General features: G+C 37.8%; 1 protein-coding gene across 1 annotated transcript; it reads left to right on the plus strand.

Moving 5' to 3' along the window:
• The first annotated feature begins 25,827 nt into the window (after positions 1–25,827).
• On the plus strand, positions 25,828–55,305 carry Tbx18 (T-box transcription factor 18). Its single transcript, XM_026411028.2, has 8 exons — positions 25,828–26,287; positions 27,394–27,598; positions 29,749–29,850; positions 33,065–33,236; positions 40,881–41,048; positions 43,955–44,019; positions 50,345–50,439; positions 52,385–55,305. The coding sequence occupies exons 1-8, from the start codon at positions 25,981–25,983 to the stop codon at positions 53,107–53,109; spliced, it is 1,839 nt and encodes a 612-aa protein (XP_026266813.2). The 5' UTR covers positions 25,828–25,980; the 3' UTR covers positions 53,110–55,305.
• The last annotated feature ends 16,784 nt before the right edge of the window (positions 55,306–72,089 follow it).

The following is a 72,089-nucleotide window of genomic DNA, read 5'->3' on the forward strand; positions in this document are numbered from 1 at the left end:
CTTATTATGGTTTTGATTTGCATTTCCCTGGTGGCTAATAATGTCAAGCAGCTTTTCCTATGATTACTGGCCATTTGTGTATCATTGGAGAAATATCATCAGCATAATTCAGAGATATATTATGAGTTCATTTCCAGACCATGGCAATAAAGCAAAAGTCACATGATTTTTTAAATTCCCAGTGTATTTTAAAGTTATATTTATACTATTCTGCAGCCCATTAAATATGAAATAATGTTGTGTCTAAAATGTACCTATCTTAATTAAAAAACACTTTACTGCTAAAAAATGTTAAACGTCATCTACGCCTTTAGCAAGGCAGAGTCTTACCTGCATGTTCATGGTTTCTCACTGATCAGGGTGGAAGTTACAAAAGATGACTGTGACAAGTTATTAAAACAAGACAACTGGTGATGTTTGTCACATCTATTGATCCTTCCTTTCATGAAAGATTTCTGCAATGCTGTGGTCAGCATTTTACCACAACAGGACTCCATTCAAAATTAAAGTCAATCCTCAACCCCTGCTGTAATTTTAATAATATCCACAGGATCCTCACCAGATTCCCCAAAACAATCGCAATACTAACATCAAAGATCCCTGATCACAAATCACCATAACAGATATAATAATAATGAAGAAGCTCAAAGTACTGCGAGAATTGTGACCCAGAGACATGGAATGAGCACGTACTCTTAGAAAAATGATCCCAATAAGCTTGCTCCATGAAAGCCTGCCACATTTGAATTGCCAAATTCCAATGTGTAAATCACAGTAACTTCAAAGCACAATAAAAGTATGCCTGCATTTCAAGTTCTTTTCTCAGCTTTGTATTTTGGTCTTTTTATTATTGAGTTGTAAAAGTTCCTTATATATTTTAGATGCAAGCCTCTTATCAGCATTGTAATTTGCATAATGTGTGTAACATTTTATTTGGCATGTTTTACTAACCTCCCATCTGATTAGTCTCCATTTAGGTGCATTTCTTTTATTCAAACAAACTTCAAGCATGCTTTGTATCTAAATCCTTAGAATTAGATGAAATGGATACATATTCAGCAATCCTCTCCCTCATTAACTCTTCTGTTAAATTCATACATACTGTACACACCGCACATGGAGGTTGTGTGTGTGTATTATAGCAGCTGTTGTAGGGAGGGCACTCTGGAGCTAGTGACCTGGGTTCTAACCCTGACTTCACTACTCACTAGTTGTATTGCTTAGGAAGCTATTTCACCTCACTGAGGCTTAATTTCCTCATGTGTAGAATGGGACTGCTGTTAATATCTACTACATGGTAACATAATAGAGACTAAACTTGGAAAATAGAGTAATGAGTTGACCTTAATTTCAGATAAAAAGAGCAGTAGTTATTATTATTATTTGTACACAGTTCCAAGTATTCTAAAAATTTTATGTATGTTACCTATTCCTAAGAACCATGATCTAAAGTTGATATTATCATAGATGATAATTCCTTTTCTTGAGATACAGACATATATTCAAACTATTGTTCTTGCAAAACCATAAAAAAACACAATCAATAAACACTGCTCACCTAATTACTATTAGAATTTGTAAAAATATCTCAATTTAATTTCTCAAAATCCTGGTTTATTTACCTATTCTTGTGGAGTTTAATTATTTAAACATAGCACAACTTAAAGAAATAATTTTTTTAATAGAGAATACTGACAATGTTTATTTTGGCTTCCGGAAGTTAAATTCTTTAGCAAACATTCACATTTTTATTGAATAGATTTCCACAATCTTTCCCCAAACATGTTGAAGTGATTTATATTCAGTCATCACATTAATGAAGTAAATGTTAAATGATTAATTAAAATGTTTATTTTTAAAGTTACCAGAGGAAAATATTTCAAGAGACCAATTTTTTTTTAAACAGCACGTATTTAAATGAAGGAAAACTTTTGTTGTATATGACATTAAATTTCTCTGTCTCTGAAAATAGGCATCAAGCCTTTGACATTTGCTCAATTTATAATTAATACATGGTATTATAATGTCATCATTACCCCAGGTACATGTATGACTGCGTACATGGTGCAACACTACATCATGTACAACCAGAGAAATGAAAAATTATGCTGCAGTTGTGTACAATGAATCAAAATGCATTCTGGTATCATATACATAATTAAAATTAATTAATTAATTAGTTAATTAATTAATTAAAAATAAAATATATTTTGGAGGACTCTAGGGGTTTGTATAGGCAGTTAATATTATTATCAAATACAATCATTTTTGCAAAGGATATTTTTGCTTTTGGATAAATAATGTATATGATCAGATTCAGTGATTATTTGAGCATCAAAAAATGAAGTGAATACTATCACATCTCTGCTACATTCTTTCATTTACACCTAAGAACAATATTTAGTGATAGGTTTTATTATTATCCCTCTTTACACAGAGCACAAAACAGCATTCCAAAGAGATTACCTTGAAAAAATTCTCAGCTTTCAAATAGTTAAGAAAAATCTGTTTTGTTGCTTGCATCCTATATAGGTAAGAAAGTCTTAATTTGTAAGTAGAGGGGACACTTTTTATATTTCCAATAACTCTTCCTGTAGAAATATATCTATCCTAAATGCCAAAATAATCCAATGTTTGTTTGTCCCTGATGCTCTGTAGCAGTGATTATCCTAGTATGGTCCTGGCCCAGCAATAGCAGAATTATCTGGAAACTTGTAAAAATTACAGTTATCCCAGACTTTGCAAGTCAGAATGGAGGACAGGAGGTAGATGTGGCTCAGCATTCCATGTTTAATAAACTCTTCAGGTGATACTAAAATTTAAGGATCACCACTTCATAGAAATTGCTCTCTAAATTAGCACTTTAAAACTTATAATTCCAAATTTACTGACCTTACTCCCCATGAAATCTGCCTCCTTGGTGGTATTTAATAGAGTTCACCAACATTCATGAAACTCTGTGTTTCTGGAACACATTTTTATCTGATCATTGTTTCTGCAACATTCTCAGTAGTTCTCTTCTTCTTAAATGCAGAGATTTCCTAAGGTTCTTAAATTCTCTTTTTACTTCTGTTTGTGCTTTTTGATTGTCCATTTCATGAACGCCCACAGACACAAGCATCACATATATGCCACTGACTTCTAAATCCCTATCTCCCTCCCAGACCTCTCAATTAGTGAGTTACTCTATCATTAATTCAATATGTGTCTGTTTCTGTGCAGCCAGTACAGTCTAGCACCCTTTATTGAAGAAGGACACCACTGAGGAGAAAAAAAAAAAGATAAACATGTCCTCAGGAGCAAATAATAGGAATTTACAGATGCTTGTAGAATATTACCTTCATGTTCTATGGGTATTGCCTTACCATGCCCCAATTTACAAAAATAACCCTTCTCCCTGAACTTAAGTTATCTTTTTTGAGTCCTATATCAGTTAAAATATAGTCATCCACATGGAAACTATCTAGCTCTTCCCATTTCCTCATCCCACATATCAGACCAATTCCCAAGTCCTTTTGCTTTCATCTATATTGGTCCTTTCATCTATTTTGGTAGATGCTAAGACATATCCTACTGAAGTAGCTTATTACCCATTTTCCATTCTTTTTCCCATTGAAGATGTCTTTCATGGTATTTTCCAGATTATTTCCCTAAGAATTTAGATATTGTCACATCATTACCCTGCTTAAAAACACCCAAATAAACGAGTAGAACACTCTAATGTCTCCCAATTGCTCTCAAAGACCAGACTCCTACATAAAACATTTAAAGTCCTAAATGTGGCTTTAAATTCAACATTCCTTTCCAGCCACATCCTCCAAAGGCCTCTTCCAATATGCCATGCACTATCTGCTATGGCTCTCCTGAGCTCTGTCCCTGTGAGGAGTGACTTCATCAGCACTTCTTTCTCTGGAAATGTCCCATATCTGTCTCAATACAGAGAAATGAATGTGTTCATACCTCTCCAGATGCTAATCCAGTACTAGACAAAAGTAATAGCCTCCTCTTTGATACTCCAAGAATATTTTGTTAATGTCAGTAACAATACCCACACTGGTTTTTATACAACTTGAGAGCAAAGACTTTATTGATTCAACTGTGCACCCCTGGCAACTAGCTCAGTGCCTGGCACAATGAATTTGAATGGATTTAACCCAGTTTTAATACATTTTCCTTCAAGATTGAAATCACCTGGAAGCACAGAAAATTCAAAGGAGTACAGCTTTACCTTCTAGACACAGGCACACTGACAACAGGAAGAGGCAGGATTGATAAGGAAAGCAGCACCTTATAAGCACAATCCTTCCAAGCAAGCAGTCGTAGGGAGTCAAACTTTCATGCCACCATGTATTCAGAGCTCCTGCTGGTTGGCCCTAGATAATTGCAGCTCTTTATAAAAAGCATCACCACAAATTATGGCTTAGGGAAATAAGCCATGTTTTGTTAAATAAGTATTTTAATTAAAATATCAAGATTTTAAAATTGGCACTTATATCACTTAGGATTGGGTTTGGCAAATAAATGAGATGCCAAAATAATATTGGTTTTAAAAACAATGGAATGTTATTTCTTTGCCACATATACATTCAGATCAGCAGCCTATCCTGCTGTGGACCCTGGGACCACATTGAAAGGTACTGAGGCTCCATCTATCCTGTTGCAGACTTTCACATGGCCTTCATTCTCAAGGCAGCTACACATACAAATGTATTTCACATTTTTCCCTTTCAGGAGATTTCCCAGACTTATCACACCACCTCTTACATCCTATGGTCCAGAATTTAGCACATGATCACATTTAAATGGGAGAAATCTTGGAAACATAGTTTCTAGTCTGGGAGTTATGAGTCCAGCTAGACACTTTGTGTTCTAATATTAAGGAAGAAGGAGGAGTTGGGGCTTCATGACAACCAGCACCCAGTGTCTTCAGCTTCCATTTTCTAAAGTGTTCCCAAATATGCAGTCCCCTTCCCATTCCGCAACCATGGTCCATAAGGGAAGCTTCCCTGTTACTGAAAGATAAGAAGCTCTCCCCCATAAGTATTTTAAAGTATCTGAGTAGAACACAACTTAAGGACCTCTTACTTCAGGGACAAGTATATGAACTGTTACTAGTCCATAATGAGATAAGAAAAAAATGAGAAGAGACACTTAAAATTTCACAGAAATTTTATATTTCTGTGGCTTCCTAGCCCATGGTTAGTATACTTACCTCATTGAACAAGGCGTAGATCAGCTTGAATATTACTTAATTTGTTTGGTAAGTCTTTTGGCCCATATAGAAAATAAATCATATATACTAGGACCTCCTATCAGTCCGAAATGGACTGGAAATCTTTAAAAGACAACCTTTTAAAGAGAGTTTGAGAAGTACAAATCTGCATCAATTTAAGGGAAGGGCTAGAACCAGAACATGAAGCTCTTAACTTCTAGTCCAGCATCAGCTGCCCCAATCCTTCACACTTCTCAGATCTCATCACTGGTGCCATCAAACTACATCTCTGACCACCTGGGGGCTCCAGAGCCATTCCTCATCAGAGCCCTAAATCCACTGAGGGTACCTCTAAAAACTCATTGGCTTCTGGATTCATGGAAGGTTTATGAAATAGGTCCTGCATATCCGGGGGTCATGGAATGCTTTCCCCAGCATTTGCTGCCACTCTATCTCTTAACCTCAACACTATTCTAGATTCTGCTCCCAACTGAATAAACTATAGAAAATTATGACCCTAACTCTCACACAGCCTTGAAAATCTCAAATGTCTAATGCTGCCAGTGCAGTACCCCTCATCCTTAACACACACACACACACACACACACACACACACACACACACAACACACACAGGGAAAGCAGTCTGGATTCATTTGCCTGGATATCCAATGTTTACTACTCTGACCAAATTGTTGAATAATGTATTTGCTGAGTTATTGTTGAAGTTTTTTCCCAAGGTTTAATTCTGATGCTTGTTCATATTGCTACTTTTCACAGATTATTTGAGAGGGCAGCTCAGTTAAATGTTATTTTCCTGTGTGAGTCACACTTTAGACATTAGAGAATTTATGCAGAAATTAACTTTCAAGTAAACAGACAAACTTTCTTTCAAACATATGTCAAGGCCCATTTTTCTATAGAAATATTCCCTGTTCCTGTCTCTACTTCTGTTGGTGATAAGGCTCTTGAAACTCTTCTCCACTTGGTAAAAGGTGTATGCTGAAGACTTCCCTGTAACAGGTAATTTGGCAAACTGATTTTCAGAGAGACCTAGAACCATCAAAAAGTGCCACCTTCTCCTGTAGTTAAATTATATTTCCATTCAAATAGTAAATGTTTTTAGCAGCTGGAAGCAAAGGTTTTTGGGGAAAAAAAAAAACAGACTCTGCCAAAATTACTGTTTTTACATATTCTTATGGTGCCAAATTGCATACCAAAAGATACTCACTTCCATACCACCTCCACCCAAATGTGTTGTTTACTGTTGGATTCTTCTCTTGTGGGTCACAGGCAGTTCCTGTGTGGATGTGTGGAGCGGGAGACAGGAGAGAGCAGAAAGGAGTGCGTGAGAAGAGAGAATGCAAGAGCAAGGCCTCTGTTTGCCTTGACCTTTATGTAGCACTTTACCATTTTAAAGCACTTTCAAATAAATACACAGTCTCATTTGATCTGCACAATCAGTTAATGCATTTGCCAGGATCCACTGTACTCTCTCCATTTTTCAGTTGAGGAAATGGAGCTCATAAAAGTTAAAGAACTTCCCCAAAGTCACACAGGCTGTAAGTAAAAGAATCTGCACCAGAACAAAACAAACTCTTAGCTCTTACTCTTTGCTTAGCTCTGACTTCTCCTTGATCACCTTTTGACTTTTGTTTTTCACCAGCCAAATCGTTTTACCAACAATTCTTCCTGTCCTATTAGTACAGTTAAATGACTTTTTATTTTCCATGTAGTTTTTTCAGCTATAACTCTGGAAAGCAAAGACAAAGTCTTCTTCGTGGTCAGCATAGCTCACAACACAAGTCTCCTGGCACTCTATGGGTCCCCATTTAATTCTTTCCATTGGCTGGAGGCTAGCTAGGTGCTTTGAATAAGGCCAGTGAGCATTAGCCAAACAGTTCCCAAGGTTCTGGCCTTATCTCCAAGACACACAACTTCAGTAATGAGAATGATGTCAGACTACTTTAATTAATAAATGCAATTGTTCTGGGAACAGACAACACACAGAGGTTTTCCTAATCTCTTAGATCCAAGATAGATCAACTTGCAAAGTTCATCACCTCTCCTAGAAGTGGAATATTTATAGTATTTTCCCTGCTATACTTTTCATCTGGAAAATTTGAGTACAGTGCTACAGAACCAACTATTTTAAATTATATTACAATATACTGTTCACTGAGAAGGTAAAATGCAAGAGCATGTTGGGGAAAAGGACTTAACAAGAAGGCTGCAACCACTTTAGAAGTGTAAAACTCCTTCCACGGGGCAGTTTGAACACTAAAACTTCCATCAAAGCACATGAAAATGACATCAGTGGTCTGTTATCCCCTCATAAACGAACCAGACCTAGGTAAAGAAGTTCAAGAAGTGTCAGCCCTTGTCAAACCAATAACAAGGCTTGACATCTGTTAAATCATTAAAGATACAAATAAAAAGTTAACCAAGACAGAGAGAAGGGAGGGGGAGTGCTGATAGCATGTATTAACACTAAGAGTAAAAGGTCAGAAAAGAGGTGATTAATTTCTGGATTTGGGAATATCCCTACAGTTTGTTGGCTAAACTCCCCAAGTTCCAAGTCACTGGCAACTACCCTGGTAATAAAAAGACAGTGTAAATCTGTAATAGATGAATTTAGGGCTTTTAACACTGATATGGCTTTTTCCACAATAAGTGGATATCCTTTGGTTCCTCACATCCTCATCTTCCTCCAGACACCTTGTTTCAGTTCCATGGAATATAATTATCTCTGACCTCAAAGAGAACTTTGTCCTTGAACCAGTTCCATAAGAGCAAAACCAAATATTGACCTACAGTACTCTAGTTTTTATACCTGACTGAAAATAGATTTGACTTTCCCGGTTCTTTTAGTCTGGGGAAAACTGGCTTTGGAATTTGTCCTGTGCAAAAGAGAGCAGTTTCCTAAATTTATAACAGAGACAAAGCCAGGTAGTCATCAAACACACACACACACACACACACACACACACACACACACACACCACTACATTCCCCCAGATTCCTTAGTAGAGGCGTGGTGCTTTCGGGCTGACTTGTTGATAGAAACTAAACAGAAGTGTCACTTCTAGGCTGAGCTATCTTTCTCCATACACTGTCTTCACTTTACACAATAAACTGGAAACTAAGTTCCAAATGGCATAGCTACAAGAAGGAGTAGACCTCTGGCTCTCCAAGTCACCAATTGGAAGAGAGATGCCCAAAATGGTGCCTTGGCCCACTCACTAGCATTGGGTTATTCCATGGCTATTCAGGATTGTTTGACACTATCATTAGCAATTATTTCAATGACTAATAAATAACTTTTGGAATGTGGATATTTTCTGAAATAAATGACTGGTACTTTTTATTTATAAGTGTATTATGGTACATTTGATAAGTATACCGTAAATAGATTGAGATGAATATGATCCAATTGAGTGCAAGGAAACCTAGCTGGTTTAAAAACCAGAGACCAGCCCTTCCATACATATGTGGGCACGTGGGGACTTTATACAGCTTTAAGGAGAAGTGCAAATGAGGTACCATTCTATATGTCTAGACCTACCAAATAGGGGACCTTTAGAAAGAATGGTCAGAGTACATTAGCTCACTGAAAAGGACGTTCACTGCTGTGTGGGGAAGGCTTGGGAAAGGAGAAGCAGGAGTTCCATGGCAAGAGGAAAAAGCAAGTAAGCTAGAAACACATCAGCAGTGTATACAAAGTGCAAGACTCAACCTGTTACCCAGGCCCTGCAGTAGGTAGTCAGGTTAAGCATGGAGAAATATCAGTCGCAGAAGCAACTTGGTGGCATTGAGCAGTAACTCCAGAATTACCCATTAAGCCCCTCTAATAAAAGGAGCTCCAGCTTAGGGTGGGCACTGAGTGAGGAGGTAGGACTGCAGTCCCAATGACCACACTGGTAGTGGAAGCCAGGAAATGATGATTTGTGAGAACTTACTATATCCTATTCTCCAGGATTTTTCTAAAAAACAGTATACTGGTTCAACCCAAAGTCCTATCTGTAATCTTTTAAAGGAAAGGACTAAAGAGGCACACACTGTAACAGAGTATATCTGTATTCTTGCTCCTTCTTTTCACCATGGGAGACCTTTAAGAAATTGACTAACATAACTAAACAAATGGACCAAAAAAATATGCCATAAGATAGGCGGGCCTCTCCAACTGCACCTCCCCAGCTTGGTAGACCCCAACTGTGGCTTCATCCCACACTGGAGTTAGGCAGGCCCCCCCCCGCCTGCCCCCCCCCACACTTACCCTTATGAGGTGGGAAAAATTCTTGCTCCATGTTCCTTTCTTCTGTTATCATAAAGCCTAGTCCTTTTCTGTCATATTCTGTGTATTAGCTAAGGAAAGGAGCTAGATCTTTGTTCTGGATGATTTGAACTGTAGTCACTTACAAACACACAGATGATAACGTGTCCTCCAGCTGACATAGAGACATGACTGAGAAGGAGCCTATGCGTGTACTTGTTCCTTTAAAGTTTAGCAGTCTCTGGAAGACAATGGCAGAACCTTAGCCTTCTCCCTTTTTATACAAAATTAGAGGATGTTATGAACAAAGGTCATATTTTATTCATTCAAAAATATTTATTAGGAAGTTAAGTTAGCATGTATAAATCACAGGGTTCTACCCACAGCAACACCAAAAAAGGTACTGAGTACAATGGTACAAAACCCTGGGCCAGTTTTTTGGGGAACACTGATGTAGAGACCTTCCTTGAACTCATAGAGCTTATGTGTAACATAAGAGAACATAATACATTGCTTATAATAATTTTAATACAAGTTCCGAGTGTTATGTGTCTAAAAGAGGAAGAAATAAAATGCCACAAGAAGATATTAGATTTTAAATGTTCTTACCACAAGATACTATGTATGTGAGGTAATGTACATATTAAAGCTTGGTTTAGCCATTCTATAATGTATACATATATTAGAACATCATGTTGTACACCATAACTACAAGTTTTACTTATCAATTTAAAAACATGCCAGGAGGGTTAATTCAGAGAAAGACAAGGTTACTTTAGCTGGAAAATGGATTTAGGATCATAAAATGTTGCTGCAACATGTTGATGTTAATCAACATGGGTTAATCCATTTGATGAATTAATAATGTGAATGGACTACTGAATGGTAACTATAGGCAGATAGGGTGTAGCTGGAGGAAGTAGGTTACTGTGTGTGTGCCCTTGGTGATTATATATTATCCCTGGTATCTCTCTCTCTCTCTCTCTCTCTCTCTCTCTCTCTCTCTCTCTCTCTCTTTCTCTCTCTCTCCCAAACCCATCTCTCTTTCCTTCTCCTTCCTGGGTGCCATGAGTTGAACACCTTTCCTCCATCAACCCTCCACCATGATATTATACCCATACCTTAGGTCCAGGGAAATGGAGTCAACTGACCATGGACTGAATCTCTGAAATTGTGAGCCCAAAATACTATTCCTTCTCAAAGTCGTTCTTCTTTTTTTTTTTTTAGAATTTTTTTTTTAATATTTATTTTTTAGTTCTCGGCGGACACAACATCTTTGTTGGTATGTGGTGCTGAGGATCGAACCCGGGTCGCACGCATGGCAGGCAAGCGCGCTACCGTTTGAGCCACATCCCCAGCCCTCAAAGTCGTTCTTGTCAGATGTTCTGACCACGGTGAAAAAGAGCTGACTAACACATATATTATGAGGTTCCTGACCAAAAGAAGTTTATCATCTAGTAGAATAGGTAACTATACGTATATATATATATACTTCTTTGTATTTGTCTTAAGACATGACTAAATAGGGACTTAGACACACTAGATTGTTATTTAACCCTATTAACCACAAGTTTTAGCAGGAGCATAAGGGTGAGAGTTTGGTATATGCTGAGCAGGTGTAAAGATAGAAGAAGGAAGAGGAACAAAAGGAAAAAAAAATTCCAGAGTTAAAATTTCTGGGTAGTCTTAGGTGGTGAGTCCAGGATAGAGAATTTGGTTCTAACATAGCTCTTAGGTCTCAGAAAGTACTCAATTTAAAAGCTCTACTCAGGAAGAGGGAGAGTGATGGAAGATAAGGGAAAGGAGTATGTTACTCTGTGTGTGTGTGTGTGTGTGTGTGTGTGTGTGTTTTCTCTAAACCAGCAATAATGAGGAAAATAATAACTTCCTGTAGTGTCTGTAGTGGTTTGCAAAGCCTTAGTGCTACTTTCTCCCTCCAAATATTCAGATAGTCTACACCCTTTTGGAACATATTCATACCACAACTTATCCCAAATATCAAGGCAATCCAGGCAGCTGCCCCCAACCCTGTGCCTAAGAGTGAGGTTACTACACAGAGCCATAGGTGGGTGTGCAGTCTCAAGGCCTAGCCCACTTCAACTTTTGCTTTTTCAAGTGGTAGAATCCATCTCATCAACATCCACTTATCTCTCCCAGAAACCAATCCCACTCTCTAACCACCATGGGCAAGTAGAGAAGGTAGAGAATCAGAAATCTTGCTCATCTTACTTTACTGACAGATTTTGGAATCCAAATTGTGGCATTTTTAATTGTCTGGAGACACAAAAATAGAAGTGCCTTTGAATACTGTGTGACTGTGGAAAGAAGGATGGAAACTAACATTTGTGGTATAATGATGACAATAAAAGCAGCAATAATAGTCTAATGCTTATAAAAAGCGTCTTAGGTATCAGGCCCTGCAATATCCTTTCTTTAAACCAGTGGAATAGATTGATATATTATCTCTATTTTACAGAGAAAATTAGATCTCACATAAAATCACAGTCAATGGAAGGAAAGAAGGAAAAAAAGGAAAGGGGATTCAAGAAAAATAGAAGAGAGATCAATGGAATAGGGGAAGGGGATTAAGGCAGTAGGAGGAGGGATGGGAAAAGGAAAGAATGGTGAAATGAATCTAACCTAACATTACTATGTGCATATATGATTATGCCACAGTGAATCTCACCTTCATGCATATCCACAGGGCTCTAATTGAAACAAAAGCTATAAATAAATAGCAGAAGAAACAGTAGAGTAAAGAAACAGGGAAAAGAAAGGGGTAGAAATAGGGCATACTAGAGACTGAATTACAGCAATTTATATATTCCATGTTTGTATAATTTGCTCTAATTCAATCCCCAGTGTATTCCATGTTTGTATAGTTGTGATAAAATGAACCCTAATATCATGTAGAACTAAAAGGAACTTTAAAAAAGAACAGAAAATAAAAACCCCAAAACCCAGCATGGTATGGGTATTAAAATAAACATGAAGGCCAATGGAACAGAATTTAAAAAAAAACACCACAGAGATAAATCCACATACCTATAGCCATATGATATTTGACAAAGGTTCCAAAAATATAGCTTGGAGAAAAGATAGCCTTTTTAACAAATGGTGCTGGGAAACATGGACAATTATGTATAGAAAAAATGAAATTAGACCCCTCTCTCATTCTGCACAAAACTCAAATCAAAATGGATCAAAGATTTAGGAATTAGAGCAGAAACTTTACAACTGCTAGAAGAAAACAGGGTCAATACTCCATCATATAGGTGGGGACAGACTTCCTTAACAAGACCCCTAAAGTGCAAGAAATAAACCCAAGAATCAATAAGTGGGATGTCATCAAACTAAAAAGCTTCTGTACAGCAAAGTGAACAGGAGTGTAAAGAGATAATATACAGAATGGGAGAAAAATCTTTGCCACCTGCTCCTACAATAGGTGATTAATATCCAGGGTAATATACAAAGAACCCCAAAATTGTAACCCCCTCCAAAAAAAATCAGTGAATAAGCAAAAGAACTAAACAGAAATCTCTCAAAAGAAGAAACACAAATGGCTAAATGCATGAAAAATGTTCAATATCTCTAGAAAAAAAAGGGAAATGCAAATCAGAACTACACTAAGATTTATGTTACTTCAACCAGAATGGCAATGATCAAGAATATGAACAAAAATAAATGCTGGAGAGGTCATAGGGGAAATAAAGGTACACTTTACATGGTTGGTGGGGCTGCAGACTAGTACATCCACGTTGGAAAGTAGTATGGAGATTCCTCAAAAACTAGTAATGGAACCACAATACAACCCAGCTATCTCACTCTTTGGTTTTTTCCCAAAGGATCTAAAACAGGCATACTACAGTTACATCAATGTTCTCAGCAGTACAATTCATAATAGCTATATTATGGATTCAGCCCAGATGCCCATCAATAAATGAACAGATCAAGAAATTGTGTATATATGTGTATGTATACATATGTGTGTGCACACATGCATGCGTGTATATATATATATATATATATAATTTATATATATAAATTATATATATTAAATGGAGTTCTACTTAGCCATGAAAAAGAATGAAATTATGGCAATTTCTGGTAAATGAATAGAACTGGAGAATATCCTGCCATGCGAAACTAGACAAACTCATAAACTCAAAAATTAAATGATTTCTCTGATATGTAGAAGCTGGAGTGCAATAAAAGAAAGGGGAGAGAAGGATAGGATAACATAAAGAATCAAATATAATCAAATATAAATTAGTCAATATATATACAATCAAATATAAATCAATAGGCAAACAAAAGGAAGTCTAGTAGAGTAGAGGAGAATAGCAGAAGGGAGCGAAGACAGGAGAGAAAGGGGGAGGGAAAATCAGGGGATCATGAACGGAAATGGATTTTCATACACGTATGAGTATGTCGGGATGAACCCAACTACCAACTACTATGCACTACCATAAAGCTCTAATTAAAGAATAAAAAAGGAAGGAAGATAGAAAGGAAAGAAAGAATAGAAAATAAAAGAAAAGGGGGTCTCAGAGAGAAAAGGATGAAGTGCTTTGCCAAGGGATATAGCAGAAGCCTAAATGCAGAATCCAGCATTGAATACAGGTCTGTCTAACTTCAAAGTTCTTTCTAGAAAGGGGCCTGACTATATTTAGTCGCTTTACCCCATACACAACAAAGGAAAAAATAGACCAAGAACAGTATCTATGTGTGTCCACTGAGATAGGGATAGCTGATCTCTCAGTTGGAGCAGCATGTAAAACATGCCACTGTTGATGCTGCTAATATCATCATCACCTTAGAGAATATATTGCTTATTTTAAGGAACTGATATGATGTCTCCTTGTGTTAGAGGAGGATCTTGTTTTACTTTTTACTCTTATTGCTAGGGAACTCAGAGGCAAATTTAAAGTTCCTCTTTAATAACTGTCTAGTGTCCTCCATGCATATCACAATTCTTATTTTTTTCTCATCTTGACCCTGGATTGTGATTTCAGTTTTAACCAGTCCCAAGCTTTTACTCATCATTACTGTGTTTATTATATGTGGTCTCACAAGGGTTTTCAAAACCTTAGTGGGATAAAGTAAGGTATGCATGACATTAAAAAAATAATAATTTACCTGAGTAGGGCTTTCATCTGTTGCATCATACAGATTCTTTAGGACTTTGAATAGTACTGCTAAAAAAAAAAAATCTGCAGAAAAATCAAGACACCATCTGGCTGCCTTTGGAAAGGCAGAGGTAATTCAGGTCTTTGATCTGCTCTGCACATGGATTGGGGGAGGGGGAGAGGACCAAATCTCCCTGACACAGACAATAGTTTGCTTTATTAAACAAGTGTCTTGTATTACACACAGAGAGTATGCATTATGTGGATGCACACGAAAAAATTATGATGAAAAGTCGATACTGAGCATACTGAGTACTTCGGGTTTTGAAACATTAACATCACAGCTGTTTCTAATAATTTTTCTCTAAATGCAAGCTTATTTCCACAACATGTACCAATATAACTGTAACTGCCCCAAAATGTTTCATTTTTTAAAAAAGAAATCTTAGAAATAACTGTGCAACCCAGAGTCCATAACTATTTTGGGTCACCCTCCTATATACCGGTTACTTTTCATTTGTTTTTAGTCAGCTTTCATTCAAGATGGGGCAGTTTGAAAGAGTTGACCTAGTTGTTAACTTGTGAAATGTGCCTTTCAAAAAAAAAAAACTCACTAATCAGAGAAGTCAAAAAAGGTTATTAGATGAAATGTCCTGGGATTGTAAATGGAAATGACAATAAAATAGAAGTTCATTCCCCTTTTGCTATCTGGGGAGATAACTGTTACAGGTCGTGGGAACTTCAGTAGGAAGTATCCCTTAGCTAGCCCAGGGTTTGGAGGTACTTAAGTCTTGATTGGTTCGTGAGTTCCATTAAAACTCTGTAGTTAACACTCACTCAATTGCAAAGAACACATATATTAACATTACTTTCGGGTTCCTTCTTCTAATTACCTTTTTATTTTCAAATGTCTTTTCTCCATCCATGTGGATGTTTCTTTTTCCAAATGGCATTATAATTTTGTAAAGTGTTGGGAGAATCTCTCTCTGTGGAAGTCTGACCGCAGCTAGTGACTTCTCTAGATTTGTTCTCCCAAGAAGGCAACGTACACCCCTTGCCTTTTAACCTAGGTTCCAGCATAGCTTAGTCCCAGGTTCTGGGGTCTCCCAAAGCTGCCCGTGACAGCCAAAAGGAGAGGTCAGCTTGCAACCTGGAATTGGGAGCCTGGAAGAGACTGGGTGTGCTTGCAGTCTATGCCAGGAAAGGGTGCTCCGCACCAAGTCAGCTCCGGGCAGTGCTGCTAACGGTCCCCAGAGGGCGCCAAGTGTCCCGACCCGGTGCCCCGTTGGTGCCTACTCGCTCTCAGCAATGGGGCGGCGGAGCTCAACAAAATCTAACTACCCACGAGCCCCCTTCTGCGGAAGTGTAGCAAACCCTGAAGTCCACTTCCACCCAAATCTAAGACGGCTGTGAAGAGCCACACGAGGGAGAGTTGACCGTCCCTCTGCACCGCCTCTCTTTCCCCATTGGAATATATTATTCTGCCACCACCCAGCGAGGCCAGCCAGGCAAGGATTATTATCCCGGCTGTAACGCCGAGGTTAAGGCCGGGTCGTGGTTAGGGTCAGGAGACAAACGCATGCGGAATCGCGGGCCAAGCTCTGTCCACCTCCCCCGCTTTCGAATCCTCCAGAGCCTAGCGGGCGAAAGGCCAAGGCTCAGGCCGAGGCCGGAGGCCCGAGGCTCGAGGGTATTCGGGTTTCCGCCTGTGAGGAAAAGCGAAGGTTGACAGGGCTGGCTAGGTCCGCGAAGGCCCGGGAACGCCGAGCCGGCCGGGCGTGAGTGGGGTGCGCGCACCGCGGAGCGCCGACGCCACAAGAAGGCCCAAGCTGCCCAGGACGCGGCCACCAACCAAAGCTCCGCAGCCAACGCGGTGAACACCCAACTCCCAGGAGCTGCAGGCAGGAAAGTAGGGGCTGTGCCGCCTGGGACTAGAGCTCTTTATGGAGGGGCTTAAGTTTTCACTAAACTTTGCTCTGAAACTATTTTTTAAAAATGAATTCTTAATTTAAGTAGCTAGAAGACAGTAATAGCCCGGTCTCCCACATTCCATTGCCTCTTGGCGCTTGGCAGTAACAGAGATTGACAGCCGAAGGCGAATTAACACGCGCAGGCACGCACACAAACGCGCCGCGCTCTGTACCCCGCGTTTTGGTCGCCTCTCAGGCTGGGATGCCGGCGAGGCCCGAGACCCAGTTCGGGTGATGGTGAGGTCTGATAGGTTCTACTGTTGCTGAGGGTTTTGATGAACATAATTAGCTCCCGGAAAGGCGAGTGGCGCGCGGCAGCCCGGTCTGCGCGTCCTGCTCAGCCGATTCCGGGAGAAGCAGGCGCCGCACAGGAGCCCGCACTAATCTCCAAACCCTCGGCGGGCTCTGAACCGCAGTGGGCTGATAGACCCTTTCAAGACAGACTCTCTGAGAGATGATGTATTTATTCTTCGCACTTACTGTGCACTTAGCACCAATAGGGGCTGTTCTTTGCATTTATCAACAGAAACCCGAGGCTCCGCGGCCCCCAACTCCCTGTGGCTTCCGAGCTCCGCGCCGCAGGCTCAGGCTCGGAATCTTGGGCCTGGGCTCTCAAACTGGTGGCGAGCGCCAGCGGACACTGGTCGCGACTAACCTCCTGCCCGGCCTGACGCACACACAGCCCCGCCCCGAGGGACCGCGTCTAGCCACTTCGATCCCAGGAAGGGAGCGCGGTTTGGTGTGAGCCAGATGCCAGAATCCTGCAGATGCGCTAGGAAGTAAATACGCCTGAGGGTTCGGGACTCCAAGCGGCTACGCCCGCGGAGGAGAACTTCCCAGGAAGTCTTCCCTGATTTTCCATAAGAAAAGTAATTATTAATGGCTGAGAGGAATTTCCCTTTCAAGTGACTTGTGCAATCAGAGGAACTCCTCTGGGATCCGGAGAGAGTCATGGAGTCGGGGATTTTTACTCCTTAAACACTTTCCCCAAATTTACCTCCCAAGTCCTCTCTGATTTTACACACACACACACACACACACACACACACACACACACACACACACACCAATGGAGAATTCATGATGATAGATGAATTAGGGGATCACTTAGGCGTGTCCATGCATTTCTCCCCCATCAAGTTCCTTTCCCAGATGATTCGATCCCCGCTGGAGCCCCCGCAGCGAAGTCCTACTCGCTCCGCCTGGAAGAGTCCAGCGGCTGCATCCCGCGCCGCTCCCACGCCGCCGCGACTCTGATTTATGCTCCAACGGCTCGCGAGAACCCCAATGCTTTGGCTGGGTTAATTTTTGTCATTGTTCCTCATCACAGTGAGATAGTTGAAGTTTGAGGCCGGTTTTATTTATCACCCTGAACATTTGAAATACAGTCAGACATAAAAATAACTGACTCCGGGACTCTGGCGCAATATTGGAGCCGTCGGGGAATAATTTGGCTAACTGACTTGGACGTTTTACCTTCTAAACAGAAATGCAACTCTCAGTCAAACTGTAAATCATATTGTCTTCAGCAATAAAAAAAAAGTACCAACACCAGAAAGAAAGCAAACAAAAATGAAAGAAAACGCAGATATTGGACCAAAGCAATACAAACTTCGGAAAGCCAGACTAAATTTTAATTTCACGTGTGGAATCTCGTCAGAAATGTGAATTCTTGAATGTTTTACCGATGGGGTCCACCTCTTGGATTCTAGGGTGCCCCTGGAAATGACTGGCTTAAAAACCTTTCTGTGGTCGTTATTAAATCAAATCAAATGCTAGTTTAAAATATTAATAAAATTCAATTAAGCGTGCTCTCTACTGAAGGCAGTTTGGGGTCCCTCTCTAGAACTAATTATAAATGCAAATGAGACGCTGAATGGCCTGGGCAGGGCAAGGTGGGGATTCAGGAAGAGACTCCAAACTTTGTAAAGAAGGAAGTGGGGAAATTTCCCTGTCCAGTTTTCCATAGATGGATGGAAAGGAATCTGATAGTTTGCACTTCAGGGATTCCTCCCATCTCTCTGGGAGCCCATAATATTAAATACTCGATTTCTTACCGACTCACATAAGAAGTGATCAAAAGCCTGGCCAAGAGGACCCCTCAGCAAGGCAGAAACTGGAAAAGAACAGAAAACCTGTACAGACAACCACTCTGCCACTGATCACAGAAGAGACCCCCAAAACACAATCAAACAAAACTTGTGCCTGGGAAGGGCGCATCTGCTATTATTTTGTATTATTTCTCCTCTCCAGCAAATTTCATTCCAGTGCAACAGAGCAGAGACTAGTCTGGACATTTCCCTTCCCTTCCAGTACAGAAATCTAAGGATTTTTTTTTTTTTTTAAATGGCAACCCAGAGCTACCTAACCTGTAGACAACTTCCCCACTTTTAGACTAAAGGATTTAGTTTTGTTTAAACTCATTTTTTGTCCAAGAACATTCACTATAACCACATTTCTCCAAATATACTGCAAGGAGAGCAGATATGACTCTTAAAATGCACATAATTAAATTTAAATTTAAAGACAACACAGGGGTTCAGGTAGAAAAACAGGGATTTTTTAAAAGCAGCTTTGAAGGTATAAGGGAAGATATTTTGGCAGTAGGCAGTACTTAGTATCTACTAATAAACTGAATATGTCACTTAAATTATTGCAATCAAAATGTGGCTTCAAAAACATTAAATGAAACAAGATTAAAACTAATATTATGATGGAAAAAATTATTGACAAGAAGTCGGGTTTTTTTCTCAAGAACAATTTGAATCATTACAGTTTTGAAATTTGCATGGTCCAGTTTTTAATCTGGTGGTTTTAATGTAGGTCCCAAGTTGGCTTTGCTCAAGTTGATATCTCTGTTTCTTCACAGCTCAATAAATGCAGCTTGCTCTACTGAAGGGCACCTCCTGTATTGTGAGTAATCCTTTGCCAATAGATGACCTGATGTCCTTTTCAGTATAACCAGCTGGGAAATAAAAGAAAAATATTTGCCCTTCTGCCTATTTATTTGTATTTGTTGGAGTTTTTCTTTATTTCTAATATATGGCGATGAGGAGTTTTTTTAGAATCAAAGATTACAAATATCTCAAAAAAACATATATTTCAAAAATTAAGTCTACAGATGTAATACATACTGTGAACCCTATAAAAATGCGTTTACAATGCTGACTTAAAGAAAGAAATTTATAACTTTCATATGTACCTTCCCTGTGCAATAGGCAACTGCCATATGTTTCCGACTTCCATAATTCAGTTTTCCTGGACATCTGTAGCAGGTAGTGAGTGCTTCTTAAAGTACATTTTATGTAATTTGAGAAGGAACCGCACCAAAGACTAAAGGTGAACGTGAAAAAGTTAACGTTTTTCTAGAAATGCTAGTTATTCTAAATTTACTTTACCTACTATGCATGGCTTGAAGTAGTTTTTTTCTCCCCTTTCCTTTGTGTGACATAATTTGAAAGTACAGTTTTGTATATGATGAGATTCTTTTCAAGCAATGTTTCCAGAACATATACAGTTTTTGATAGAGTTCATCTTGTTACTACCACTCTTTAGCCTTTTGCTCAAAGAGACTCATGGCTTTTTGCTGAAACCCCACTTTGGAAATATTTTCTAATGTGATGCTTTATTTGAGACAAAATTTAAGGTTTTATATTGAAAAGGCAAAAACCCTATTCTCTTCCAATTTTTAGCTACCTGAATTGTTCATAATCCACTTCTTAAAGGACAGAAGAGTATGCACAATTGAAAGTGAAAACAAAAACAAAAACAAGTTATGTAGAAAAGTTATTGATGGCTTCTATTCAAATTTTTGCCATGGGTTTAAATCCAGAATCCATTGCCTATGCTGATACTAGTTCTCAATAGCTTACTTCTTTTTGCACAATTCTATTGCTAGCTTTAAATTACTTTGTTTAAAGTCCTGTCATTCAGCTGAAATCAAAATGCCTCATCTGTCAGAACAAAAATATGAATAAATTTCAGACACATTCTTCATTGTTTATAGTTTTAACAGATGATATGAATGTGCACAAAATTTTCATTGCTTAAGAAATGTAGTAACTACCAATGTAAAATCCAGAAACAGGGCCCAATTTACAACCAATTGAAGGTGGGCTAATTTTTATGAAAAGTTAAACACCAAAGCCCAACAGGGTGACATAAGCCTGTCATCCCAGGTAATTGGGAGGCTCAGGTGGGGGACTGAGGCAGGAGGAAAGCTTGACCTCAGGAGTTCAAGGGAAACATGGTCAGACATAAATACCAAAGACAGTGACTCTTGAGCAGGGCCATTTTCAATTCATTTTGCTAAACTGGCAAACTCAAGGTAATCTTTGTTTATAGGGAAAATAGCATTACATATCTAATTCAAAGAATATGAAGCTGCATATTTTGAACATTACTTTAAACATGATTTTACATAGATTATTTAAATACTCATTAATTAGAGAATATTATTTAGTTTTTCCTTCATTGTCTCAGTTTATGTCCAAATCTATTTGTTGCAATATTGATATTAGCAACGTCCAATCACCCATCTTCAGGTATTCATTCACACCTCTGTGTTAATTTCATTACTTCCTTCAAGCCATCTTACATTTGGATCAGGTTTGAGATAGATGAAAGTGTGGCCTTCTGAAACATTTCCGTTATTGACCCCTTAACCTGTGATGTTGTGGGAAGAGTGTGAGTCGACGAACATGGAAGAGAAGGCGGCCGATTCTTTCAATATGTTCTGGAGGTAGAACAGATATTGTTGGAAATTGAACACGAAGGGAAGCTCACTCATCCAGCGCATGGAATTTTCTTCCGCACACATTGCAGGTTCATTACTTCCTCACTTCCCTTGATGCGATCAGTTAGAAGCCTCCTTCCTCCCTTTATCTTTCCTTTCTGCAAACTGGAGAACCTGGGGATGAGACAAGAAGGAGTGAAGCCCAGCTTACCCTCTGAGGAGGAGTACACTTTCATTTGTTCTCCCGAAATGACTCACTTCCCCTGAGATCCAGCCAGAAATGATAAATGATTTGAAAAATCATTAGAAGAGAAACTCTATGCCCCCCAACCCCAGGACCGAGTCTGAGTTTGAGGAGCCCTAATAGAGTTCTTTCACTGTCTGCGCTGGTTCTTTGATTAGCGGGCCTCAGTCTCCGTCGATTGTTGGCAGAGAAGGTGACTGTGGACGATCTGTGAGTACATCTGCGTGCAAGTCCGCGACCTCACAGAGCAGAGAGGAATTGCGGCTCTGGATGTCTTTCTCCTCCAATCCTGGATTTACAGCTGCAGCTCCAGACCGGGCAAGGAGGAGGTTCGCGAGGGCGCAGTCATCAAATCCCGGCCTCCTGAATTTACTCCCGTAGCCCTTGTAAACTTATATTGGTTATAACTTATTATTTTCATTAACTCGGATTAGAGGGAGGAGCAAGAAGAGTAGGTACAAGGAAGGAAGAAAGGTAGGGGTAGCGAGGGCGGAGAGAGGGAGCCCTAATTCAAGTAAGCGGGCGTTGTGATCAGAGCGATATCTGTTATTTAGGTCCCCAATTAAGATATGTCTCCTTCCCAAATTACAAAGTAACACAGCCAAGTACCCTCGTTGGTGGTTGGATTCAGCCATTACTCACCGACTCCCCCTCCTATTTCTGTATTTCTCTGGTTCAGTTCAGTTAGTCTTTTAGCTAATAATAAAAGTCTTTTTATGTGTGGGAAGGAAGTCTGGATTCAGTTGGGAAACTCTGGGACCACCAGTTGCACCCCGAGTTCAGAGGCCAAGAACACACTTTCCTAATGACAGGACTGGTCGTCTCCCTGTATGAGGACTCCGTTCGGGGGAAATCAAACCTAAGAGTAAAACCTCTTACAGTGATTGTCAAATATAAGAGAAAAAAAAAAAAGAAGAAGAAGAAAAAAATCTATCTAGAGAATGAAGTTCTGCTGTGTGGGGCTTTTACCTATGGAACTTAAAAATAAACACTTGTTTATAAATACAACTATCTTATAAATCAGGTAAGATGAAGTAGCAAACTACACACGCATACATCAAGTATACAAAGTTGTGTATAGTGTGTACTGAGGGATCTGATTTTTTTTTTAAGAATCTTTCTTAACTGTCCATTTTTAAACTGCACCAAGAAAAATAGAACGGATGTACTGTATGTGGACACACAAGGATCTTTGCCCCTCCCTTTCTCTCCAGGTCCCTGAGATGAACCCATTCCTGAGGTGACTTTTTTTTTTTTTTTTAACAGAATCCCGCTGGTCTTTCCTGCAAGAGGCCTGTTTCAGTTTTAAAACTTTCTTTAATGTAGCTCCCACTTGAAAAAGACATTTTTTCCCCCAAAGTGTCAGGCGGACACCTTCCCGCATACATAGATCCTCTCCCAAGTTTATATACATGCAGGTGCACATGCGCACGTACACATGCATACAGGGACACGTGCACACCGGCGCACTCACTCGCACACTGGCACATTCACATTCAAAAGCGAACGTTTCCTCCCACTTTGATTCCTCGAAAAGCGCCAGGGTCTAATTCTGTCCCAGCTGGAGCACGCCCTAAGGTTGGGAAAAGGCCTTGTTAGCACGATGGCTTCGCCATCCTTTTGAAATCCGTAACTCCCCCCAGCCAATTTGGGGTGCTTTCTTCCTGTGCCCAGGAGAGGTTCTTTGCCCCTTCTTTAGGAACCGAGGTAAAGGTGCGCTGCAGTCTGCCACTCAGGGCTCCACCCGGTGGGGGGCAGCTGGTCCAGCTCAGTTTGGGAATTTGAGCCTGGATTCACTTAAGTCCGGGGAAGCGAGCGGTGGTGAGGCCCTATTGCTAAGGTTCCCCAAGCCATGCGTGGGTGGGATTAAGGGAGCTAAAATTTTTGTCCTTCCAGGGCGACCCTCGCACCTTAGGAGTATTTCTTAGTGCTTGGACACAGTTTCGGTGAGCAAGGCTTTCCAGCTTGTTTGTTGTGTGGACATTAAGTACCAGATTTCTGCGAGGTTTGGGATTTGCCCCTCTAGTTGCTCCAGGAGAAAAAGGGAGAGAAGTGGAAGAGGAAAAGAGGACTTTTTATCCGGAGAGCGCCGTGCAGGCCCCATGTAAACTTCTTACATCAGTTTAAACTGCAGGGCATAGGGACTTGCGTCTGGAAACCGCGTTTGTCCCTGGCGGTTTCTCGGAACCAGCAGCTCCTCCTCCTCCAGCTGCTGGACCGGAGTAGGCCCTTAGGTTTCAGCAACTCCACCTCTGGACCTCAATGCCCCCAAGCTCGACTTGGAGAAGAAACAGTAGCTCTTCCTCGGGGTCACAGAGAGCCTGGTTTTGGAGGGGGCTCCTGTTCTCACTGTCAACTGAAAGTGACTTCAGGCTCCCTAGCCCCCAGATGCCTAAAGAGTAACCTCCGGTCACATCTGCCACCCCTCCCCCCTTCCCAGTCCAAGCTCTCCCGGCCGCCTCTTAGCTCTCTTTCATCACTTCTTGCCCTCCACCAAACTTCAGAAACAGTGTTTACACTTAATTTTTTAAGGACATAATATTGTCCTGGGACACCGCTTGAGTTTGAGTCCCCCTTCGTCTCCAAACCAGTGACCAAGATTTTCTTTTGAAATGCAAAACAGACCCTTCCCGTTGATGACGTTTCTTAAGCATTTGAAGTGGCCTTGTCCCCAAGGATATTAGGGAATCCTTTATGATCTTGAGACAGCCAGGCTCGCCAGGGCGGCCTGCACGTGCCTCCGGGCACCGCCTGCTAGGTTTCTGTTCCTCCCCTGCTGTCCAGTCTTGAAGAAACCACTAGTTACCGAGCTACATGCAGCAAAAAGATTGGTCCCAATGTCGTAGCTATTTCCAAAAGCTACTCTCCTGATCGCTTATAGAGAAGTCAGAAAAAAATAGGGCAGTTAATGTTGCGGGGGTTTAATTGGACAAGAGAGAAAAAAAAACCAAAACGATTATTAATTGTGTGTTTTATACCAAAGGGTAATATACATCTTGAATTTTATTCTAAGATTTATGTTTACACAAAACACGTTTTTTGTTGATCTTAAAAGTTGAGTTGAAACTACAAAACAAACGGTACATACATATTTGTCATTCAGCTGAAAAGTCCTATTTTCTCTTGAGTTTATTTTAAGGAAACAAGTTGACCCTTAAAAATTAAGAAAAGTGGCACTTTTTAGATCAGGAAGAATATAAAGTTAAGTCACAGAGAAAGTTTTTCAAGCGGCAATCGAGTTTTAAAATTTATTTTATTTGTGAAGTTTTAAAGGGTTTAAAGGTTAAATTTATAATATAAACACATACAGAATTAAAATTCAATGACCTATTTTAAAATAACTATCAAAAGAACAAGGGGTCTACAAAAAAGGGGGGATGATTTTCCTGGTAATTTATATGGGCGACTGAGTGATAGATAATGTAACATTGTATTCCTAAATGTAGGGTGATTTAAGTATTTTTGAACCTGTCACCAATAAGAAAAATCCACGGAGTAAAATTTGAACCTAATGCTATGCTCTGCACAGAGCGGGCGCTACTAAACGCGGGAATTTTCAAATGAGAAACGACCGACTGGTGGCTGTGAATTCTCTCTACCTCCCCAAATATTCCGAGTTGTAGAAACATAAAGTCATAAGAATGTGGGACCGGGAATTAAGACTCCTGTAAAGATTCTAGATATGTTAACTTGTGGTTTTCTCAGTTTAAAGACAGAAGACTCCGCCTTTCCAGGCCCTGGCGAGAAAAACTGGAGATTACGGGCCTGGACAAGGCTTGTGGGAGGCAGCCAGAACGATAGGGTTCAGCCAACGCTAGGCTGGCACATCCAAGCCAGATGGCGGCGCTTTTCACTCCACGTTTTTTGCTACCTTGTAAGGAAGTGGGCGCGGGCAGAGCGGAATCGGTGCCTCCCGATTGGCTATCTGTCTCGGGGATTGACAGGTTCCTAGGCTCCGCCTCCACTGCTTTATTGACACTAATGAGCAAGTTCTTCCCACCGCTCTCCTGCCTGGAAGTGCTGACAGATCAAGGCAACAAATTTCAATTACAATCCCTAATTTGTGTCCGCAGAGTGTTTTTTACCCATGTTAGCCCTTTCTGGCGCATCAGTCGAGGCAGATCTTGGAGCAGCAGGAGGAGGTGGAGGGGGTGGGAGCGAAGGAGTGCATCAGTGAGAGAGCGCGAGAAAGACTGAGGGAAGGAAACTTGGCGGTCTCGTCGCTGGTTCCTCGGATCCCAACACCAGCGAGAAAAAGGAAACGACAAATTTCTTTTTGCCCGCGGCAGGGAAGGGGACAGATACCGAAGACCCCCCCAAGAACTGTTCCGTTTTTGGTGGGGCAAGGAGAGCGAGTGTGTGCGTGTGCCTGCGTGAGTGTATATGAGAGAGGGGCGGGCAGGCACCGGGCGGAGGGGATGGCCGAGAAGCGAAGGGGCTCGCCGTGCAGTATGCTAAGTCTCAAGGCGCACGCCTTCTCTGTGGAGGCGCTGATCGGCGCCGAGAAGCAGCAACAGCTTCAAAAGAAGCGGCGAAGGTTGGGCGCGGAAGAGGCGGCCGGGCCCGCGGACGACGGAGGCTGCAGCCGTGGAGGTGGCGCGGGCGAAAAGAGCTCCTCAGAGGGAGATGAAAGCGCTGCGCACCCACCGCCAGCTGGAGCGGCGTCCGGGCCAGCCCGGAGCTGCACAGACTTGGAGCCGAGCTGTGGGTCCCGAGGAGCAGCTGGTGAGTCGGCCCCTTCCAGCCCAACTTCTTTCCGGCGCTTCTCTTCTCAGGTCCCGCCCGCCCGCAAGGCGGCGGCGAACCTGAACTGAGAATCTGTCGGTGTGTGTGCGCGCGCGGGGTCCTTAATTTAGCCAGGAGCGCCTTGGCCTTGGGTGTCAGATACAAGGCTCCTTCACAACCTGGCCACCCTAGATACGGTTAAAATGCAGCTTCCAGCCTCGCCCAGCAAGCTGCCGCCGCCCACTCGGCGCGTCCAGCACGGACAGCCGCGGCTGTTTGCCGAGCGCGGAGATGCCAATTCGTGCTTTTCTCTGCTGCCTCCCTTGGGGTTCCAGCCAATGGGTGCTCCTTTTTCTTTCCTAAGTTTTAAAAGCCTGGGGCGGGGGGAGGGTAGAGCGACAGCATAACCCCCCCGAAACCGGAACGAATGCCCTAAACCGTTGGTTTAAACCAGGAAGAGGGCGGCGTATTTGCAAAAGTGGTTTCCCCGGGGGTAGCGGAGCGGTTCCCTTCCCTATCCGTCTGGATTTTCTTGCCAAGGCCAACGGCGATCGCTCGATTGCTTTTTGCGCTCTTCTCGCCGCTTTGCTGCTGGGCTTGAAGCGCTAAGCGTCCGGGAGCGGGGTCTGAAAAGGTCCCTGGAAGATGCCTCTGGCCGAGCCCAAAGCGAGACGCCTCAGAAGCCTGTCGCGAAGGGAGGCCCCCGCATTCGCGACTTGGGGCAGGGGCGCCTGGCGCTTTGGCGGCAAGCGCTTCGAGGAGCGGGTTCCGTAGGAGGCTGCCTTCGGACTGTACCCCGGGACTTGTGTCAGACCGTCGGGCGTGTGTCCTACACCCTGCGGCAGCGCGCAAACTTTTGGGGCCTTGGCCTTGCAAAGCCCCTCCCCGGGGTTCTGGATTTGTGGGTCTGGAGGGCCGAGCGCCCCGCCGGGGCTGAGAGGCACGTCTATCGATGGGACAGTTCGCTCGGTGTCCCCGAAGGCACTTGAAGCTTCCCCTTTTCCCTCAGTACTTTTCTTCTCAACCACCCACCAAGGGGTCCCCCTTTCCGAGCGGCTTCCCCTCGGGAGCCCTCACCGGTCCTTTCTCTGCCCTTTGCTGTCCAGGCGGCTGTGAGGACGGCTTTCTGCCGGGCGCTTCCCCGCTGGCGTCCCCAGGAGGCTCCCCGAAAGGGTCCCCCGCACCTGTCCTGGCCCGGCCAGGGACCCCGCTGCCCTCTCCCCAGGCGCCGAGGGTAGATCTGCAAGGAGCAGAACTCTGGAAGCGCTTTCACGAGATTGGCACCGAGATGATCATCACCAAGGCGGGCAGGTAAGGGGCGAGCTGCAGAGGACGCCCCCACCGACCCGGACGGTGGCTTCACCCAGTCCTCGCCCGGGTACGGAGAAGGGCCTGCAGCGCGGCGGGAGCTCTGGGTGGCCTTTTCAGACAGATGCGACAAGGCCCAACCATAGTTCACTTTTGAGGCTGACTTTCCTATTTATCACCAAAAGCAGTCGGTGAAGGGCTCAGCCTGGCCGCCCACTTGTTAGTGCCAGGAGAAAAGTGTTGTCGCCGCTAATGCCTCAACTATCGCGGCTGATGATCCTCACGCAGGGCCGTTAGAGATTCGAGGTCGTATTTACATCGAACCAGGTATTTATTTAGGCTCCAGTTACCAGTTCTGGAAACAGGGAGTACATTCTTCTCCTTCCTCTTTTAAAGTTTTAAAAACCGTTTACTCGTTAGCAGACTATGATCTGCCTTTTCAGATTTGAAACTTCTAGGTTGGTTCTTTCTCAGATTTCCTGGCACTGAGAACATGATGTATTGGGCTCTTTTGTTATTAGAATAGGATGAAAAATCCCTGAAATTATACAGTAATATATATTCAATCATGTATAGCTGTAAGAATAATTACCCTGATTTTTAAAAATCCTTTTTGTAAATCTACAGATATGGGGTTAAATATTTTTTTCCTAAATAAAGTCCAACACATAGCCTTAATTTTCAGAAGAAAAATAAAAATCTGTAAGAAATTATCTTTTTTAAGTATGAAATTTTCATATCCATCAGTAAAATAAATGGATTTGTTGGCTAGATCGTATTATTTGGAAGGCGGACGAAGAGATATTTGATATTCACATTTAAAATTTTCAGTTCATTTAGTGCAATGAAATCTATTAATGATATGTTCCTTAAAAGGAACTATAAAAAGCACACACAACTCTTTCAGGGAGTACACATGGTAAAAACCTGGATAGCATAAAAGTATCCGAACTTATTAGAAATTACAAAAACATATTTTATTGAATCCATATGCTACCTTCTACAGAGCTTTTATTAATGATCCAAATTCAGTTTTCAACAACACAAAGCAACAATTGTCTTATAAAGGATGTAGTTAAAGACCTTTACTCTTTATCTTACAGGTGCACTGAAATAACACTAAAACAGTCTGCATATTAAACTGTTCTCATGCTTAGTTAGGAATAATGGACTTTCCTTTCTCTGAAAGTGGTCTTTACTAGCATTATCGTTTTAGAAAAAAATTTGGTAAATAACTACTAAAATTTGTTATAAAGCTAAATTAGCCAAAATTAGATTAATTGGAAGTCCTAGATGTAAATCAAAGATGAATTTTTTAAAAAGGAATTTCTGTATTTTTAAAAAATATGTAAAATAAAATTTGCTGTTCTATTTCTTGCTGCTGTGCCCTTTTCAAAGGATAGGTACCTTTTGATATACATCTCTGGGAAGCCAAGAGAAATGGGGATTTCATTTGTTTCAATTAGTGAAGGGTTGAGTAAGATTGGTTAAAATAGAAAGCACTTTTAAGGTGTGATGGGGGAAGGAATTATTTGGTAAATATACATTGTGTTTAGTTTCTGCTTTCAATAAAGAAGTTTTACTATAGCTTTCAAATTTAGAGTAACTTTTGCACTTCACCTCTACCATGCTGCAGACAGGAAGTCCTGTCTCAATAAAGAACATATTGTTTGGTTATAGCATGGCACATTGGCTCCTTGTGGTTTTTTATAACCCCCTTTAAAATTTCACATTATAATATATTTTATCACTTTCAGAAATTTGGAATTTCTATTTCTACCATTTGGTCCATTTTATTATTTGTATTATTCAAGTAAATATGCTTACTGTCTTTGTTTTAAGAAGTGAAGTGCTTGCTTTCTTTAGTGCCATCACTCCCTCAGTGTAGGAGTAGTTCTTTTATTTTTAGCTCTGTTGACATTTTAATAAACATGGAGCACAGGCACACAGGGTGCAAAAATTACGTTTTGAAACCTTAGTTTAAATATGTTCTATGTTCTGACACTTTGAATTGCATTACCGTAAGGAAAGCTATGAATTTGACTGCATTAAAAATAGAGATTAGAGAAGATATTTTGCTTTAATCATTTCTCCATTCTTAATCACAAACAAAAACAAAACCCAGTCTACTTTCTCCTTTCCCTTTTAAATAGACGTATGTTTCCAGCAATGAGAGTGAAGATCTCTGGATTAGATCCTCACCAACAATACTATATTGCCATGGATATTGTGCCAGTGGACAACAAAAGATACAGGTACAGTGATTGGATACATGACAATAGGAAAAACTGTAGGACTTTGTAGACTAGTGCCTGTTTCATTTGTGACTACTATGAACATTGTTTCTAGATCCATAGTCCATTGTCCATGGATCTCAGCAGCCCAGATGATGTCTTCTCTTTCAGGAAAATGTGGAAACTGAGTTTTTGTTTTGTTTTCAATAGATACAGAAATGTCTTCAAACATTGAAGACTTTTAATAGGGGCCCATATGGTATTGCTAAAGAAAATATTTTTTATAAAACAGTTGATAAACTAAATGTATTTTTTACATTGATTCATGTTTCAGTTAGGATTCTGAGAGGAAATGTTAGGTAAAGTTTGTAGATACACATTATAAATTTTCTTGATTTTTAAAAAAATTCACATTAATTTCCTTTATCTTTTTATATTCAAAATTATAAATGTTTATAGGCCTTTTCCATTTAACATGAGAAAATTATCTAAGATTTTCTATAAAAATGAAAAATAAAATTTTTATAATTCATTTATATTAAGGCATCTCTAAACTGTCAATGAATTGTTACCTTTTGGACTTTTTTGGTTGGTAGTTAACAATTTTTAAAAACATTTATAATACTTTCATTTTGAAAGAGTACATTTATCTAGACATTAGGTAAACTTTGAAAAGATGTGTGTTCTTCAGTTTCAAACCAAATTTTTTTTCTTTTGTAAGAAAGTAAATCAGCTGTTTTTAATGGCAATGCTTTTTGTTTTTCTGAAGAGTTAAAAACACTAACATTTCAAAAAGGAAGTTTTGAGCATTGGAAGATTAGATGATGGATGCTGTTTAAATTTTGCTCCTCTTTGTTTCTTTTTAAATAGAGTGTTTAGTAAGTTTTAAAGTGAAATCAGATTTGTTTTTTCTCACTTTAAAATTTAGGGAGTTGTTTTTGCAGAATAGCTTTATGATGTCAAAAGTATATAGATTTCTGGGGTTTGGGGTTGTGGCTCAGTGGTAGAGTGCTTAGCTTGCACACGTGAGGCACTGAGTTCAATTCTCAGCACCACATTAAAAAAAAAATAAAACAAAGGTATTGTGTCCATGTTGAAGTAAAACAAAAATTTTTTTAAAAATATACAGATTTCAATTTATATAATGGCATATATGAAATACTACAAAAATGGATAATAGGAAGTTTTATTCCAGTTTTGTGTATAAGTTGTATTTTATACATTTATTGACTTAATTTTAATTATTTAATTTTAACTTATTTTAATTTTAATTGATTTTAATTAAAATAATTCATTAGGAAGTTTTGCTTAAATTGTTGCATAACAGAAGTTAGAAAGCATAAAAGTTTATTCTTTAAATGTGCTTGATTTAAAACTCATATGCTAATTTGTGCTTTGTGCAGAGGGAGATAATCTAATTCTTAATGAGCTAGGAAATTATTCCTTTCTCTTCTAAGTTTGTGTCCTACCTATTTCTTCCTCCACATCTCTTCCATATATTTTAGATGTTTTATTTTACTTAATTCATTCTTATCTAGTCTCTCACAGAAAGTATGAAAAATTTACATATTATTTTGATGATGTTAGATTTTAAAAGATCCAACTGTAAAACATAAATTTGCTTTCACTTTTGTTGCTCCCTAAAAAGAAAGTTGTATTTAGCATATATATTTAAACTCTTTTATGAAGAATGTGTAACATGTAGCATTTATCCTCTTAATGACTATGAAGTCTTAAACTACATGATATATATAATTTTGCAATATTTTGATAGAGCATATAACTCTATTTTGGTAGTAATGTAGTCATATCTACAGTGCAGTGTTTGCTTGCATTTCTAAGATTTCCTTTTTGCTTTCAATCTTTTTCAGTAATACTAAAATTTTTTTCACTTATTCTTTGATGTCAAGGACTGGTGGTGTTTGGTCAAGTTAAAATGATTGCCCCTTATCACAATGTAAAACAAGTAATCACAATATACCAGAATCAGAAACTTATTTATTAAAATAATGTACCAACTAAAGAAATGTTTTAAAAATTACTCATAATTTTTTGCTGATGCATTTTCCCAAGAAAAGGAATTAAATTATAGAAGGCATTGAGCTCAAAAGGGAATGAAATGTCACCCTACTTAAAACAAAGAGTCTCACCAGAGATGTGATGAAAATGTTTCCTGCTGTTTTTAAAAGCAATTTGTACATTACACAGGTAGAAATTTCTGAAACTATTTAGTTTCAGAAATTATTGCTATAAATTATATACCATATTTTAATACTCAAAGGTAACAAAAACATCTAGGACAATTTCATTTTATACTCTTTCATCACTGACACACTAGTTTCTAATTTTTAAATTTTAAATTAATATTAATAAATTACTGTATGAATATAGGTTTAAATTTTAAGATCTTATGTTTAACTTGAAACATTGTTATTTTAATGTATTCTTACTGAATCCTATATATTTGGTATGTATAATTAAACAGCATAGGATATTTTGTCTATTAGAAAAGTAACATTTATCGGTTATACCATCATTTTCAAAGTATTATTTATATCTTGATTAGTGGTATTTGGAAACTACTTGAAATAATTTTCTTACAAGAAAGAGAAATATCAGAGGTGAATCAAGGCCTACATTTAATATTATTTAAATTTAAAAAATTAAACTGAATACTTTATCCTAAATTTATAATGTCATAACATTAGAAAAAAATTCTAAATAACAGATAAGACTGTTTTCCTATCAAAATATGATAATTTCCTCTCACCTTTCTATTATCTATCCCACCAGATTGTACATAGCCTAAAATGGGAAGTGATCTTTAAGGAAGTATGATACTTTAAGATAATTGTCAAGTATTTTGAGATTTACTAAAAGATGATGTTGACAACTTCATAGTTTCTTCATGTCAGATGAATAATGGAAAATATCACACTATAGATAGAATTTCTAATGTAAGTGTAATTCATTAGAATTAAGTTACTTGAGTTTATGGGGGTGATAGTGTGCATATTTTTCACTAAGCTCTTAATGTCCTACTTACTGTGAGTTGTCAGTAGGCCCCTGAAACTTCAGAAAGTTTTTGAAAAGCACTTGAAGGCTTATTCTGGGTATAAAGAAGAAATAAATTTATTTTAGACATTAAGTGTGCACATTTGATCTGATACTGTTGAGCTGGAAATTCCAAGAAATAAATAGTCCATAATCTGAAAATCCTGTCTTTGCCTTGTAGGTATGTTTACCACAGCTCTAAATGGATGGTAGCGGGTAATGCTGACTCCCCTGTGCCACCCCGGGTGTATATTCATCCAGACTCACCTGCCTCCGGGGAGACTTGGATGAGACAAGTGATCAGCTTCGACAAGCTGAAGCTCACCAACAATGAACTGGATGACCAAGGCCATGTGAGTAGATGGCCTCTGTAATACACCACCATTGGATGGCATAGCCAAATATATGCTGTGTCTGACTGAAGGAAATGGACACTTCTAAGATCACAATATTACTTTCCTGGTTGATCAGCATGTGCATAATCTGTCCAAAAATCAAGATTATATTTGCATCAGAGACTATGCTTTTGGTTTTGAAGTATACTATGAAACATATAATAGGTTAAAACTAGATACTGCGTTTGTATTGAAGAGAAAAAACCCAAGGCAGAGACTTTTATTTTAGCCAAAATATTTGTGTGAATCTCAAGAGGTGCTAGTTATTATATTCTAAATGTAAATACTACTTAGGAGTTGGGTAAATGAGGATAATGATTTATTGTATCCTGCCTGCAGTCACTTCTTTTCTCAACAGAGGCTCATTGCTTCTCAGTACTAGCCCAGGCTTTTGCTATTTGTGTGTCCCATCTGCAAGCTCCCAGTTGTTTTATAATGGCATCTAATATGTCAAAATATGTTATAACAATAATTCCTTTTGTTCTTAAAACTGGTTAAACATGATATGTAAATTAAAGTTCAGCCATTTCAATAATACAGTCATTTTAACACCTTATTAATTTTATGCAGCATGGTTCTTATGCAAGATTTCTATTTTATTATTTTAATAAATAAGTAACCCTGGATTTAAGCTGATTTCTGTTCAAAGCTAACATTTCTATTAGGTTTCCATTATTTGAGAATGTTTTGATTGATGCAGAACTGAAATGCCTTAAAGAACACATAATACATAAAAAGAACAGCAATGTGTTCATTTCTCAAAGGAGTGACATAAAGATTGCATATTTATGAGCAAACCTTTTAAAACAAAAATACAAACTCATAAATTATAATACAGTGATGACAGGATATGGTTTGCAAGTTGCTAGACAGTGTCTTACACACTTTACCTTAATGAAAACCTTTGAGAACTAATTTCATTATAGTACATTTGCAGTGTCTAGATTTTCAGGACACATCTAGTAAAACCTCACATTGGTAGTGCTTTTGTTTATTAATTATTGCCTTTTATGATTTCAAACAGAATCAGAAAAAATAATATAAATTTCTTTTCTGAATCCAACTTCATGCCCTACATTTTAGTGCATTATTTTATTTTCCTTCTTTTTATTCTTTGTGCTTATTTCTACAATTTAATATAGTCAAGTTGTAATGAATATTCTTCATTTCAGTTAAAAAAACATCAATTTCTTCTTTCTCATTGTGGGAGCTGTCTGTGAAATGTTGGTATGTTGGTAGCATATTCAATGAGAGTTCCTTTTTAAATTTTTCTTTGTACAGGAAATTTTAGAAAAAATGTCACTTAGCATTAACTATTTTGGAAAGTTAAAAGTACCTTACCCTTTTTGAGTTTTCCTAGTATAAGAATATATCTTCTGAAGTGATTATTGGATCCAAAAGGTATTTTACTGTCATATATAAAGTTCAAAACTTCTAAAGTCAATAAATCCTTTTATAGTTCTGATTCTTTCAATCCAAATTACTGGCTTTATATCCAATATCTAATGTATTTAATATTAGATGTAGATTTAGTGATATATTCTGACTTTTAATGTTGTAATTTTGTATTGGAGAGAAAGGACCCAACTTGAGTTAATGCTGTTTTAACATTCTTCAGAAAATACAATGCATATATGTGTATATGTATATGTGTGTGTGTGTGTGTGTGTGTGTGTGTGTGTGTGTATACACACACATACATACAAAGAGTGCTACACATATACATATAGCTAAAGAGAGAGATTTAAATAATTGGGTCATGTGATTGTTGGGGAGCTAGCAAGTCTGAAATCTGTAGGGTAGGCTGGCAGGCTAAAGAGCCAGGGTGAGTTGGTATTGCACCTTGAATCTGAAGGTAGTCTTCTATCAGAATTTCCTTTTCCTTTGGGGACCTCAGTCTGTTTTCTTTTAAGGCCTTCAACTGATTGTATAAGGCCCACCCCCATTATGGAGGATAATCTGCTATACTCTAAGTCTACAAATTTAAATGTTAATGTTTCCTAAAAAATACTTCCACAGAAACATGTAGACTGGTGTTTGACCAAATATCTGGGTACTGTGGCTAGATAAGTTGATACGAAAGTTAACTATCAATATAATTTATTTAAAACATAAAAAGGTTACAAATTGAAATTCAGCTCTGTAAATCTAAATAATTGAAACATTTAACTATTAGAAAAGTAAAACACAGCAGAAACAGGTAAAATTTAGAAAAGTGTATAATTTATTTGGGAAATTTTTTAAGACTGGGCAGGATGTACTAGTTTAATAAAAGAAGGTAGGTAATGTGTGTGGAAGAGTAGGGAGAGAGCTATTTCTATGCAATTTGGAAGCAAGGAAACTGCCTTTGTAAAAATGTATGTACCTGTCAGTTACACCAGAGGAGAGTGTGTAAGGGAAAGTGCTCTTTTCCATTAATCATTTTAAAAACATTGAAAACTTTGTAAAATGTAAAAGATACAAAGCTATGGTCTGTGCCTTCGGTGAGTTTCTAGCCTAAATGGGGAAGGAAGGGATATTTTGTACAGTTTATCAATCCTGCCAGCTCAGAGAAGTAGAGATCTGGCCTTGAGAAATTGGGTGGGCTTCCTGTAGAAAGGTGTCTGTTATGTTTACTTAAAGTGTGCACAACATTAAAAAATTAACTTTGGCATAGAATATATTTCCATTTTGGATTCTCACTAAAGTTTCTTTCTAAATACTCCCTGGTATTTAGAAAGTTGAAAAGTCACTTTGGGAAAACTATGAATGTCATATCTCATGTGGTCCTAGGTCTAGTCACAGCCTGTGAGAATCTGCAATGGCAGTGCATTAAATTAATAAAAATTCCAGACTTACGTGGACTTCTCAAGTCTCAATGCTGTACGCTTGCACATCCTTAGCAGAGTAGAACTGGGAACTGGGAGGATAAAAAATGTAGGAAAGTAATTTAGCAAGTCACTGCTCATTTGAGTCCACAATTTTACTAGGAGTTATGGTACCTTCCTTTAGAATTAGATGTGGGTCATGGGGAAGGCAGAAGCTAAGTGCCTCCTCTGTGTCATGAAAGGGACTATTGAATTAGAAAGTTTCACCTGAATGGTATGGCCGTCTTGGTAGACCCTGAGTCACATTCACCAACAGAACTAGAAATAAATTCCTAATCTCTAATCTATCCTCATTTTGGGTCATTGATCCCTACCTGATCTTTGGAGAATCTTTAAGTTTTATACTGACTTTTATACAAAGCAAAATTCGTCCTTGGGCTACCCATGTGCAGATTGTTAGTATGCTTGGGTTGATTAAATTCTAACTATGTGCGTGTTTCCCTGTCCACATGGATCTTGCCATCTGAAGGAAAACATTTAGATAAGCATCTCCTGAAAAATTAGAAGACATTTAACAGGAAATGGTGCAATTTAAACCTCAGCAGAATTTGTACCTATCATGCTGGGATGCTTTGGAAAAGTAGCCTGGCAAGACCAGGCAGTCATCTTCAGGGGCCTGTGGGAGGACTTATATTACCAACTGCTGAGGACTCAGAGTTACAGGTTCCCTCTCTCACTATCTTCCTATTTCCTCCTTGGGAATTGGGTGGTAAAGCAAGATATTCCAGGGGAGTTTACAAAGTTGGTGGGAGGAATTTGTAGTGACCTAGAGTGTGGTACAGCACTTTTATTGTGATCATGGGAAAGTTACTTCACCCTTTGAGGCTTGGTTTTCTCATGGGTTATATTGGAATCAGATAACTTTGAGTGAATCAGGTGAGCTGATGTACATGAAAGTACTTATTTTTAAGGTACTTAAAAATTACTTATTTTATTTTGTCACATATAAAACGAAAGTTAGGCATTCTTGCTATAGTTTGTGAGTCAGTTGTTATAGCTTTGTCCCCTATCATTTAAAGTCAGTTGGTACTTGGTATCACCAAAAATGCAGGGAGCCAGATTTTTATTATCTGTTCCTTCTTGGTCTTTTGCTTGACTTATTCTAACATGGGAATTTAAGTCATCTGGAAAATTTCTAGTCAGCAGGGAGTTTCCCTATTCAGCTGTTCTGCAAGACTAAACGCAGCTGCCTGTCTGTCAAACCCCAGGCACTTTCAACTCATCAGATCAGAAATAAATAATATCATACTTCTTTTGACTCAAATTTAGTCTTTAAAGTAGAAGGCATGTATTAGCCTGTATAGGCGGAAGTGTTCTGCATTTATGGACATAGGTTTGTGTGACTGTGCTAATAGGTAAGCCCCAAATCCTCTGTCTAAACAGAACAGAGAGCTTAGAACATGCACATCAGATGTAATTATTTGAGTTTCAGTGATGGACATTATCATTGCAGTTTCCTTTTTTATAAGCCCAGTGGTTCTCCTGGTTCTGCTTGTTCTACTTTATAAGCAAACTGAGATTGACCACTCATCATATTTTTGATAGCTCATTAAAAAGAAAATAATGCTATCTTATAAAGAAGAATTGAAACTTATTTGGCATTCTCTAAAATAATTTCAGAAATACGCTGAATTCTTACAGATAATGTTGAAATTATATTATTTTGCTTGAATAATCTTCATATTGCTATTGACAATGGTTCCTTAACATGTAGACAGAGGCATACATTAGTCATTTCTATACCTTACCCCAATATACTGTACCTGAAGTCATTTTTGAATTGGTAAGAACATAAATTAATTAATTAAATGTGTATACCTACTTGGAGAAGTTTCCTTGAGTTATCAGAGCCCTCATAAAACAGGAACTTACTTTTCATTTTCTGGTGAACAGAAAACCCAAATAAACTTTTGTTTCCTTCATTCCAAGTCAGTTCATTTCAATCTTCTGAAATTGTGCATTTGTTTTTGTTCAATTAATGCAAAGTAGTTTTTCTTTTGATCTGTGATTTGTTTCTAAAAGCTATGATAATTCTCTCTGGGTTTTTATCAGAGCTGTTCTTTGCTTACCATAGGCATTTTGTTTCTTAGCTTGGAGAAAAGGAAGAATTTTCCCTCAAACTCTTGTATTCCCCAAGATGTCAAGTATGTATGGATTTCCTAAAGAGAGAAATTAGTTTATGTTCATATTTGAAAGTGTGTTTTAAGGTAAAAATTTATAATAAATAATTTGGGCAAAGGACCAGGACAGTTATATCATGAATTTTTCAGGTGATGACCTGTTGGGGCTGAGTTTACTACCTCTGTAGGCAGAGAACCATCGTTGTGCTTCCCTTGTTGGGCCTGGCCCAGTCCTGATGCCTGCCCACACAATGTTAAATTCATAAGGAATGCAGGCAGACATAGTGTTGAGATCAAGCTGTGGGTCACGGGAGTGGCTTCCAGATTCAGCCCTGAGGATTCAGAAGTCTCTTGCTTCTGTAGGCTTTAGCTTCATCATCTATAAGCTGGAATATTAATGGTAGTTTTTTCCAGACTTGGAAATGTTAAATGTAATGTTGCATAGAACCCTACATCTAAAGAAGGGAAGGGCCATGGCCCTAATTAGAAGACAGAAAGCAGACCTCAGTTTACCTGTCATCTGCTTTTCTCTCCCAGCATTTTTGAAAAAAATACTGAATGCAAGATACCTTTCAACCCTTCTGAGATATTGGGCTTACCAGGATATAAACTTAGATTTTAGTTATAACTTTTAAAATTAAGATCGTTTATCATAAACTGCTAGGAATAATATACTGAGGAAATGAGACAAAAAATTCATTTTTACTGAAAATCTGTTTAGGATATACTGATCATTGGAATCATCAGAATTCAATGTTGTTTCTGTGGTTTTCAAGCTTTTTACCTGACTTATAGCAGGACATACCTTTTATTTTATTATCTAGTGCAGATATATACACAGCCAGTGGAAACTGTTTTTCTGTATTTATCCTTACTATAAGCAACACACTTTATTTTTTACTGTATTTTATAATTTTATTTATTTAAAAAAAATTCTGGCTGTAACCCTTTTAATTGATTACGTGAAATTCTGCCCTTTTCTTATACCTGGAAAGAATTTTCAGAAGTTATGGATTCCTGTGTGTCCCCAGATGAGGATGAGAGCTCTTGAACCCATGCCTTTTCCTTTTATTCAATCTGCCTCTCTAAGAGGCATACCTAATCAGCCAGATTGTTAGAGCTGCTATCTGGGCATTTCTTCCACTAGCAGAAAAACTTGAGAGTAAAACAAAATAAAACAACAACAAACCTCTGACTACACTGTTAGTTACTACCAGAAAGTTAAAGACATCCTTTTGCAACTGCAAACACACTCTTGAGGTATAGGTGTAGTTTTGTTTGAGCTGATCAAAGATTTTGAATTTGGCTTATTAAATTTTGAATTTTGCCCACATCCTGAAAAAACATGAGGCAGGTCAATTGCTGTGTTCCCATACGAATTTTTTCCTCTCCAAATTTGTAAATATCCCCAAACCTAAATTCAAATCTATAGCTCAGGAAAGATATAATAGATTGTTAACTAAACTCATGTATGAGTATCTGAATATAGAATCCCAGCAGCAAATAGAAAATACCACTTGATGAGAATTTTTTTTCTCACTCAATCCTCTTCCAGCCTTCAAAGCATAAAACTTATAAAGGAGAAAGAATTCACCCACAATCTCATCATCCAGAGGTGATCACTATTCATATCTTTGTATGGGTCATTGTTACTATATTTTGATTTGGTTGTGACAAGTTTGTAACTGATTGTGGTACTATTATCATTTTGAGATTTACTAGGAAATATTTAATCACATAATGAGATGTTTCATAACAGTATGAGTAACAGCTGAATACCACTGGATTCCATGGTGTGAATTTTCGTTTCCCTAACTAACTTACTTACGTTGGGAATATAAGTGGTTTATAGTTTTTCCCACTGTTACAAATTATGTAATGCACATCTTTGTACATGTAAAACTTTTCTGAATTTGGAATACATCCTTAGCATAAATTCTCAGAGTGGAATGATTGGTTAGAAGGTAATTGAACCGCATTGTGGATTCCTACAACAGAGTCTAAGAGGCCCAGCTTTTCCATTCTCAAGAGTCTAAGTTTTGAAGAAGCTTTATGATAGAGATACAGGTTCTTCTGGCAATCCAGAGACTTTGTGAGCTACACACAAAGCAGATGCTAAGATGTCTTTAAAGTTGCTTAGCTCTTGAGCAAACATGTGTAGTCACAGATGAAGGAAAAGTTTACTCTGAAGAAGACTTTTTGTATAAATACTTATTTTTAGGTTTTTTATGGTTCATGCAATTTAAATAATCATTTCAATCTAATTTTTAGTTTTATTGGTTTATTGGTCTTTTTTATAATTTGTATCATTATAAATATAATTCTTATGAGTTTATACTTGTATTTTAAGCAACAGTAAATTTAATGTTGATTTCCCATGATTATACTTAGGGTTTCACTAAAATAATGATTTTGTTTTATATTTTTATGAACAGTTTACAAATAACTTCCTAACCCTCCCTCTTCTGTTTGACATATTTTATTAAAGTCATTTCTTCATCCTTGGAAATGTTAATTTCCAGCAAGACTTTATTATATGTATTAAATATTGAATTTTAGTGTCAAGATTTGTCAGAGGTTTCTGATTATATTTGGATTTTCTTTCCTTGGTGTAGATTATTCTTCATTCTATGCACAAATACCAGCCACGAGTTCACGTGATTCGCAAAGACTGTGGAGATGATCTTTCTCCCATCAAGCCTGTTCCATCTGGGGAGGGAGTGAAGGCTTTCTCCTTCCCAGAGACAGTCTTTACAACGGTCACTGCCTATCAGAATCAGCAGGTATTGTTTTTAGCTGGTATCTTTTTAGAATGTTTCAATAGATGGTATATTGGTATATCTAAATGTCATGAATCATCATACAATTTTTGCCATATATAACATGCAAAGCATATGTATGCATATTTATAACAACAATACTTTATCCATGATTTCCCCAAGTATGGCTTCTCCCATGAGGACTTCTTTAGATGATAGGAGATGAACATGTAAAATATAAACAGAGAATTGTATTGTAAAGCATGGGATTTGGATCTTTAAACTGCCAGCCATGAAAATATTTCAGAAGCATTTATCCTGTACATTCATTTTTGTGTATTTTTCCTTTCAAACTATGTTTTATGGGTGATAAAGAGTGATTTAAGTATAATAGTCTGAAAGATTAGCCATTATGAGGTAGTCTTTTCATAAAGTTTGAAATAATTTGAGAAGTAAAATATTTCTTTTCTATATTAGTAAACATGAGACTGTGTTTGCTTGGGTCAAGAAAGTAGAATTCAATCAAAGGCAAAAGCTTAGTACATGTGATTCCAGCCAGTTCGCATAAGAAATGATTATGTAATAGCTGATATGGCCTGGAGGAGATATTTTTTTTTCTTTTAAATTTCAGTGGTCAGCCAAATTGTTTTGGGTTTTCACTTCTCCTTACCTATGTATATATTTCAGTAAAAATTTAAGGATTTTCAAATTCTGTTGTGGTAACCACTGTTTTAAAACTTCTTAGGAGATGTGAGTCCCCCCATGTGTTCTTCAGAACTGAGGGGCTAAACGCTCTTATCCTGTGGCAACACCAGTCCCTCAGCCAAAGCCAGCCTGTTCCGCACACTCACATTTCCATTCTGTCATGTACCCCTTTACGTAGAAACATGAAATGTAACCTTTAGAAGGTCTAGAGAAAATTAGGATGATCTTCTCAAAATTTTAGGGTCGGGAAATGACTTTCTCAGGGGAAGTCAGTGCATGAGGAGAAAATAGCAAAGCTTTAGTATACTTTTAACTACTCTGATTCATGGTCCCTATCCCTGTCTCTCTCTTACACACAAATTACCTGTGCTTTATGTGTTATTTCCTCCCACTCTCTGGTAGAGTAAGTTTAATATAGTAGGCTTTAGGCACATGTTAGTGACTAATACCAACTAGCAAACATTGACAAGTCGATTAGGAGACTGGAAAAATTGGAAGGGAAATTGGTAACAATAACATGCAATTACATTCACTTTTTAATGTCCCAGCTCCTAGTTTTAAGAACTTATGGAAATTGGTTTAACTTATTAGAACTAATAAAAATAAAACAAAGAACCTGTGCAAAATTGGTAAGCAGATTCACCCAGTTATTAACAGCATGAGCTCTGCATTTTGGTTTCCTAGTCCATTTCTACTGGCTAATAACTATATGACTTTGGGAAAGTTACTTGTAAAATGTCACTTCAAAAGAAAACAAAATTGAGATAATAGCTATGCATAAGCTGTTATGATAATTAAATGATTGGTATGAATAAAACTTCATATACCCATACATAGTCTGCATTCAATAAATGTGGTAATGTTAGTAATAAAAATAATAGTAATTGTGACATATTTCTATTTAGACAAACACAATTATATAAATATGTACTCTTTTTAGTAATAATATTTTAAATGTTTAAATTATTTAGTGCTATTTAAACATTACTGAAATGAACAGAGAATTGAACTGTAATGATCTGTGAAGACAAATACCCTTCACTGATAGATTGGAAGACATGGTGAATTAATTAACAAACTCTTTCATATGTCCGTTATAATATAGTTCTATCCACATATCAAGACAATGTCATATGGAGCACATGTGTCTTAAGTGTTGCATGGCTGATTAGAGGATGGCTGAGAGCATGCACGGGCAGTCTAGGAGAACTGTAGAGGTCTTTTTTTTGCTATAGTGTTATCCAACAAAGTTCATCCTCAGCCAAGATGGATACAATCAGAAATATATTATTTAACTTTGTAGATTTCTTAAGCCAATGAATTTAGAGTGTAAAGCATGGTGTACTTCTAAAAGATAGACTATCAATTCCTTTGGGCAAAGTACAGATATGGTAAGAAATAGATGGGATGTTATTTATTAGGGTCAACTTTAGGATGGCAAAAGTAAAATAAAAATAAATTTAATTGAGATGATTAGAACATTTGTAAATCCCCCTTCCTCCTAAATCTTGTGGTATTAGTGGGCAAGATTATAAGACAACAAATTGGAACTCCAGGTAAAATTACATTTTCATTTATTTCTACTACATGTATAAGATTTAATCTCATTAGAATCTTCAAGTAGTGGTTACCTCTGGTTCACTGTAGTGCTGGGATCAAGTTAGGATTCTAAAAATAAAATAAGAAAAGAATAAAATGTTCAGATGAGTGCCAGAAAGGAAAGGAGAGACAAACAAAAATACAGAGGCAGAACATTAAAGGAGTGTGGGTGTTACCTAATTCTGAAGAAGACTGTGGAAGAGCTTTATAACATTTTAAGAATATGAATGGCTGATAAATGGATGTTAGATATTATTTCCCATTACCTCTATTGCAAGAGAAACAATTAAACCACATCACAAAGTTCAAGGGAATAGCTTCAGTTTCTAGAGGATTTTCAAACAAAGGGCAAATTATCACCAGATGATTCAAGATCTTCTTTCCTAAGACTATTAAAAGCAAAGCAAACTTTAATCTACGGAGTTTGATAAGTAGTGAGAAAGTATCTTCTTCATAGCATATGAATGTTCTGGATGATTTCTGAAATTTTTTTTAACTTTACTGCTAAAATATTAAAATATGTGATGAATGGAAAGAGGAGCACAGTAGAATTCTCTATCAAGTTAACCTTTGAATAATTTGTAGTTCTGCAATTATTTGTTTTATAACTTTATTTCACTCTGCAGATTACTCGCCTTAAGATAGATAGGAATCCATTTGCCAAAGGCTTCCGAGACTCTGGGCGAAACAGGTAAGTGCTAGTGAAAAACCATTCTGATTGTAATAAAATATATTTGATATTTTATTGTGGATTTTCTTTTACAAACTAAATGTTTAAATTTACTCATAGGGTATTGAAATAATTTCTCATGATAATTTAAATTGATCAATACTGTTTTACGTTGGATGCACCTTTGGAGTGTGATGGTTTGGGCTGCCTTAAGTGAACTTTCACGCATGATTCTGATGTGAAGATGAAAGCTCTAAGTGGTTCATTGCATGTTGCTTCTTAAGAGGCCTTGAAGCAGTCTACCCTTATAGGCCAGGGCCCTTGATATCCCAAGTAAATGCCCTTTCTGCCTCTGCTATTGGTTTAGAATTTCCTTAGTGATGACACAACTGTTTGTTGATTCTGTCTAGTGAGTATGATTGGGTCTCTTATTATCTCAGATTTAAAACTGGAATATGAAACTCCTTCCTGTTGCCAAGAGAGCTGATGTTCTTTAGTTCCCAAATTTGTCTTGGTTCTGCTAACAGTCACATAGTTTATTTTTTCTGTGTTGTGTTTATGGTGTTTATACTAAGTGAGAGAGCTACAATAATGAATTCCATTCTGGTACTCTTATGAAAAAGCAGATTATCTAGCCTGTATGCCAAGAGTTTTAAATTTATTGATATGATTCTATTCCAATACAGTTCAGTGCAACATTTTCTAAAATAACTTTTAGTTACAGAGATTAATAGTAGACTAATGTTCTACAAAGCCCTTTTCTGGGTAAGACTTTGACTTACATGTTTTCAAAAGTCTCTTGTATTTAACTGGGCACAGTAGCACACACCTGTAATCCCAGTGGCTCAGGAGGCTAAGGCAGGAGGATCTTGAGTTCAGAGCCAGTCTCAGCAACAGCAAGGTGCTGAGCAACTCAGTGAGACCCTGTCTCTACATAAAATATATAAAATAGGGTTAGGGATGTGGCTCAGTGGTCGAATGCCCCTGAGTTCAAACCCCAGTATCCCTCCCCGCCAAAGTATCTTGTTTTTAAAAAGAAATATATGAACATTTTAAAAATCACTTTACTTCCCAAATCACTATAATACTACTTGAAAACTTAGTATTAATTTGGTCTGTCTACACAAAGTCAAAATCCTCATTTATTTTGGAGACAATTTCATTTGAAATTTTAGAAAGAAAACCATTAGGTAACAGTTGAGAGTTTTAGTTCTTTCATTTGATTGATGGGGCAAGGTGGGCAACAGAGACCTTTTCTCAGAATACACTAAATTGCTTACAGTGACTTGACGTCATCTTCATATGTAATGGCGTCATTTAAATACCATGCAATGTAAGGACTAAAATGCAATTAAAATTCAGCAAGAGTAGAATAACTTTCTGCAGGTGGATCAATAGGACTGACCAATAAGAGGCTTCCCTCTGAAATTCATCACCTTTTTGGGTAGGTTTGCAGCTATACCTAATGCACAAGTTGTCTCCTATATTTGAAAATACGTCTTTTTAAAAAAATTATTTTTATTTAAAAAATGTTTTTGTGGTACTGGAGTTTGAACCCAGGGATACTTTAACAGTGAGCTACAGCCTCAGTCCTTTTTATTTTTTAGTTTGAGGCAGAGTCTTACTAAATTGCCTGAGCTAGCCTCAAACTTGTGATCCTTCTGCCTCAGCCTTCTGAGTCACTGGGATTATTTGACTTTGTGTCTTTTTAGATGTCTGTTTCAATGTGGAGAAAATGTTTGGTTGGCTTTTGCTAGGTTATAATAGCTTCTTATTAACTTGCTTTTCAGATGAATTTCTGAAAACTGAATGCAGATTCAACCATAATTTAGTAATCTAAGATCATATAGTGAGGTGGCTAAAGGGAACCTTTGGGGTAAAGTAACTCCTCTACCTTGATAAATGCTTTGATGGAATCTTCTTGTGACTGTGTTTATATCAGATTAGTATTTACTCACTTCAAAATCTTGCACTGGTTTCAGGGACTTTTTTTTTAAGTAGAAGAGGAATTTATTAAAATTTATTTGAACTGAAAGAGGACTGCAGCGAGGCTTTGAATGTATATATGCCAGAAACCATGTCCAAGCTATTGATTCTTCCAGTGAAGACCTCACTTGCTACCAACACTGGAGATTTCACTGCTTATACCCTGTCAGTTCACTTATGAGGGCAAATTAAACAATATTCTTAAAGTATATTTTATATAGATAATAACAATGAATGAACCTTTTACAAGTAGAAGTGAGATGATGTATATGACAACTTTTCAGGAAATATACTAGATATGCCAACATAATGAAAAGACATTTGTTTATTTAAATATAGTCAGTAAAAAAATTAGTAGTACTGGGGAAAATAAACTACTAAGCTGTTTGGTATGGTGAGGTCAAAATGCTAGGTTTTGATATTTCCTTTTCTTTGGCTATTTCGGGAATGTGTAGGCATGGCATCCAATGGTGCTTGCTATTATTTTTTCCTGACTGTAATAAAACTTTTAATGTTTTTAATGGACATACAGAAAACAATGAATTATGCTTGAACTGTTTTTAAAATTTTTTAAAATTGAAATTCCTTTTTTGCTTCAAATGTTTTAACAGTATTCTTATAGGTGAAGTATATGATCTCTGAGTTTTTGCTAGTGAAATAAGGTTGCAACTTTTTTTCTCTTGAAATTATCTCTTTTATCAAAGCTGAGCTCTTCATGGGTCACTTCCTAATATTAAATATTTATAAATCAATATTCTACATTTAAAAATTTGATATTAACATATTTGAGTCATAAGTACCAAAGATGCAAATATTAAAGAGAATTTTGTCAGTTTTAAATATTTATAACTTATGTATTATTTTCCTTTAGAAAAAAGAACCTAAGTTATATGTAGGAAAGTATAGTGATTTTAAGGGGTATGGAGGACTGCAATATTTTAAAATTTATTTTGAAAAGTTTTTATTAGTGTATTATTATTTACATAATAGTGGGGTCCATTTTGACATAATTTTTAAATTTGTTGAGAAGAAAGTTCAAGAGAAAAAAAAATCAAAATAGTCCTTTATTACCCCGGTACTATTGTGCAGTTATTTTTTTAAAAAACAAATTTCTATTTTAATTTTTTTCACATACATAAAATAAACAAATTGAGCAGAACAAGAAATAAACGTGAAATTATGATTGTTTAAACTTTATAAAACAATTTTCTTTAATTAAAAATTATCCTTTCCTGGCTATTTATGACTCCACAGCCTATTTTATAGGAATCAGTAGCTTTGGCCCTTAAAAGCTCTCCTGCAAGACATTTGCTATGTGAGAGCGAATTTATGTGCTGAGAATAGTTTCATTCTTCAGTTAGGCCTTAGGTTTGACCCTATAAAATTTTTTACTCAGGAAGGTACAAAAATTTCTTCTCTTTAAATACCTCAGGAAAAACATAACCATTTTACTAAATAAACTTGGCCATTTGATAGCATAAATTAGAGCAGTGATAAAATGTGGAAGTTGTTCAAAGGCACCTTGTATAAATTATCGCCTTGGCTACTCTCCTGCAGGAGGTGCCTTTCATCTTTTCTTTAACTAGATGGGAAAAGTCTCCATTACTGGAGAAAATGAAGGCTTTTTAACAAAAGTCCAGATTCAGCTAATAAATATTTTATAACTGTTTCCTGCAAAATATCTGAAATCCTTTCTGGAACTTGCAGTGTGAAACAGCAGCCTCAGGAAAAATATCAATAGCTCCAAATCAGATCACTTGTAGACATATCACCTTCAGAGCATCTCTTTAAAGCTTGGGGTTATATATTTGTGATACTTAATAACTTTTGCCAAAAATTTGGTTTATATATTTGAAGCATAGTTGGCTTTATACTGTTAAAGCAAATAATGCAGTAGTACACATCTCTATAGTGAAATAAAGTTCTAAGTCCAGTGAATGCTACTTTATTATCTTAGTAAACTCCCACAAGACTGTTTTTTAACACTTTGGTATCTTTAATATTGAAAACCACCATTATCAAAATTCATCTATGTGATAATAAAAGGCAATTTTAAAAATAAAGCTGTGTCCTAATGTTCATTTGCATTTAAAAAATCTTTTTTTTCCTGGAACATCATAAAGATTTAGTATTGGTTTGCACTAAATATAGAGTAATCAGCTAAATAGCACCCAGTATTTGTTACTCCAGTATTAATACAACTCACTACTTGGGGGTCTGAGATTGAGTAGGCTTGCAAAACTGCCCAGAAACGAATACTTTAATGGAAAAAAAAAGTGCTACTGAGTTGCATGATCTTAAATTTTACTTGTTTTTTGGCCACAAATGTGATGTTTGATTTGGAAAAAATAACTTAGAATAACACAACTTTAGAGCTAGAAAAGGGTTTCAGAGCTTTTATAACCTAATTCTCACTTTGTAGGAAGCTGAAATCCAGAGAGGTTAAGAAATTGACTTAAGGTCACACAATTAGTTTTAGTGACTTGCAGTCAAGCCCATTTCTTCTGATCCCAATCTAGTGTTCTTACCATTAAATGATAGTTTCTGTGGGACATTATTATGTTAGAAGCCAGATTCTCTTCTTCTTTCCTAAGTAGTCCAGATAGAACAAGTGCAGTTCCCTCGGTGTCCTGCTCTTCCTTTGGTAGCCCGTTCATATTATATCTGTAGGGCTGGGGATGCCTTTTTGAGGTGCTCTGAGAACAGTGTTCCCCTGAGCCTACAACTGAAGAGATGAGTCAGGTTCCTGAGTATACTCAGGAAATGTGTTCATGCATGCACATATGCTACCCCTCCACCCATGCATAACTGTTCTTTTGTTATTAAAATGGGATAGGTGTGCTTTTCATTGAGTTGGGACAGAAATAAATAGATCAATGGAGACTATATCTGCACATTCTAAGGAAGCAAATTCTGCATGTAAAACATTGGTCCAGAAGGAGTAGTAGTGTGAAATGGTTTTATCTGCACAAGTCACTTTTGCTAATTGGAGAGGTTTTACCCTATAGGTAAAGGTGATATGACTCTTGGTGGTCTTTTCCTCTAGTCTTAGTCCATAGTTCATGATTTGAGGGTACAGGGAATCCAGAGGAGGTAGCACCTGAGTTGTAGTTATCAAGCATATCTGACAATCACAAGAGATGTCTGAGTAGTATTTGATACCTCAGGAAGCAGGAATTTCCTACAGTAGAGGTATAGATTTCATAAAAGCACACTATTATCTTTTTGGTGGGCTGGTGGCATTGGGGTTTGAACTCAAGGGCACTTGACCACTGAGCCACATCTCCAACCCTATTTTGTATTTTATTCAGTGACAGAGTCTCACTGAGTTACTTAGCATCTCGCTTTTGCTGAGGCAGGCTTTGAACTCACGATCCCCCTGCCTCAGCCTCTTAAGCTGCTGATTACAAGTGTGTGCCACTGTGACCAGAATAATGTTATCTTGATTAACAAATTGCTTAGGACTGAGGAGGTTGAGGGATGAATTATAAGGTCTTAGCTCTTTTGAAAATGGCTAATTGAGTGAAGGGCCTCAATCCCACCTCATGTAAGGAAGGAAAAACTGAATCACTTATGGAAGGAGGCAATTTATGCACATATTTAATTGTTGGTGTTTTAAAATACATTCATGTTATATAAATAGTCCATAACCAACGTTTTCTGTCTCTTTAAGTGTCTATTCATTAAGTATGGGTATTGAGGCTTTAAAGTATTCTGTGATAGTGGTACTAACTTCATATAGTGGATATCCCTTTGAGATCATCTTCCTGCTCTCCTGCACCTTGCTGGGTGAGGACGGGAGGAGTCAGTGCTGCCCTCTTCTGGCGGTTCCATTTCTGAAAGGAGTCCAGCCAGGTTCATGGTGGAGATGGTGCCCCTGGCTGAAGTTGGTTTTCTTTGGAAGAACACTCCTTTGAGATGGCTGCTGAGGCACTGAATGATGGACAAAATGCCTCTTTAGGAAAGATTTTTTTTTTACTGGAACATTCTTTTGTGGAAACACCCTTTTCATAGAGGGAAAAGCCCCATCACTGGGAGAAGGTGTATTCCAGATTGCAGCCATGCCTTGGATTCAGAACAGTAAGAATGGACTCTCTTCACCTCAGCCCCTTGGCCCAAAGGGGTAGCTTTTCTTCCCCCACATTGGCTTGGCTTTGGTTCCCAGGAATGTTAACAACATTTTGGGTGATTTTCCCTCTCCCAGGTATTTCTTTCTGACCATGGCAAGCTCCTAACCTGCGAGTATGGGGTGTTCTATCAATTCTGGTCTTATTTTCCAAAATACTCATTACTGATGAAATCTCCTAACTAGACTTCATTTGTCCCCCCATCCCACCCTAATCCTGATCCTGCTGTTTAGGATGGGTTTGGAAGCCTTGGTGGAATCGTATGCATTCTGGAGACCCTCACTGCGGACCCTCACCTTTGAAGATATTCCTGGAATTCCCAAGCAAGGTAACTCACAAAGTTTCCTGGGCTATAGCTGTAGCCATTTCCTGTCTGAAAGCTCAGGTGCTAAAAAATGCACAATTATTTCAAATATGATGGTGACCTCATCACCAACAGGTCTAGAGTTCATATCTTTTCCATATGGCATGGGGATGGGTCAGAAAAAATGGTTGTTGTGGTTATAGATTAAATCTTGGATTTTTAGGCTGTTTATTTATGTTATTACCTTTATCTGACTCTTAAATTTTGTATTAATGTTGGAGGTGGACTTGTGGGTTCTGAGGCCAGTTACTCTCCACAAGACATTGCTGATGCTGTTTCTTGCCAGGTTCTTTCTTCCTTTAGTGTAAGTGACTCCAGGAAGGGTTCTCTTTATTGAGATGATGATGAGAAAGTTGGGTACATTCAGGCAGATTTCCTTGGGTTCATCGCTGAATATTTCCCACAAGTCTGGGGCTTGCACTTTCTTTGAGAAGATGACACTTTCTCTTTGGTCTGTTCACTAGGTAGGACTATCAGCTCACTGCTGTAGGCAGGCTTTTAACCACCTTCCAGTGAGAATTTCACCTGCTGGGTTTTAAATTATTACTGAACATATTGGGCTTTTAGATTATTTTGGGGAGCTATGTGAGACACTGGCACTATAACAATGAAGGTTTTACACCCTGTCTAGCCCTTGGGATTTTCTTCTCCCTTTAAATTCTGTCAAATTTGCAAACATCAGGTTTACCACCACATCCAGAGAGGGAGGGTCAGCCACCATCACCACCACTGAATGCAGAATAACTACCCTCTCTAAGTTTCACAGGACTGCTTATTTGCTGGACTTCTACTCTTGTGTTAGCATGTGATTCATCAACCTATTTTCTGGTTGGAAGTGAAGTTTTTGAGGGGCTAGATTATTGCTTTACAAAGTGGCCAAGACTTGCCTTGTATAGTCATTGATGCACATAGTATTTCAGTGAGAATCTACAGATATGCTTGAGCAGGGTATGGACTTGGTTCAGCTCTTTGCTTTGAGTCATGGCTGTTACTTTGTAAGAAAATATATTGATCCAAAGCAAACTTTGCTGAAAGAAAGGCTGAAATATAGGTAAAAATGTAGTGTTGTTACACTATTGGAACAAGATATATGATAGAGATTGATGCTGTATAAAGTTGCTGATAAATTCAGTTATTTGTAATATTTATTATACTAAGAAATCTTTTGAGAAAGCTTATTAAGGGAAAAATTATGAAAATTCTGTATGGCAGTATCCTTCTCTTTCTGCAATACAAAAACACATCTTTCCCTAGGGAAATAATTTGTCTTAAAAATATTGAGATACTGGGTGCCATGGTATGCACCTGTAATCCCAGTGGCTTGGGAGGCTGAGTCAGGAGGATCATGAGTTCAAAGCCAGCCTCAGCAACTTAGTGAGGCCCTAAGCAACTCAATGAGACCCTGTAAATAAAATAGAAAAAAGGACTGGGAATGTGGTTGAGTTGGTGAGTGCCCTTGAGTTCAATCCTCAGGACCAAAAAAAAAAACAAAGAAAAAAAGAAAAATATTGAGAGATACTGGACATGGTGGTGTGCACCTGTAATCCAGTGACTCAAGAGGCTAAGGCAGGAGGATTTCAAATTCAAGACCAGACCCAGTAATTTAGTGATACCCTGTCTCAAAATAAAAAATAAAAGACTTGGGGATGTAGCTCATTGGTAGAATACCCTTGGGTTCAGTCCCCACTACTGGGGGGTGGGGAACACATTGAGAGGATTTGTGTGCAGATTGTTTCACTATGAATTCAATGAGGTTCTAAATTCCTTGAAAGCTGATAAATCATAAGTTCCTTCTCATCCTTTTAGCCCTTGCCACCCCTTATAACAAGCCATTTCTATCATGTATTTAACAAATTAAAAGAAAAAGATGGCTACGGCATCATTCTTTATATTTCAATTTCTTTTATAGGCAATGCAAGTTCCTCCTCCTTACTGCAAAGTACTGGGAATGGTGTTCCTGCCACCCACCCTCACCTTTTGTCTGGCTCCTCTTGTTCCTCTCCTGCCTTCCATCTGGGGCCCAACACCAGCCAGCTATGTAGTCTGGCCCCAGCTGACTATTCTGCCTGTGCCCGCTCAGGCCTCACCCTCAACCGATACAGCACATCCCTGGCAGAGACCTACAACAGGCTCACCAACCAAACCAGTGAGACATTCGCCTCGCCCAGGACTCCCTCCTATGTAGGTGTGAGCAGCAGCACCTCAGTGAACATGTCCATGGGAGGCACTGATGGAGACACCTTCAGCTGCCCACAGACCAGCTTGTCCATGCAGATTTCAGGAATGTCCCCTCAGCTCCAGTACATCATGCCTTCACCCTCCAGCAATGCCTTTGCTACTAACCAGACCCACCAGGGTTCATATAACACTTTCAGGTTACACAGTCCCTGTGCCTTATATGGATATAACTTCTCCACATCCCCCAAACTGGCTGCCAGTCCTGAGAAAATTGTTTCTTCCCAAGGAAGTTTCTTGGGGTCCTCACCAAGTGGGACCATGACTGATCGACAGATGTTGCCCCCTGTGGAAGGAGTGCACCTGCTTAGCAGTGGGGGTCAGCAGAGTTTCTTTGACTCTAGGACCCTAGGAAGCTTAACTCTGTCATCATCTCAAGTGTCTGCACATATGGTCTGATGAAGTCTTTAAGTTAAATCCATTTGAATCTGTCTAATGTATTTTTTTTATCTTCTTTTTCTTTTCTTTTTTAAAGCAATATGGAAAGTAACTATCTGTAACTTGTAAAATATGCATATAATAGAATATTAAGTTTCCCTGAGGTTTTTCACTTTCTCATGGTGAGACTGTAATTATCTATAGTGTATGTGGATACTGTATATACATAGCATGTGGCATATTTAAGCCCCTTTTATATCCTCCTGTTCACCCAGTTGCTGAGTATTGGCATTCATACAGTATGTTTAATGAAAATTCTCAGACTTTTTAAAAACCAAAATGGTAAACTTAAAACTTGGCAGTGATACTAACCAGATGAAGATTTGTAACTTAATTTATCAGAAAAATGTTCTGAACAATTCCAAAATTGAGTGTTGATAACCAGCAGTAACCATTATATAGAGTCTTATGATTTCTGTTATTCTTAAACATAGTGGGAGAATCTAAAATGCAAAAGCCAGTTGAAGTGTTAGTATTAGTTCTGAGGTATTTGTAATTATGAAGGATTAGCTTTTACATTCCTGCTTATTCTTATTTGCCACAGATATTATATGACCTCAGGTCTATAAAATTTATAACTCATATAATTTTTATTTTTTGATGAAAGGTGGAGGAGGATTGTGATTTGTTTTTCACTTTCCACTGGTCATACAAGAGGTACTTACTCATCTGCAGAAAATAAATTTCTAGTATTTAAGATTTTTTGATCATCTTATTTACTTTATCAAATAGGCCATTGAAAACTGTTCTGTAAACATTTTTAAATTCCAGTATTCACCAGGGAAAGAATATATGATATGAGTGGCAGCAAAAAGAAAATAAATCCACCTCACATTCTTTGATTCCAATGAGAAACGTTTATATTTCTAAGTCTTGAGGAATAATTTTATCAACTATCCCTTAGATTTTTTTTGTTGTTGTTGCTTGGTTTTTCATTTAAGATATTTTTTTCTATCTTGCTTTGAGCATCCTGACCCATGGTTTATGAGTAAGGAAAAGACATTTATGCTACTTATTTATGTCTTACAACTCTTACAAATTGGAACTCCCCCTTTCCTTCCTTAACCATATCCCTCTGTCTTGAGTTTTTCAAAACAGGCAGGTCTTAGGCCTTTATGGTGTTAAAGCTGCAAGGAATTTTCAGAGGGTTATCTGACAATCTGTCTTGTGGGTGTTGTAGTCAAAAGCTAAAGCCCATTACCAAAAAGGCCATCTTGAAGGACTAAGGAGGAAGATACTAATTATGATAAAGGAACTATAAAACTTTTAACCTCAATAGCATTTTTAGCCTTGGAAGTAAACAAATGAAAGCAGCAGTACTTTTTTTTTTTTTTAAAAGCCCCTAAATAATGTATACATGGTTTAAGAGTTCAAAACAACATTTCTTGAACAGTTTCTTGGGATAAAAAATATTTATGAGGTAAATAGAAAAGGCTAAGAATGCATGATAAAATGCATTAACCTTCTGCTGAGAAACTAAAATGATGTATCTGACTGACTTATTCATTACACATCATATATATGACAAGCAAAAAGAGCGCTTTCTTTCATTGCTTAATCAAATGGCTGTAACTCATCTTTAGTTTAATGTGTGGAGGGGATGTAACTCCTGATTTGCTTCTTTAAAATAGCACCATTGTTAGATATTTAGGGGAACTTAGTGTTTGAACAGAATTTGCACAGGGTTTGACTCTGTTTATAGATACTGACAAATTTCTTCATGGATTCTGTAAGCAGTTCATCAAATTAATATTGATTTTAAATTTCAAATTATCATTAAAGGACATGAACTATTTGTAATAAGTAGACCTGTACAATAAGCTTTTCCTGTGTACAATAGTAATATCAGGACAAATACTTGGAAAAAGGCTTTAATAATGAGTTTATCCCAGCCTTAGTGCTTTGTGTAATTCAAGGAGAATATTTTTCCATTTTGAAAAACATAGAAAGTAATGCTTTATACCCATATGTATTAGTAAGTAGAGCATTTTCCTTTTTTCTGTCGGTAATTTGAGATGACACCACAATATGAGTAGAATTTTTAAATAATTTTTGGTAAAATTTATCGATTTTGTACAAATGCTATTTCCATTAGATTTTACTGTAAATATTAATTACCATGTTATGTCAAAGACTAACCTTTTATTGTTATATTAAATGAAATACATACATTGATAATTATAAGTACATATGTGTATTTTATTAAAAAATGCTTAAGAAATTATATTAAAGTGTGTTATTAAATCCTTTTATGATTTTGGAGGGCAGTCATTTTAAGTCTCTATGAATATTTTCTCAAGAATAAGCACACATGTGTATATCGCAAACACAGAGTCTGTAACTCTCAATTACAAAGCAGGGGGAAGAGGTCTGCTGCTCATTTTTCATGTGTTAAATATAATTTCTTGGTGTGTTGACCATGTCATTGAAGGTGAAGGCCCTGACAAATGTTGAACACATGAAAATTTGGACATGAGAGGAGGAGGTTGGAGCGGTATGTTTTGTTTCAGGTCCAGGAAAAAAGGCCAGGATTCAAGAATGGGCTGCCTGCACGACTGACTGGTGATGACAGATGACTTCTGGGCCCCTTGACTGGAAAACATTCCAAGGGACATCGTGATGGGATGAGGTTGCTGCTATCAAGACCAGTCACATTCTGAAAATTAACACTTGTTTCCATACAGGCTCCCTCCCTGAGGTCAACAGCTTTTCACAAGTGGGGCACCCAGTTGCTGACCCTTGATTTCTGGAATGTAGGGGGTCAGGAGACCTTTGGTTCCCAGAGAAGACACCGTGTAGCCTATATATATGGAAGGATTACACTCACTCTTTACATTAATTAATGAAATTTTGAGAAAAAGAAACCTCACTTTTAAAATGTAAAGAGCTCTTTATTGCTACCAAGATTTAACCTATCAGTACTCACAACCTTAGTGGGAAATAACCAGCAGCTGGAGATTTAATTAGGAGAAAAAGAAGAGTAGGTTTTGTAGCAGACCAATTCTGGGGAGATTTGGAAGGGAAGAAGAAGGTGCAAGAAGAGGAATCACTAACTAAACTATAGGTTTCTAGTGCAGAGCCATCAAAAATAACCATGGTGAACTTGGTAAATGCTACACTGATGCTCTGTCCAGTTAGAGAGGATTGTAAAGAATTCTTTATTCCAAAGTGGAGTAGTGTTGGGTTTCCTCATAGGGAATTTATTGGCTTATCTACATGGATATTTTCCTAATCAATCTGTTAGGAATTAAATAATTTTATTAAATTATTACCAAATGTTTTAATCTCATTGATCATCTTTTTTTTCAAAAATAAGTGCTCAGAGAAGTTGAGAGTAAGGTTAAATATGTGAGTAGTTAAGCAGATGGACCAGATTATAGCATTCCAGGAGCTCAAAGTTTAAAAATTAGTGTCAGTATAGGAACAAACAAATAATGTACATTCAAATATAAAGCATCTGACAGGTGTTGAACTTAGTATCTTTCTGCATGCTGATAAGTTTTCAGTTAAGTTTCTTTTTGTGGAATTTTGGTGTGGTGAAAATATCATTGCCTTGGGAATATGGAAACTGATTTGAAACCATGGATTTCTCAATCATGGTTTTGGGCAAACATTAGCATTTTTAGTCTCAGTTTTCTTATGTATGAAAGGAGTGGCTCAGAGGAGAATCTTTACTATTCCTTCTAGTTTCAAATTCATATGAACTTCACGTGTTAGAATATAAACCTATTTGTCTTTGGATACACACACACTCACACACATATATTTACAAAGAATGAAATAATACCAGGATTATTTTCAATTTATCAGATTACTTGGAGTTATTTAGAATTATATTTATTCAGTTATAATGTATAGGATAAATTTTAGTATTTTTATATTTGAAGGAAGCTATAGTTAGTAATGTGTTTGCTACTTTATAGTGAACACAAAAAGATTGATAAAATTTCCTTTTCATAATGCTGTTAATTGCATGAAGTAAATTATATCATTATGCAATAAGTACGACAATCTAGTAAAATATCTAGAGATCATTCCAAGTCCATTCAAAACACATTTAAATCCTTGAGAAATCACTTCAGCATGTATTTTTGAAGGGCTTTACTCATGCTGAGACTCAGATACAATAATATGAAGCAGTTTATTAATGTGTGATTCACTAAGTTTATACAAGACTAGATCAACATAGACATTCTACATCCATGTTTTGAATCATAGTACTCTGGTTACTAGAATAAGTCAATAATAAGGCCAAGATATTTTTCTAGATTTATTGTGATATAATTGACATATCACAGTATCATACAATTCACATACTTCAAGTGAACAATTTTAAGGTTTTTACTAAAAACCTTAAAAACATCTGCAGTTGTGCAGCCATCACCATAATTTTAGAACATTTTCATTACCCTTCATAAAACTTTATGCCCATTGACAATCATGCCTTTTGCCTTCCCCTACTTTCTTACCCCCAAGTCCCAGGCAAGCACTAATCCACTGTCTTTATATAGTTGATTATTCTGGACATGTCATGTAAAATGATTTATGCAATATGTGGCTCTTTTGTGATGATGTTCTTCCACTGAGCATTATGTTTTCAAGGTTTTTCCATCTTGTGACGTATATCAATATTTCATTTTATTTTAATGCTGAGTATATCCATAGTGCATCACAATTTATTTATTTACCATTTGAAGGACTTATTAATTGTTTCTACATTTTAGCTATTATGAATAATGCTGCTATAACATTTATGCACATCCTATTGTGTGGATATGTGCTTTCATTTCTCTTGGGTGTATATCTAGGGGTGGAATTGTAGGGTGCTCAGATAATCTTTTGAGGGACTGCAGGTTGTCTTCCAAAGAAGGTACATCATTTCACATTCTTACCAGCAATGGAGGTTTCTGATTTCCCCATATTCTCATTGAAAGTTTTTATTACCAGTTTTTTTTTTATTACAGTCAGCCTAGTGATCATGTAGTAATATTTTAACAAAGTCTTGATTTGCATTTCCCTAATTTATAATGTTGAATCTTTTTTTGTGTGTGTGCTTTATTGGCATTTGTTTGTCTTTGCAGAAATGTCTATTCAGATCCTTTACACTTTTTAAAATTTGGTTGTTTGCTTATTTTTGATATTTAAGATTTCTTTTGTGTATTCGAAATACTTGTCTCTAATCATATATAATTGAAAATACCATCTCTCATCTGTGGACTTTTAGCTTTCCTGATAATGTCTTCTGCAGCACAAAATGTCTTAATTTTTGAGGAGGTCCAATTTATCTATTTTTTTGTTGCTTGTGCTTTTGATGTGAGAGCCAAGATATCTGGATGAACTCTTTTAATCTGTCATTTCCTATTTGTAGTAGTGCTAGTGACAGAAATGCATTTAAAGTGCTTTTTATATAAATTTACTACTATTGGATAAATTATCTTTCCTCCCAAAACACCTGAAATATTCCTGGGGAAATAGTTATTTTTTCACTGTCTTAAGGAGAAGATAAAAGGATCTTAGGTCTTCATGAACTTTTTATTACTGTAGAAAATAGTTAGTACTTTTAATATTTATTCAATCAGTTTTATATTTGTTAAGGATAGACTATTTGCCTGACATTATTTTAGACACTTGGGATATAGCAGAAAACAACACTGCTGGTGTTTCCAAATGCCTTCAAAAGTTGAAATGCTGTTTGCTGAAGAAAAAACAAACCTTCATTTGCAATATATCACAGTTGGCTAGGAAAAAATGTTGCCTCTTGGCATGAGTTGATACCTTCCACCTTATTGGGATGTTACATATCCCAGGCAGTGGTTGCTTGTGTGTTAAGGAGCAACAAGGATACATAATCCCCTTATTCTGAGTATTTTGTGTGAGTATGATTTTCTTTGGAAAGCCTAACATCATTTAAAATTCTTTTTTTCCCAATTTAGATCTACTTACAGAATTATAAAAAGATGTTTCTGTATTATTAGCAGTAAAGAAAACCTTGCTTGTTTAGAGTATTGGACACCTCCCCCTCTCTGTTTTCTTAAAGGTATTTGATGAAATGGATTGATGAAACAGATTGCAGATTCTTTTGTCTTAATTTGCCTAGTCTAATTTCAAGTTGAAATTAGTTGAACCATATGTAAATGGAAGCTCTCACTTTACAACAATAAAGACAATCTTAAGAGGCATTTCTATCAAAGAATGTTACAAAGCCAGTAGTCACTGCCTTAGGGAAGGCTGGCAAACCCCTTATATACTTCTGTGTTATTTTTCTGAGCTTGATGATCTTGATGTATGGGAAGGAGAGGAACTAAAAATTATCTATGTGTAAATATTTGCAGTCCACTACTCAGTTTTATCTTGGGGATACTGAGATGGCAGGAAGACAAAAACATAAAAATTTGGTCTTGAAGGTCCTTAGCGATCAGATAGGAAAGAAAAGTATGAACATGCATATGACCTCCAGAGGTAGCCATTTTGATCCGTCTGTAAGCTTAGAAGAAGATATTCAGCAAATTAAGTAACAGTCCCCTTGAGAGTCCCCATGAAGCATTTTCAAGCATTCTTGTGTTTCCACACTTCTCCCTCAGTCCTCAATGTCCTTCCCCACCTACTTTGTTATTTTCAAGGACGTACTCAAGGATTTGTTTCCTCAGTGAAGTCTTTCCCAATTTCTATTCCCCTCATTAACCTTTCCACAGGAGAAACAAACTCTTCCTCTGTATGAACGATGCATCTGTCATAACTTCAGGGCAAGGGGTGTGAGTGACATCCTGGGTTCCTTAATTACATATGTTAGTTCATTTACATGAAGTCCAATCATTCAGTCATCTTGCAGTTAGCATTTGTTGAGCACTTCCCAGGTGGCAGATTCCATTGTTGGAGATGTGATGATGAGAAACAAATTGCTCCTTTGGAGGAACTCAGGGCCTCATCAAAGGATGACCGATGTAATTCATAATGGTCAATGTGGTAAGTGTTCAAAGTAAGGTTGCCAAGAGTGGTGGTGACATCAGAGAATGTACCTGGGGTTGTGTGAGAGATAGAAAGGATCAAGGAGGGTTGTGGAGATGAAAGATCATCTGATGAAGGCCAGAGAAAGGGAGTGGAGAGTATTTCAGAAAATCACCGTCTAATAGAACTTTCTGCATGGTGTAAATAGTCTCTCTGCACTGGCCAGTACAATAACCACTGGTCCAACTAGCTATTGGAGCACTTGAAATGTAACTAGCTTGAGGATCTGAGTTTTAAATTTTATTTAATGCTAATTAATTAAAATTTTTACTACATGTGGATAGTGGCAACCAGGTTGGACAGTGAAGCTCTAGAAATTCTGCAAGGAAGAAAATAGCAGATGTTCTGAAAAAAGTATGGACAATGGGCAGTGGGGATATTAGCTCCCTTGATGCACAATTCACCCACTAAGTGGCTGATGCTTCCACAGGGTGATTCTAAGTAGGCGATAACTCTGTGACTCTAGTAAAACTGGAGAATATTACATGATTCTGCCAGGCTACTCCAGCTTCATAATAAATAAGTTTACTGAGCACCTTTGCAGTTCTTTCCTCCACGCAGTTGGTCTTGTCACCCAATAACAATGACCAGGTCTCGTATTTTTCCTTTCTATCAGACGGAGGCCAAAAACATCCCTTCTGGGCATTATATTTTGTAATCTCCTTTGACAGGGTTTGTTTTGGGAAGAGCAGCTATTCATTCTGAACTGGGAAACTGTTGATAGGGTTTGTGATTCCCTTCCGGTGAGGAGATGCTCATGCTCATGCCCTCCCTTCCCCTTTCTTCTCATCTTCTTCTCTCTCTGTTAACAGCTCCCACTGTCAATTCACTTGAGAGAAGCTTGTCTGCTGTCACTAAATCCTCTTCCCTTGTCAAGCCAAACCAATCATTTACTTGTGAATGTGATTTTTTTCACTTGCTTTACCCTCTTAGAGTACATTAAGAAGACAATTCCTCCCAAGGAAAGATGGAAAAAAAAGTTAATGCAGAATTTTCCTCATGTGAGGTATAAAAAATAACTAGAGTTGATATAGCATTTTATAGCACAGAGCACATATTTGCAAACATCATATCATTTAGTCTTTCCAATTATCCTGTGAGACATTTTTGTCCACACTTTATGAAAGAGGAAGTTGAGGATTGGAGAAGCACAAGACTTGCACCCAATCACTCAGCAACCTAGTGACAAGCTGAGGTGCTTGTCATGCCCAATATGGCGTCCAACAACATGAAAGGGAGGAAATTAGAACACTGGTGCTGATTAATTAAATGATTCTGACGGACAAAGGAGGGAAAAAGAAGAGAAGAGAAAAGAAAAGCAGAGAGGGATGGAGAGGATCCTTGCTGACTTTTTTTCCTTTGGTGAAGATTCAAGATACATTGGAGGAAACCTTCTTTGCTCTGAGAAAAATCGTGCAGATGACTATTGACCTAGCAGCTGGTTTCCTCTTAGGGGTGAAGTTTATGTCAGGGACAGCAGTTGGCTGATAGTAACAGTCATCACAATTTCTCTTCTTGTCACCTGTTTGAGGTGAACATCATCCAACATGAATGGGCAACTGAGGAATTCAGAGCTGGGACAGACCAGTGGGCAATTTTTATTAAAAGTTTACTATTAGGGAACGGAAAGAGAAACTGTTCACTTTATCTTGCGATGAAACTTGTTCCCCTGGAGATATATGTGCAAAACTTCAAAATGCCCTGGGAAGTTATTTCCAATAGTGAGATCTTCAGAATAGACTCCCCACCCCCAAATATTTTAAAAAGAGGAGCAAATGACCAAGAAAGAGAAGAATAACAAACTTATTTCTTAAAGGTAAAATTTACCTTATGCCAAAGTTCATTGATCTTATAGCTGAATTGGCTCAAGCAAAGTCCCAGTAGCTTGAAATTAAAATCTGATTATTGACAACATTGACTAATATTCTTATAACATGAATTATGACTCCACAGGCAACGTTACATATTTTAATTCCCAAACAAGGAAGATATTACTCAGTTCAATTTTATAAAAGGACAGATCCAGAGCTATCCAGCCATAAAAGAGCAAAGTCAGGATTTGAACTCAAGTCCATCTGATCCCACAATTGTTTTCACAAATATCACTGTATTGCAAAACACTGTTCTATGTAACAAAAGAAAAGATGGATAAATTGGGCTTCATTAAATTAAAAGCCTTTTGCACATCAGTGGATAATACCAATAGAGTGGAAAAGCACACCAAAGAATGGGAGAAATTGTTTACAAATTATATATCTAATATGGGATTAATACCCAGAATATATGAAGAATTCATATAGCTCAATAACAATAAAAATGATTAAACAGCAGAATAGATATTTCTCCAAAGAAGATATACAAATGACCAATAAGCCCATGAATAGATGCTCACAGCACTAATAATGAGGAAATTTCAGATCAAAGTAACAATAAGGTGCCACTTCACACCAACTAGAATGGCTATTATAAAAAAAATAACAAGTATTAGCAAGGATGTGGAGAAATTTAAACCATGTGCTTTGCTATTGTCATGTTAAATGATACTGTGGAAAACAGTTTGGTGATTCCTTGAAAAATGATAAATAGAATTTCCATGTCACCTAGTAATTTCATTTCTGAGTATATACCCAAAGGAATTGAAAGCAGAGACTCAAACAGATATTTGTATATCCATGTTCATAGCAGCATTGATTCAAAATAGCCAAAAAAAAAAAAAATGGAAGCAAGCAACTCAAAAGTCCTTCATTGGGTGAATGGATAATCAAAAAGTGTTAAATAAAAATATCAATGTTATTCAGCTTTAAAAATGAGGAACCTGCAACCCATGGGCGGGTCAGGTCCAGCAACCTGCCGAGTGAGATATCACCTACGCGCGCCTGCAGGGAACACGGACAGGACCCACAAGTAGGACAGGGCCAGCGGCTTGCTGAAGGGCAGGCCTGTCCCCTCCCCCAGTGTCTGCAAGGTAGGCGGGACCCTGACCAGTGGCGGATGGCCCCAGCGGCCTGCTGAGGTGTGGAACTGGCCCCTCCCCCAGTGCCTGCAAGCTAGGCGAACCTGCAACCCACGGGCTGGTCGGGTCCAGCAACCTGCCCAGTTAGAGAACAGCTGCACACGCCTGCAGGGAACGCGGACAGGACCCACAAGTAGGACAGGGCCGGCGGCTTGCTGAAGGGCAGGCCAGTCCCCTCCCCCAGTGTCTGCAAGGTAGGCGGGACCCTGACCAGCGGCGGATGGCCCCAGCGGCCTGCTGAGGGGTGGAACTGGCCCCTCCCCCAGGGCCTGCAAGCTAGGCAAACCTGCAACCCACGGGCGGGTCGGGTCCAGCAACCTGCCCAGTTAGAGAACAGCTGCACGCGCCTGCAGGGAACGCGGACAGGACCCACAAGTAGGACAGGGCCGGTGGCTTGCTGAAGGGCAGGCCCGTCCCCTCCCCAGGTGTCTGCAAGGTAGGCGGGACCCTGACCAGCGGCGGATGGCCCCAGCGGCCTGTTGAGGGGTGGAACCGGCCCCTCCCCCAGTGCCTGCAAGCTAAGCGAACCTTCGACCCATCGGGAGGTCAGGCCCAGCAACCTGCGGAGTGACAGAGGTGCCCCTCGTGCCTGCTGGGTAGGCGGACCTTTGACCGACCAGCAGAGCAGACCTAGGGCCTGCCAGCGTAACAGACGGATCACACAAATTGGAGGAGGATCACAGCCACTACCTGCCCTGCAAGGTGATCTTTCAACCATACAAGAGCAATATAAATAAATAGAGGGAAAATTTCAAAAACACAACAGTTTCACCAAGCAGAAAGAAACGCCAGCAGTATGAAAAGACAAGGAAAGAAAGGACCACAGGCAATGCAGGTCAACTCAACTTTAGAAGAGGTAATAGGTGCAACAGATGGAATGTCAGATAGAGAGGTCAGGATATACATGCTTCAGATGATCTGGAGTCTCAAGGAAGACATGAGACAGCAAAATCAGATAATGAAAGACCACATTGACAAACAAATCCAGGAAGTAAAAGATCAATTTCACAGGGAGATAGAGGTAATAAAAAACAAACAAATAGAAATCCTAGAAATGCAGGAAACAATAAACCAACTTAAAAACTCAATTGAGAATACTACCAGCAGAGTAGATCACCTAGAAGAGAGAACATCAGACAATGAAGACAAAGTATTTCAACTGGAAAAGAACATAGACAGCTCAGCAAGTCTGCTAAGAAACCATGAGCAGAACATCCAAGAATTATGGGACAATATCAAAAGACCAAATTTAAGAGTCATTGGGATACAGGAAAGCACAGAGCTCCATACCAAAGGAATAAACAGTCTATTCAGTGAAATAATACGAGAAAACTTCCCAGACTTGAAGAATGAGACAGAATCCCAAATCCTAGAAGCCTACAGGACGCCGAATGTGCAAAATCATAAGAGATCCACACCTAGACACATTATAATGAAGATGTCCAACATACAGAATAAGGAGAGAATTTTAAAAGCTGCAAGAGAAAGAAAGCAGATTACATTTAGGGGTAAACCAATCAGGATAACAGCTGATCTCTCAACACAGACTCTGAAAGCTAGAAGATCCTGGAATAACATATTTCAAACACTGAAAGAAAATGGGTTCCAACCAAGAATCATGTATCCGGTGAAATTAAGCTTCAGGATAGAAGATGAAATTAAAACCTTCCATGATAAACAAAAGTTAAAAGAATTCGCAGCTAGAAAACCATCTCTTCAAAAAATCCTTGGCAAAACATTACAGGAAGAGGAAATGGAAAATAACATTGAAAACCAACAATGGGAGGTAGGACAGTAAAGGGGGGAAAGTAGTCAAAGAGGATAACAAATCAGGTTTAGTAACATCAATAAACAAATATGGATAGAAGAACAAACGATATCTCAATAATAACCCTAAATGTTAATGGCTTAAACTCACCAATTAAGAGACACAGGCTAGTTGAATGGATCACAAAACAAGACCCAACAATATGCTGCCTACAGGAGACTCATCTGATAGGAAAAGATATTCATAGACTGAAGGTGAAAGGTTGGGAAAAATCATACCACTCATATGGACTGCGGAAACAAGCAGGAGTGTCCATACTCATATCCAATAAAATAGATTTCAAGCCAAAGTTAATCAAAAGGGATAAAGAAGGACACGTCATACTGCTCAAGGGAACCATACACCAACAAGACATAACAATCATAAATATATATGCCCCAAATAATGGTGCAGCTGTGTTCATCAAGCAAACTCTTCTCAAGTTCAAGAGTCTAATAGACCACCATACAATAATCATGGGAGACTTCAACTCACCTCTCTCACCACTCGACAGATCTACCAAACAAAAGTTAAATAAGGAAACTATAGAACTCAACAACACAATCAACAACCTAGACTTAATTGACATATATAGACTATACCACCCAACATCAAGTAGTTACACTTTTTTCTCAGGAGCACATGGAACCTTCTCAAAAATAGACCATATATTATGTCACAGGGCAACTCTTAGACAATATAAAGGGGTAGAGATAATACCATGCATCTTGTCTGATCACAATGGAATGAAACTGAAAATCAATGATAAAAGAAGGAAGGAAAAATCAAGCATCACTTGGAGAATGAACAATAGGTTGCTGAATGATCAATGGGTTTTAGAAGACATCAAGGAGCAAATTAAAAACTTCCTAGAGTCAAATGAAAACACAGACACAACATATCGGAATCTATGGGACACATTGAAAGCAGTTCTAAGAGGAAAATTCATTGCTTGGAGTTCATTCCTCAAAAAAAGAAAAAACCAACAAATAAATGATCTCATACTTCATCTCAAAATCCTAGAAAAAGAAGAGCAAAACAATAGCAAAAGAAGTAGAAGGCAAGAAATAATTAAAATTAGAGCTGAAATTAATGAAATTGAAACAAAAGAAACAATTGAAAAAATTGACAAAACTAAAAGTTGGTTCTTTGAAAAAATAAATAAAATTGACAGACCCTTAGCCATGCTAATGAAGAGAAGAAGAGAGAGAACCCAAATTACTAGCATACGGGATGAAAAAGGGAATATCACAACAGACACTTCAGAAATACAGAAGATAATTAGAAATTATTTTGAATCCTTATACTCCAATAAAATAGAAGATAGTGAAGGCATAGATAAATTCCTTAAGTCTTATGATCTGCCCAGATTGAGTCAGGAGGATATAAACAACCTAAACAGACCAATAACAATAGAGGAAATAGAAGAAACCATCAAAAGATTACCAACTAAGAAAAGCCCAGGACCAGATGGGTATACAGCAGAGTTTTACAAAACCTTTAAAGAGGAACTAACACCAATACTTTTCAAGCTATTTCAGGAAATAGAAAAAGAGGGAGAACTTCCAAATTCATTCTACGAAGCCAACATCACCCTGATTCCGAAACCAGACAAAGACACTTCAAAGAAAGAAAACTACAGACCAATATCTCTAATGAACCTTGACGCAAAAATCCTCAATAAAATTCTGGCGAATCGGATTCAAATACATATCAAAAAAATTATACACCACGATCAAGTAGGATTCATCCATGGGATGCAAGGCTGGTTCAATATAAGGAAATCAATTAATGTTATTCACCACATCAATAGACTTAAAAATAAGAACCATATGATCATCTCGATAGATGCAGAAAAAGCATTCGACAAAGTACAGCATCCCTTTATGTTCAAAACTCTAGAAAAATTAGGGATAACTGGATCATACCTCAACATTGTAAAAGCAATCTATGATAAGCCACAGGCCAGCATCATTCTGAATGGAGAAAAATTGAAGGCATTCCCTCTAAGATCTGGTACAAGACAGGGATGCCCTCTCTCACCACTTCTGTTCAACATAGTCCTCGAAACACTGGCCAGAGCAATTAGGCAGACGAAAGAAATTAAAGGCATAAAAATAGGAAAAGAAGAACTTAAATTATCACTATTTGCAGATGATATGATTCTATACCTAGCAGACCCAAAAGGGTCTACAAAGAAGCTATTAGAGCTAATAAATGAATTCAGCAAAGTGGCAGGATATAAGATCAACACGCATAAATCAAAGGCATTCCTATATATCAGCGACAAACCCTCTGAAACGGAAATGAGGACAACTACTCCATTCACAATATCCCCCCAAAAAATAAAATACTTGGGAATCAACCTAACAAAAGAGGTGAAAGAGTTATACAATGAAAATTACAGAACCTTAAAGAAAGATATAGAAGAAGACCTTAGAAAATGGAAAAATATACCCTGCTCATGGATAGGCAGAACTAACATCATCAAAATGGCGATATTACCAAAAGTTCTCTATAAGTTCAATGCAATGCCAATCAAAATCCCAACAGCTTTTCTTGTAGAAATAGATAAAAGAATCATGAAATTCATATGGAATAATAAAAGACCCAGAATAGCAAAAACAATACTAAGCAGGAAGTGTGAATCAGGCGGTATAGCGATTCCAGACTTCCAACTATACTACAGAGCAATAGTAACAAAAACAGCATGGTACTGGTACCAAAACAGGCGGGTGGACCAATGGTACAGAATAGAGGACACAGTAACCAATCCACAAAACTACAACTATCTTATATTTGATAAAGGGGCTAAAAGCATGCAATGGAGGAAGGATAGCATCTTCAACAAATGGTGCTGGGAAAACTGGAAATCCATCTGCATCAAAATGAATCTGAATCCCTATCTCTCGCCATGCACAAAAGTTAACTCAAAATGGATCAAGGAGCTTGATATTAAATCAGAGACACGGCATCTGATAGAAGAAAAAGTTGGCTATGATCTACACACTGTGGGATCAGGCTCCAAATTCCTCAATAGGACACCCATAGCGCAAGAGTTAACAACTAGAATCAACAAATGGGACTTACTCAAACTAAAAAGTTTTTTCTCAGCAAAAGAAACAATAAGAGAGATAAACAGGGAGCCTACCTCCTGGGAACAAATCTTTACTCCACACACTTCAGATAGAGCCCTAATAACCAGAATATATAAAGAACTCAAAAAATTAGACAATAAGATAACAAATAACCCAATCAATAAATGGGCAAAGGACCTGAACAGACACTTCTCAGAGGAGGACATACAATCAATCAATAAGTACATGAAAAAATGCTCACCATCGCTAGCAGTCAGAGAAATGCAAATCAAAACCACCCTAAGATACCATCTCACTCCAGTAAGATTGGCAGCCATTAGGAAGTCAAACAACAATAAGTGCTGGAGAGGATGCGGGGAAAAGGGCACTCTTGTTCATTGCTGGTGGGACTGCAAATTGGTGCAGCCAATTTGGAAAGCAGTATGGAGATTTCTTGGAAAGCTGGGAATGGAACCACCATTTGACCCAGCTATTCCCCTTCTCGGTCTATTCCCCAAAGACCTAATAAGAGCATGCTACAGGGACATTGCTACATCGATGTTCATAGCAGCACAATTCACGATAGCAAGATTGTGGAATCAGCCTAGATGCCCTTCAATAGATGAATGGATAAAAATAATGTGGCATTTATACACAATGGAGTATTACTCTGCATTAAGAAATGACAAAATCATAGAATTTGGAGGGAAATGGATGGCATTAGAGCAGATTATGCTAAGTGAAGCTAGTCAATCTTTAAAAAACAAATACCAAATGACTCCTTTGATATAAGGGGAGGAAATAAGGACAGGGTAGGGACGAAGAGCTTGAGAAGAAGATTTACATTAAACAGGGATGAGAGGTGGGAGGGAAAAGGAGTGAGAAGGGAAATTGCATGGAAATGGAAGGCGATCCTCAGGGTTATACAAAATGACATATAAGAGGAAAGGAGGGGTAAGATAAGATAATACAAATGGAAGAAATGATTTACAGTAGAAGGGGTAGAGAGAGAAAAGGGGAGGGGAGGGGAGGGGAGGGGGGATAGTAGAGAATAGGACAGACAGCAGAATACATCAGACACTAGAAAGGCAATATGTCAATCAATGGAAGGGTAACTGATGTGATACAGCAATCTGTATACGGGGTAAAATTGGGAGTTCATAACCCACTTGAATCAAACTGTGAAATATGATGTATTAAGAACTATGTAATGTTTTGAATGACCAACAATAAAAAAAAATAAAAATGAATAAGATTCTGGTATATGTTACAATATGGATGAAATTTGAAAATATTATATCTTTTACCACTGAGCTGCATCATTAGGCTTATTCAGATTTTAAGCCAACAGGAAAGGACAAATGAATCCATGATGACATTTACATGAGGTATCTAAAGTTGTCAAATTCATAGAGACAGGAAGTAGAATGGTGGTTGCCAGGGGCTGGAAGGAGAAGGAAATGGGCAATAAGCATTTACAGGTACAGACTTTCAGTTTGGGAAGAGGAGAAAGTTCTGGAGATTGATGATGGTGATGTTTACATATCAATGTTGAATGTATGGGATCCCAAAGGACTGTACTCTTGAAATGGTTTAAAATTGATTTTTATGTGATATATATTGTACCTACAAACATTTTTCAAAAAATAATGCCAATATGTTCAAATTACTATACTAATTCTAGAAAGAGAAACTTAACATAATTCTCATGGTTTTTAGAAAATAAATACCTTGGTTATTTGTCCATTCATATTCTCTCTCTCTCTCTCTCTCTCTCTCTCTCTCTCTCTATATATATATATATATATATATATATATATATATATATATATAATTATTATTATTTGTACCAGGGATTGAACTGAAGGGTGCTTAACCACCGAGTGAGATCCCCAGGCTATTTTTTTTTTTAATTTAGAGACACAGTCTCACTAGGTTGCTTAAAAAACCTCTCTAAATTGCTGTGTTTGGCATCAAACCTGCAAACCTGCCTTAGTCTTCTGAGCCTCTTGGGATTACAGGTATGTGCCACCATGCCTGGCCATTCTCTCAATCTTTAACAAATATTTATTGAATATCCATTATGAATCAGGCATGATTCTGGACTTCATAATATACTGGTAATCAAGGCACAGAACTTCTCTGAATCAAATAAAATGTAAAATCTATTAGAGAAAACATACATCAATCATATAATAAACACGTATATAATTGTCTCAGTGAGTTTTCCCCCTGGAAAGGGCTTCAGCGGTGCTATGAGAGCAATTGATAGGAGGATGTGATTGAAGGAAGGACACAACCTTGATTCTAAACAGACTCTTGAATGTGTACACTTGGGTACTGGACAACTGTGCTGCTGCCCCTAACACATTATGAGTGTCAGTAGTTCCCAAGCCCCGAATTTCTGCAAGCCAAGTATATTTATGATACTGTTTTACTAACAAAGGATGAGAAATTTCCTATGTGACTACCAAAGTTTGTTATTGGAAACACAAGCCTGATACACAAATGAGCTCAGTATACAGACAACTGGTATGTGTTTGATTTTTCACCTAACCGTTAAAACATTTGATTCTCCTGTCAGTCAAAACAATCTATCAACATTATTTAGTAAATCTCTGCAGTTGTTTCTTTTAGATGTTAAGAAATGAAGGAGGGTAGATCATTTGATTTTATTTTTGAAAATTTTATCATTTATTTAATTGAATGTTGTTCACCTGTAAAACATCCAATGATTCTTATTTATTTATTGTGGTGCTGAACAGTGAATCCAGGACTTAGTGCGTGCTAGGCAAGCATTCTACCACTGAGCTGCATCATTAGGCTTATTCAGATTTTAAACAATCATTTGAAAAAGTGAAAGAGGAGGTACAAAAATTTTATCCAAGCATCTAGAAGATAGAATGGGGGACAACTTATACTCACAAAAAGATAAGGAAGTCCTGTATGAATTTATCATTGTGGCCCAAAATAAACTGAGGGGACAAGCTAGCTCTTATCATATATTTAAGCATTTACTTACATATTGAATTTTCTTGGAATATAAGATGTGTCATCGTTTTTTAAACTGCTTATAAAGAAAACATATGCCAATTAAATTTGATACAAAGTTTTATCCATATTCCCATTCAATACATAATCAGTCACACCAGTCTCTTGTTGCTTTGAAATCCTTCTGTCTTCCGTGGAATTATTTGGCATATCCTTTTACACATTACTCAAACAATCTATAAATTGGCTATTTTTCTTATTTGATCTCATAAAGTATTTGGTTGTTGTTTTGTGAGAAAATGTGGAATTGATGTGATTCCTTCAATGATAACTATTTGCTCTACTAATGTTAAATCAGTGCCTCATATTTCTCTTTTTATTCCTTTCTATGTGCACAATAACCTTTGATTCTCAACACTATATCTTAATGTAACCTTCTTAAGGACATTTTATTTGACAAACTCAACTCATGTTGTAACAATAGTGCAAAGAACTCAGTTAAAATCGACCCAGTATGCTGCCTGCTCTATAGTAACTGTGAAATGCCATCAACTCTTAAAATACATTTCTGTTTGGAAGATTTTTAAATGTAAAAAAACTAATCACATACCCTCAGACCTTTGAAATATAGTTATTTAACATATTTTATAGAATACTCATGGAAATGCATGTATGATTGAAAGTTAAATGGAAATGAAATTAATATGGCATCCAATCTCATACTCTCCCTCCTCTGTCTCCCAATTTCTTCAAGACTTTTCTTTCCTAAGAAAGTGGTGCTCTTGCAAATACCTTTGAGGTGTTGTCACATACTTAAACCTGTTGTCCTGAATCTTGACTAACTCAGTGAGAGACATCTCCAGTAAATGCTGAGCAGCATTTTTTCCTGATCTCTGGACACTTGGCAGAAGCATTGATGACAGTTGCAAGAACACGATGCACAGCAGTATTCTTTACAGCAGTTTAATCTGTGTCATCAAATCCCCAGAAACCATGATTAATAGCAGCACTTGAGTTTGTTCTCAAGTTGTATATTTGGCAGTAGTGA

The sequence above is a fragment of the Urocitellus parryii genome, chromosome 8 (genome assembly GCF_045843805.1).
Source record: "Urocitellus parryii isolate mUroPar1 chromosome 8, mUroPar1.hap1, whole genome shotgun sequence".
Classification (NCBI taxonomy): Eukaryota; Metazoa; Chordata; class Mammalia; order Rodentia; family Sciuridae; genus Urocitellus; species Urocitellus parryii.

What these genes read in the sequence shown, in the direction of transcription:
- Tbx18 (XM_026411028.2), top strand. Translation starts at nt 25,981, where the DNA reads ATGGCCGAGAAGCGAAGGGGCTCGCCGTGCAGTATGCTAAGTCTCAAG. An exon ending in TGGGTCCCGAGGAGCAGCTG is followed by an intron (nt 26,288 to 27,393) that starts GTGAGTCGGCCC and finishes TTTGCTGTCCAG; the next exon opens with GCGGCTGTGAGGACGGCTTT. An exon ending in GTGGACAACAAAAGATACAG is followed by an intron (nt 29,851 to 33,064) that starts GTACAGTGATTG and finishes TTTGCCTTGTAG; the next exon opens with GTATGTTTACCACAGCTCTA.